Source organism: Poecilia formosa, unplaced genomic scaffold, assembly GCF_000485575.1.
Source record: "Poecilia formosa unplaced genomic scaffold, Poecilia_formosa-5.1.2 Scaffold94, whole genome shotgun sequence".
Lineage (NCBI taxonomy): Eukaryota > Metazoa > Chordata > Actinopteri > Cyprinodontiformes > Poeciliidae > Poecilia > Poecilia formosa.
The window spans coordinates 1,938,322-1,989,260 of NW_006800033.1; the positions used below are offsets into that span (position 1 = coordinate 1,938,322).

The 50,939-nt window shown below is 40.2% G+C and overlaps 3 protein-coding genes across 10 annotated transcripts; 2 read left to right on the forward strand and 1 right to left on the reverse strand.

Annotated features, from left to right (window-relative positions):
- Positions 1-4,523: 4,523 nt before the first annotated feature.
- wnt9b (wingless-type MMTV integration site family, member 9B) lies at positions 4,524-10,043 on the forward strand. Its single transcript, XM_007558187.2, has 4 exons — positions 4,524-4,762; positions 5,184-5,437; positions 6,771-7,036; positions 9,515-10,043. The coding sequence occupies exons 1-4, from the start codon at positions 4,677-4,679 to the stop codon at positions 9,974-9,976; spliced, it is 1,068 nt and encodes a 355-aa protein (XP_007558249.1). The 5' UTR covers positions 4,524-4,676; the 3' UTR covers positions 9,977-10,043.
- A 10,718-nt stretch (positions 10,044-20,761) lies between these two features.
- gosr2 (golgi SNAP receptor complex member 2) lies at positions 20,762-26,107 on the forward strand. Its single transcript, XM_007558188.2, has 6 exons — positions 20,762-20,950; positions 21,196-21,260; positions 22,011-22,119; positions 22,748-22,880; positions 23,444-23,584; positions 24,031-26,107. Exons 1-6 carry the CDS (start codon positions 20,922-20,924, stop codon positions 24,190-24,192), a joined length of 639 nt encoding a protein of 212 aa, XP_007558250.1. The 5' UTR covers positions 20,762-20,921; the 3' UTR covers positions 24,193-26,107.
- gpatch8 (G patch domain containing 8) lies at positions 25,304-49,707 on the reverse strand. Of its 8 annotated transcripts, none has more exons than XM_016674383.1 (9): positions 46,683-46,763; positions 45,851-45,887; positions 42,988-43,006; positions 40,231-40,303; positions 32,137-32,204; positions 31,080-31,166; positions 30,820-30,963; positions 30,393-30,529; positions 25,304-30,309 (listed from the first exon to the last, which is right to left on the reverse strand). In XM_016674383.1, the coding sequence occupies exons 4-9, from the start codon at positions 40,235-40,237 to the stop codon at positions 26,475-26,477; spliced, it is 4,278 nt and encodes a 1,425-aa protein (XP_016529869.1). In that variant the 5' UTR covers positions 40,238-40,303; positions 42,988-43,006; positions 45,851-45,887; positions 46,683-46,763; the 3' UTR covers positions 25,304-26,474. The 8 variants fall into 8 exon arrangements, with proteins under 8 accessions (XP_016529869.1, XP_016529868.1, XP_007558253.1 ...); XM_016674382.1 differs by having other exon boundaries at positions 42,988-45,655; XM_007558191.2 differs by adding an exon at positions 34,235-34,276 and having other exon boundaries at positions 40,231-45,655.
- Positions 49,708-50,939: the final 1,232 nt, after the last annotated feature.

Below are 50,939 nucleotides of genomic sequence, written 5' to 3' on the forward strand. Positions count from 1 at the left end.
ATTGGTGGTTGTCCAGAAACGCTAAGGTTGCATTACCGCCACCTACTGATATCGTCTCTTTTTTCTTTATATTTGACCCAAACATTAAAATATTGCTGTAGCGCCATCAAGGGGTTTGGAGAGAAACAAATGATAATTTCTTCCTATATTTCACGCCTCATCTTTAGTCGCGCTCTTGGCAGATTCCCCCACCTGATTAATGGAGTTACTCCTAAGAACATGTTGCATGACTTTTGGGGGGGGAAGTATAATTTTCCATAAATATAAAGTATTTGCAAAAAGTAGATCGGTACATTTCATTCAACTGGATGTTGGTATAATTATGTAAAAAAACACATAATTTCTAACCTAATAACAAAAGAAATAGACCCAAAGAAATGTTCCTGATTCGTCTACAGTCATTCTACTGTGGAAATACATTTTAAAAATCTGCTAAATATGGTAATTTTTATTTTTTTTAAATTGGTGCCTCTTTATTACTTTTTGCAACCCATTTAATCCCAAATTTTTCCCAGACATGAAAATATTAAAATCAGATGTCATTAGTAGCCCTTTGAACTAATCAAGGGGAAATAATTTTAAAAATTGTGGAAAAATATGTGGAAAAAGTGTGTTTTATGATCGGTCACAATTGTGACCGGTGGGATAATATGGTGTTCTTATATTAGGATGAGCTAAAAGTGCTTTTTCCAAATAGATATGATCATAATATGTGAACATTGTTTCTTTATTGGAATATATCTTGCCACAGCATTACTTTAGTGCAACATTTGCTCTGTAAGGTACAAATTTAACTATCTGTATATTTTAAACCAAGGTAAATTTGAGTGCTTGAGTGTTTATGCATAATTATATTGAACTTCAGTCAGTTGTACTGTCATCACAATAAGATAGATCATAAAGATAACATCTTCAGTAGAGGCTTTCATTCATATTTCTGAAAATTATGAACATTTGTCACACTGTCATACAGTAAGACTCAATAGACGTAGTCCAGGAGTCTCCAACTCCAGGATTTAGGGCCAGTGTCATGCATCTTTTCCATCCTCCTCTGATTCAACACACCTGAATCAGGTGATTACCAGGACTCTGGAGAACGGGACTGCATACTAAGGAGGTGATCCACTTAATTCAGGTGTGTTGGACCAGGGACACACCTGAAAGTTGCAGGATACCAGACCCCAAGGCCTGGAATCAAAGGCCAGTTGTATGGCTCCTTCTCACCATTTGGTGACTTTGGTATTCTTCAATTTTGGGTTATTTCATCCCCTCCTTACTTTCCATGTTCTTTCTTGAAGCACACAATGTGCAATAAAGCCTTGAATTTCTCCCAGGCATGGGTGGTGCAAAAGCAACATGGAAATCTGGAAATGATTCTTCCATTGACTGACCAGTAAGTGTCTTGGTCACATCTTGCTGGATGTGACCAAGTCACAAATAACTTGACTTGACTTCTCTTCAAGTCAAATAACTTGAAGAGAAGTGTCCATTTGAGATCTATTTCCATGACCTACTGGCCTTATCCCAAACATTTGCATAAGATGATAAGCCACAACCCATGATGAGCAAATCAGTCGTTCCTCCTACGACACATTTGTAAAATATCTGAAAGGTAAATGGCCTGTACTTGTATAGTTCTTTATCAAGTCCAAATGACCTGAAAATGCTTTTCACCACATTTAGTCATTCACCCATTCACACACACATTCACACACCGACAGCAGTAAGCTACTATATTGTAGCTACAGCTTCCCTGGCACAGTTTGACAGAAATAAGGCTGTCATTCACTGGCACTACCAGATCCTCTGACTATCACCGGCTGGCATGGCAGGTGAATTGTCCTCTTGATCAAGGTCACAACTACTGACACAAATAAAGTGGGGGTTCCAGCAGGCAACTTACCAGTTACAAGATAAACTCCAACCTCCTAGGCATCCTATTTACAAGTGTACTTTTGAGATGGGCCACCACCACTTCTTGGACCTGACCATGACACTAAACCTTGAGGGGTTTAGGTCATGAAGGTCTTTGGTTATTGATCAATGACCAATGACCTAGTTGACATCAGTCTCTATATAGTTTTTTCTCATCTTTGTTTCTACTATGAAAATATTCTTGTCTTTCTAGTGGACCAGCAGTTTCTCATCTTGTGTCGGAACCTCATTAAGATCTTTATTTTTAAAGAGTACATCAGAGAGACATCATAAACCCCTTCATCATAAACCTTTGCAGGTGGTAACAGAATGCCACATGATTGGTGAAGGGTCAGAAGATCATCCTCTTTCCCCACGAACTGATCATACGCATTCAAAATCAGGCATGGAAAATGGCCCATCTTCCCCATATAGTCCATGTCTAAGCTATCAAAATCAGTAAGGATTCCATTTTTCTCACAACTACATTGTTGTATGCTTTGTATGGCCATCACTAAGTCCAACAGATCAAGAACCACACTCAAAATTAATCTTAAAAAGGAAGAAGTTAGGAATTGGAAGAATATGGTATGTATTTAAATAAGTGCACCTAGATCAAATGTGTTATCCCACTGGTCACTATTGTGACCGTCAACATGTTTACACATCCTGCTCACACACCAAACAAATTTTTGTAAATGTAAAGGTGTATATCATAACTAGACACTTTAAAGATGATGTGCACCAAAAATCTTTGTTGTATGTTTATTTAAATATAGATTTCTAGCCTCTGCCTTGTGAGGTTTGTGGCAGTCTTCTTCTCGCCAAGGTGCAACCAAGATATAAACAGCTCTAGTCATATGATAATTTACTCTTAACATGTGATACTGCATAAGTAATATCCAGACACTCTAAACTTTCAATGTTTGCTGAACATTAACTGAAAATTTAATCAGGAAGCTTTTTAGAGTCCATGAAAGTGAAAAAAAAAAAATTCTTGGTCACTATTGTGAGCCATTGAGGAAAGTTCTGATGTGACTCCATAGTCGCAGGTTACAGACCCCAGCATTGCCTTGATGTGGCTCTGTGATGTCACTCTATTTACATATAAGATGGATGGAACAATGCCCTGTGGAATGTTCAAAGCCAAATATAATATTTTGTGACCTAATCTTTAAACTTCTTTGCACTTTATTGACATTTATTTATATTTATAAAAAGTGAAAAGTGAATAATTTTCCTTTGAAATTACAATAAAGCAATGCTTTGTGCTTTTCAATCACATAAAATCCCAATGAAACATATATATTGAAGTATATGGTTGAAACATAACATAGCATGAAAGAAGTTCAAAAGGAATAAGAATTTTAAAAAAAATACTGCATATATAGTCAAAGAAATTTGCAGTTAATTAACTTATTCTGATTTCTGCAAGTAGTTAATATTGATTTGTGCCTAACCTAAGCTGGGTCTTTAGCACTATGACCAGAGAAGTGCTGATAGCTACAAATACATAACTGCAAAAAAAATGGTTACCTTCAGTGTTTACACAGGGTAAAACAGACCTTTCAGCATATTTTAAATACCTATATGCTGCATTATTAGAAGTAGTTTGGTATGTCTCTTTAAAGTCAGAGCTACATTCCCAAGTCAGGCGAAAACCCATGTGCTGTGCTCAAACAAAATACACTCTTCTCCCAGTGTAAGAACTACGTTTGACTCTTTGTTTTGTCTACTGAAGACCAAAATAATCCTCTTTGTCTTGTTCATATCCAAGATAAAGTGATGTTCTTCCAGTGTGGCACAACACTTCCTGCCAGTTCCTCCTATTCAATTAGAACGCGTCTCCTGGTTTAGTCGTGGTAATTATTACACTTTGCATTTCAATTTATAAAGAACTCAAAAACGGTGGTATTTAAATAGTTTTTCTTTTTTAAAATAATAATAATAATTTGTTTTGAAAGGCTGGGTAATATTTAAAACATCAACATCAATCCTTCTTGAACACTGAGTCCTCTGCAGTTTCCGAGAAAATGTAAATTATTTTTTTCTGTTTCGACGCTTCTGAGCAGAACTCTCCCCTCCTCCTAGATTCCGCACACTAGATGGGGCCACATCCATAACTGGAAAGTGGAGTTAAATTGGAGGAACAAACCTTACGCAATTACATTCAATTACATTTTATGGATCCTTTCACGACCTTCAGTGTTTGGTCAATTTAAGCTTGAGAATCATTACGCTGGCATTTCCTTTCAATTTAAGCATAAGTTACATCATTGTTCTAAATAGATAGTGTATTTAAACAGTAATTTTGTCGTTTATTCCAGTGTTGCTGCCATTGTTAAGGATACTGAATATGCGGAGATAATCCAGGAAAAGCTTTGCAATGTTCACATATAGCAGTTTATACACAATAACAGAGTTTGCGCGACTAAAGGGTCTGGATCAAAAGACGCGAATCACAGAGAAGGGGGAGATAGATACTCCAAAAAACTGTCTTGGCTCAAAAACATGCGCATCTGGGTGGCGTCGCAGTGGGAGGGACATTCAACAACAATGCCGAGACTTCACGGAGGGTGCGGCAGGATGATGCTTCCTCCTCCAAACAGCCCTGCCTCCCAGCGGACCCACTGTGCCATGCGCATCGCTCCGACACTCAGTGTTGAGCATGTGGGGCCCCTTAAAGAGAAGCGCCGAGTAGACGGCGCGGACTTTCTCCATTGAAGAGTCACCGCAATGAGGAACAGCGCCGAACCGGCACAATGCGCTCCAGGCTCCCAGGGACCGCCTGCCTATTGCGAACAATTGGACTCTGCATCCTCCTCTCGAACACTGCAGCTTACTTTGGGTCAGACTGTTAACTTTTTATTCAGGCATTTTACATATGTTGATTCTAGTCACTGTATGGGAATAGCCTAATTTATTAAAGATTCAATAATTAATTATGCACGCGTAAATGTCTGACGTCTTCATATTCAGTTTGCTATTTCATTTGCTATTTAGACATTTTGCCTTTTTTTAAAAAAAAAAAAAAAAAAACGGGATTTGATAGGAAAAGTTTAAATAGCTTTAAAACAAGACACCAGCGTGGGAAATATTAGAACTTTGTCAGTTAATTACCATAAGAAATTATTTACTAGAAAGTTGTTTTTTGGTTGTTGTTGTTTTTTTTAAAAATTATACAGTGGATGTTTTTTTTTTAAATTATTTTTATTTTTTTTTACATAGACCCAGATTTACATTTACTATCGTTTTCTTCTTAATCACAGGCTGACAGGCCGAGAGCCACTGGTGCTTTTACCAGGTCCATTTTCCAATGAAGCTCCATCGGGGAAGGCCCACCTGAAGCAGTGCGAGCAGATGAGTCTGACCAGGCGGCAGAAGAGGATGTGCCGCAGAGAGCCCGGTTTAGCCGAGACGCTCCGGGAGTCGGTGCGCCTCGGCCAGTTGGAGTGTCGCTATCAATTCAGAAACGAGCGCTGGAACTGCACCTTGGATGGCCGAGGAAGCCTCCTAAAAAGAGGTGAGCGCGCATTCTGGTTTTGATTTCTGCTACTTCAACTTCAACTGATTTTATCACAGAGATAAAAGTGTGCCGAGATGAGCTTATGCTGGTTGTGATCAAAATTTACATTAATAATAATAACATATATATGTTATATACACACACACACACACACACGCACACACGCGCGCGCGCCTACACACACACACACACATATATATATATATATATATATATATATATATATATGTGTGTGTGTGTGTGTGTGTGTGTGTGTGTGTGTGTGTGTGTGTGCGCGTGTGTGTGTGTGTAAAATCTGGCTGATGACTTTTTTTTCCAAACAGAGGGTAATCTGCAAGAATAAGTGTGCAAAAACACGGAGTAAACTTACCACCGGCTGCAGCATTGCAAAAGCATATAATCAAACTTGCATGTCTGCTTACTCTAATAAAATCTAAATTGATGGTTTTTATCAGTGCATGTAGTCACAAGCCTCACATGATGCCTCCTTTACCAGAATTTTACATAAAATCTTGTGAAGTGCAATGTCAAGCATCATTTTTGTTTTTATTGTTTGATATGCAAAGTTAAGACTTTCTTTTCCCTTGTATGAACTTTAAACTTTTGACCACAGGTAAGAAGCAATTCACGCTCGCAGTTATATTGCATTTTCCTTCTTAAAATCTATTCTGCATGACTTTTGAAACAATTAATAAGCTACACATTAAACTGCATTGGATAACGTTTTAAAATGAGTTGCAGATCTGCTGTGCACACAAAAAAATCCTGTAGGACGGTCCAGACTTTATGCATATGGATATCATTGTGTGGGAGAACATGAACAGGTCAGCACAGAGGTAATGAGGGAGTAGAGCGCCAAGAAATGTGGCAAACGACGTGGAGAGTGCTTGAGCCCTGCGGTTATTTTTATCTCGGGAAAATGCCCATTCCCAGAGGAAAAGGGTGGTGTGATTACCCACTTTCATCTGGGAAAATCCTTCCTAGTCAAAATAACAATTAATTAGATGAAAATATACACTGGTGACGACTTTGGGGGAAGCAAAATAACAGTGCAGAGCCGCAAGAAGAGGTCAGAGGAGAAGTTTTGACACAAGAAAGCGCACAGGATTCCTGAGGTTGTTGTAAACCATGACAACGTAGTGAGATTTTTGTAAACACGCTGGGTTAATTGCTTAATTATTGGAAAGAAAACACATTTTTTGGATTAGATCCACTGACAATTACTGCCACAGACATAAAACGGCTGTTGAAGATGTTTTTTATGTATCACTGGCAGCAGAGTTATTTAACCATTTGGTGCCTTTTTTTTCTTTCTTTTCTTTGAATCCAGCATTTAAGGAGACCGCCTTCCTTCTGGCCGTGTCCTCCGCTGCACTAACCCATGCACTCGCCAAAGCTTGCAGCTCAGGCCGGATGGAGAGGTGCACGTGTGACGACTCCCCCGGGATCCAGCACAGAGAAGCGTGGCAATGGGGGGTCTGTGGAGACAACCTGAAATACAGCACCAAGTTCCTCAAAAAGTTCCTCGGCCAAAAGAGGGTCAGCAAAGACCTCAGGGCGCAGGTCGATGCCCACAACATCAACGTCGGCATCCGGGTGAGTGCTTAAAATAAAATGTGTTTGTGTAAATGTATTGTTTCCTTTAAGTTGGGCTGCAATTTCACCTGTCAATTAAACCTGATGCTGACAACTTTAGGCTTCGCCCGTTTGGTTTTGAAGCTTCCAGTCAAAAAAAAACAACAAAAAAACACCCCCTCCACCAATTCCCCCTTGCATTTGCTTCCATGTTTTGACCTGGGTGGGTGAGGCAGTGCAGCAAGGAGACAACATGGCTGTGGGATCATTGGAGCCAGGTGTTCTCAGGCATGATAAAGCTTGCTGTGCGGGCCAACAGAAAATTAAAGGTCTCATGTCGGAGAGAGCGATTATAACCGTGGCCTCTTTTTAATATACGAGCAAGCATTTTTTTCCACTTACTGGATCACTGTGCTCTTCATAAATCCACCTAATGTTCATAACCACCACTCTGAAAATAGGGAGCCTCGGGGTGCATCTCCTGTGGCTTGCACCTAAAAAGACAAGTCTGTCGGAGGAACCGAAAGGCAAAACAGGATGAACTCTATCTTATCTCATCTCAAGTGAGCTAAAAGTTTTACACTGTTGTCGCCAAAAAGAGTCCAGCGGCCGAGTTTACAAAAAAAACACAAGAGGCTGTAGACCCCTCAGCTCACAGTAATGGTGTTTAGAAGCCCCTCGGGGGCATTCATACCTGTGCAGGGAGGGAGGACCTGGGTAGAACTTTTCAACCCACTGGAGCCCTCTGGCTTTTTTAGTTTGACCTATCTCTGGCCCCTCTCCACAACAGCAGCTCTCAGCCTGACTGATCACACTCCAATCACTGACCATCAAGCTGAGTGAAGAAATCCCACACAGAGCCTTGAAAAAGTATGAATAAACCTCCCCTTCTGTTAAGTCACAACAACAAGCTTTAGAGCATTTTTTTAATTCAGTTTTGATGTGAGCGATCAATACAAAGTGGTGCATGAAGGTGAAATGAAAAAAAAAAGATGTCAAATCTACAAATGCACATCTGTACGGAAGCGCATTGCTATCATGCAGTAAAAAAAATTTTTCGATCGCTATCTCGTTATAACGAGTTACGTATCTCGTTATAACGAGATACGTAACTCGTTATAACGAGATATCGATCGAAAAAATTTTTTTCCTGCATGATAGCAATGCGCTTCCGTACATCTGAGATGTGTGTCATTTATTTGCCTCATTACTCTGATACTCCTAACTAAAATACAGAGCAACTAGTCATCTGCAGAAAGCTGTTAATGTGAAATAAGTACGTGAATGTTTATTAAAGTATTATGGAACAATATTTCAAGCTTTACTGTAAATAGCTAACTGAGCACAAATGCAAAATTACCAAGCAGTGGCCATTTGCCCTTGGAAACTCTGGAGGAGCAGCCAACATCCACAGCTCAGGTGGTAAAATATGTTAAAAAGACAGTCATCAACTGTGTTCACTACACAAATCTTGAATTTAGAAAGAAGAAAGCTATTGTTAAAAAAAAAAAGTCTTAGGAAAGTTCATTTAAAGCTTGCCACCTCCAATGTAAGGTGCATCACACAAGTTGAAGAAGGAGTTCTGCTCTGATTGGATTGATGTTGCACTTTTTGGGCTTCGTGCAAAACACTACGAGTCATGAAAAATTAACACTGCACTTCCATTACAGCGCAGCAACCCAAACTACAATTCAATCAGAACTCATTAACGTGCTAAAGTAGAACTACATTCAATTGACAAGACTTAAAGCTTGATGTTTGCCAGTGTTTTCTGACTGAGTTTGAGCTGTTTTACAAAAAGAGATGAGCAAAAAAAAAAAACAATCTCTAGATGTGCAAAATTGTTTGGAGCTGTTGCACAGACAGAGATAAAACCCAAAAGGCTTGCAACTGTAACTGAAAAGTTTTACAAAGTATTGTCTTTTATCGGACTGTATACAAATCCTGGCCAAGCTTTTCAGTTTTTTTTTATTTTTTTATTAGAAAACAGTGTAATTTTCCTTCCTATTCATAATATATTAAAATCTGTGTTTACAAGGTGCACTGTCTACAAGCAGTTGATCTTTATTGGTGTTTTTATTTATTTATTTTTTTTTCCTATATAGAAATTTCTCATCTCTTTTTTCCATGAGCATGCATGTACTAGAAACTGGGCGGAGAGATTCCCCAGTCTGTTCTTCTTGTCACCTCTGCCTCAGGCGAACGAGACAGAAGGGAGACAGACAGAGCTAGTTTCAACACATTGAGGAAAGAAATTTCAAGAGCTGTCCGAATGAGAAATGCGGAGCAAATGAAATACGACAAGCTAAACAGCTCCCCTCAATCCATTATGTCGAAATTTTTAAACCAAGGAAAAGCGACTGCCTCATCTCCGCTAAACCTTAACCCACCCCACAGGAAACTGTCTCTCCAGCCAGATAGATTCCTCAGATAAGAACGCAGGTAATGAATCAAACTGAAAGAGTTGACATTTCTCTCTTTGTGTCCCTCCTATCTCAGGCAGTGAAGAGTGGGCTGAAGACAACCTGCAAATGTCACGGAGTCTCCGGCTCCTGTGCCGTACGGACTTGCTGGAAGCAGCTGTCCCCTTTCCATGACACTGGGCGGCTGCTGAAGTATAGATACGACAACGCCGTGAGGGTGTTGAGCGTCACCAACGCGGCCACGGGAGAGACTGAGCTCGCCGGGCCCAGACGCCACGGCCAGAGCCCCCGCAACACCGACCTGGTCTACCTGGAGGACTCCCCCAGCTTCTGCAGGCCCTCCCGCTACTCGCCGGGCACGGGGGGCCGGTCGTGCACCAAGGACACCAGCTGTCAGAGTCTGTGCTGTGGACGCGGCTACAACACGGCCATGCGGCTCACCAGCCTGTCCTGCCACTGCCAGGTGCGCTGGTGCTGCCACGTGGAGTGCCAGACATGTGTGAGGGAAGAGGAGGTGTACACCTGCAAGAACGCATAAACAAACATTTGGATAAAGGTGATGATCCGACTGAAGCAGCGGGGAGAAAAAAAAAAAGAAAAAAAAAGATAAAACTCTTACCTTCGTGGGCACTCCACTGCAGAATGTCACGTCAAAGCATGTGTTTGCAAATATCACTTAAGACTTGCATGATATTTTGGGAGAAAAACACTAATGTGCCACTACGAATATTGTTGGTTCTTTGCTAATCATCAGATTATGATGACAATAGATGATGATGTTTCCAGACTACTCTACTTCTCCTTAGCTGGATGCACTGAAATCTCACTTTTTCTACAAAAGAGGGAATCAAGATCCTCAAAATGGGAACCAGACTGGATCATACCAGCAGTATGAACTCTGACACTGACCGATTGATGTGGTATTCGGCCTCCCATATTTTACTATTTATTGTGCCACTTTCTGTGCCTCGCATACTGCTGCTTTATGCATTAAATCTTGTAATCAAGTATTGCCAAAAAGGCTGTAAAGGAGTTAAAGACGACTCCGCCTGCCTGTCTCTGACTGCTGTGGGGAACTTTTAAAGTTCTGTTCTGAGTAAAAGCACTTAAGTTGCTCTTGCTACATATTATACCAAATGAATTATTGATGCTGGGGTCTCACATGCCTAGATAGAATCACTGGAAGCTTTATGGTGGCTTGCACCACTGACGTACCTTATTATGTGCATTAACAGGGTTATCGTGTACAGAAAGAAGCTTTGTGTTTTCAGTTGCTCTTATGGAAATGTCTATGGAAATGTGCTGTTGAGAACAAAGGGAGATTAGCACACTGCTGGAAAAGCTGACCACTCTCTTTGAAATCCAACTTAATTTGGGGATCATGGTAGTTCTGTTTATTTTTTTTTTCTAATTGTAGGTATTTACAGAAGTATACATTTTTCTATACTTTCAAGTGTAAAATTAAATCAGAATATTTGCTCTTTAGAGTCCAAATTAGCCGCATCTTTGTTCTGCATGCCTTTGAAGTGAATCAGTCACGCTCCGTATTTTCCCTAATTGCTAATCAAAGAAAATGACCACGTTTACTCCCCCCCCCCTCCTCCCCACCCGCCTTGCATCCAGCTCAGCGTCCATGTGTGCAGGTCGAAAGTGCACGCTGGACCCCAGAGTGTCTGTTTTTATTGGGTCGTTTCATGCTTCATTGGACTGCCTCTGAACTGCAGATGAGCTATGAATATAACTCACATCGGGGCTCCAGGCGTCTGACAATGTGGAGTTGTAATTTTTCTACCTCACTTCAACTTTTGGCAAATATCAGTAAGATTTATGAGCTATGCAGAGTTTTCTTCTCTGTAGATACATGTCTTTCCCTCTGCATTTGGTTGAAATATATTTTAGATGTCTGTGCAGGTTCTTTGAATGTGGAATTATGTGTAATTGTTTTTTTTGTTTTTTTTTACGTTTTTGTTTTGAAACTTTGTTGCTTTAAACTTTTTTTTAATTATTATTATTATTATTTAAAACAAAATACGATTAATAAAAAAAAAAGACATACATTTGTAAGGCTCGTGTGTTTTGCTGTGTCTGGCTCGGTTGCGTCCAGCCGCGCACAAACCTTAGAGGCCCCACGCTGGAAAGAAGTGAGCTGAATCCACCTGCCTGCTGCTTGGTGCTCTGCGTCTATTGAGCAAAAACCATTTCCTGCTAATGGCGCCCTGCCCTCCTTTTCATCTGAAAACACTGTGGTCTCTCTGCATCGCCGTCAACCACAAAGTAAAAGGCAAAGGGGTTAGTGGGTGAATGGAGGGGGGGGAGTGGAAGACATGCATACAGGTGTTCTGCCTCTGGCCAACACACCAACTATGATGACAATCTTAATGACGATGATGACAAGGATGATGACTCGGTGGATTGCTTGACCCCCAGATCGCACACAATGGGCCGCCCCACAAACGCAACATGAACAGTTTACATCCTATTACCCGTGAATCATAACTTTCCAGCCGTTTGCATGAGTGCATCTGCACACAGGGGCCCATTGTGTGGAGTATTTAAAGCACACTCTTGCGCTTTTGATGTTGCTCTCTAATTGTGGTGATTATGCGCATTATTCCTTATTAAAACATCAGCTTGAGACCTCCTGCACTGCAGTGCAATAAGTTCAAATATTCCTTATGGATATACATAAAAAGCAGAGGTAATAGTTGCACAGGTTCAACATTATTTTTGCTCAAGTGAAAGTATGCGAGAAATTACTCAAGTTGGAGTGAAACTGCTACTTGAAATACTTGGTAACTGAACAGAACCATCTGAATTAATATTTAACATTGATGTCATCAGACAAACAAAGTTATACAATTCTTTGCCTTCAGGGATTTGCTGCAAATGATCTCCTTATTTTCAAACTATACTTTTTATTGTTACTCTTGACACTTTGAATTCTTTGATTTTATTGCAAAAAAAAACAAACAAAATCAAAGAATCAGATGTTGCTAAATTTATCTGTGCAACAAAAGGGTTACGTTTTTCCCCCCTTTTTTTCAAAGTTATGCATTTATCTTTAGAGACTCTTTGCCACCAAAAAATTAACTTGTCATTTTATTTGCAAATCCTTGTTTGATCAAGATCAAATCTAGTTTGCCAAAAACAGGCTTTCACAAGCACTTGTGGTGATATCACAAGATGCACAATGGCACTGTTTATTAAAGCTATGTTGGTTATAACCAATTTTGTCATTTCTCTTTTCATAAATGACGTTTTTCAGTATTTCCTTCAAGGACGTTCTCTTGTATTATGCACTGTATACCTACAGCAACATATTTTGACCGGGTGTGAGAATGCTACATGGATTTTAGAAAAATGGTAGAAAAATAAAACCCAGAGAAGACATTTGTGAAGAGGGACAAGGCATACTAAAATTGACAGATTTATTAAGATCTGTTCTACAGTGGGAGGAAAGAAATATTTATAGAGCTATGATGTTCTAATGCACTTTATTTGAACTTAAGTCTTTACGGTCCACAATAGTTCTCCCCATATGTTAATCAGCTTTTGTTTTATTGTCAACATATATTTATGAAAAATACAGCACTGGGTAATGTTATTATTTGCACACTAAAATCAAGGTTTGAGCAGTTGATTAGCACTGATGCCTCGCAACAAAAACAACCAGGGTTCAATTCTTGAACTGCCTCTTTCTGTATGGAGTTTGCAGCCAAATACATCCAAACGAGCCAGTTGCAGTTTGCATCTTTGAAAGCTTTGTTAATAATAACCTCAGAAAAGAAACAACAGCTCCAAAGAGTCCAAGGCTTTTCTGCTGCAGCATTACTTTCATAAGGCTGCAGCAATTCTTATATTACTCTGCACTGCAATAGACCTGGGTTTTGCAACCTGCGGCTCCTGGCCCACAAGTGGCTCGTTGGACTTTCAACAGTTTTTCTTCATAACTTCAGAGAAAGTTAGCTTCATATAGCGGGAGTGATGGCAGAAGTGTCTCTTCGGATTGTGAAGGTTGCAGATCCTCACAATAGACAATACTAAGCCAGAATCTTGCAAAACATTCTTTGTGAGGGTAGATTGCATTCAACATATAAACCTTCATGGATGACTTGGGTTATACAGCAACTCAGTGTAGCATCTAATTTCTGCATGACCCTTTGGACTTTTTGTTCAAAAATGTATTTAATACCTCAGGTAAGTTATGAATTCACTGTTGGTCTGAGGTCAAACGAGTTCATATTGCCACACAATTGACTCGCCATATTAACTTTTCATACAAGAATATTGCAGATCAATATTTAACTTTATTCAACAAGAATGCATTGTATTAAAAAAAAAGCCGCATTTCTCTAAGCAGAGCTGCAGGTAAGAAAATGAAATGAGACACAGGAGCGTGTCACAGACAGTACACAGGACTGAGGTTTGATATATTGAAGGGCTTGAGAGAAGAAGATGAGGACGGAGGGATGAGGAGGGATGTTTTGCAGCCCCGGGAGGCCTATCCCCTGCCGCTGCTCTTGTGGTTTTATAATAAACTCCTAAAGCCTTCATTTCCCTCGCTGCCCCAAGTGGAGGGGGTGGTGCTGCAATGGGTTTGACCGAAGCCAGAGCTGAATTCACACGCACACAATCTCCAAGGTGGGGTTAGGCAGAGCAGGGGTGCAGTCTGGACGTGGAGACGGGTGAGGGCAGAGAGGCTTTTTGCATATGTGCACGAGCATACGTGCCCGGCGCACACCTGCGGTCACTTCAGCAGGAGTGATATACGAGAGTGTGTTTGTAGTGAGGTTTTCCTCTGTGGGTGTGGGCTGCAGGCGGCCTGCCGGAGCCTCCGATGCCACCCTGAGACATTGTAATTTTTAAAACGTAGGACGACTCTGGGGGGTTCGGTTCAAGTAAAGGTTACGAAGTTGACCAGCGTAATCTCTCGAAGAGTTGGGATGAATTTTTAAACCAGCATTTGGATGTCTATTCAGATATGCACAAATTTATGCATTGTTAAACTGAAGCAATTTTTTTTTCCATTGCAACTCGCGTAGCCTTCAGGTTTATACATCACTCATTTGTGTAAGAACAGTAGATGTTAAATGAGGCGTAGGAGGCTTGGACGACATTTTGCTCAAGGACACAAAGAGCAGCCTCCGTCTTGTAATCAGAACCAGGTAGCCTCAGGTCAATCCCCACCCTCCCAGCGCTTTAAACCCCACGGCCTTACTCCGCATTAACAAATTAATAATGAAATAATTATGAAGAGAAGAAATACATTCGGTGAGGAGGAAAAAAAAAGAAAAGGAAAAGAGCACAGGACGGAGAGTTGTGAATACAGCACGGGGTAGGAATTTGGAATGTGAAATGAGTAATGCATTTGCTCAACCCACAACAAGAACATGCACTGCCTAGAGCTACAATGAGGCTGAGTGCATACCTGTACGGGAGGAGGTGAAGGTGGAGGTAGCTCTGAGGTTGGGGTGATTGGACCTTAAGTCCTCGCTGTGGCTGATGACTGATTAGACTTAACTGATTAGACAACGCAGCTTTAAAGATGGATCTGTATTTGAAGTTGGGAAAAAAAAAAAAAGCAAATGTGATGATGATAATGTAAGCAAGCATATTTAGTATGATAATTTCATGCCTGGCTTGCATGTCAAGAGCAAGGTTTTATTTTAACAAGCCTCAAGCATCAAAAGTTTAACATGAAACAATATCCTTAGGGTATGACTTGTTTTTATGTTTGTTTTTTTTAAATAATTTACAGAATAATGTAATAATAATAATATTAGATATTTTTAGAATGGATTTTTGAGCACCTAAAATTTATAGGACCTGCTTTTTTAAATGTAGGTCCATACAGGAATGGATAACACTTCCTGATGAACAGAAAACGTAATAATTTCATGTTTTTCCACTCGGTTAAGAAATGGCTTCTCAGTACCCAATGCTGTTAACTTTATCGATCATTAACAGGTTTGCTCTCAAATAAATCATTTTTAAACATTCTGAATATAGTCAAATTTCCATAATTCAAATCAGATTTCTCCAACGTGTACGTGTTCACCCACTGACAGCTGGAGATAGGCACCAACTCTAATCAGATGAAAACAAAATGAAAGATTTTTGGTCTATTTGTAAACAGCAATTTGCGGAAGAAAGTTAACACTAGACATTTCCTCAAACTGTGGTGGCTGCAGAGTTTTCTTCACCAGAAAGAAGAGCTGATCTTACCATCAACTCTGACCAGGGAAGCTGGTCAAAGTAAGATAGATGAAGCTAAATACAGGATAATCCTGGAGGAGGAGGCTACAAAACACTTTAGATTAGTTGAGCTTCCAGCAGGGAAATAAGCCTAAAAATACAGCCAGAGCTACAAGGGAATGGTTTAGAACAAGGAATAATAACATGGCAGCTTGGCCTAGTCAAAGTCCAGACGTAAATATAATCAAGAATTTTGAGACAGACATACAAATTTGTGTCCGTGTACGCTCTCCATCCAGTCCCCAGTCGATATGTGCAAATCTGGCAAAGACATAATCCAAAATATCTGCAGCTGTTATTGCAGTGGAATGTGTTTTTTCTTAGAGATTTGTAGACATACAGAAAACCTCATGCACACATAAAAAAAGAGAAAAAAAATGTTAGAATATGCATTCTTTTTCATGTACCTGTACCAAAGTTGGTAAACACAAAACTATGAGTGCATGAGAGGTAAGAAACAAAAAAGAAGAAGAACTGCTTAGCTCAACGTTAGAGAAGTGAAAGTTATCTTGGGTTGAATTCTTTACAAATGTTCCACTGGGGTGAAGATAAATTGCTAAAAGGACTGCAAGTAAAGATAAAAAGCCTGCATAAAGATTAATATTTAACGCTTGGCTGTAGAGAGTTAGCCTTTTTACGCATCGTTTTACAGCAGAAATAAATCAAAAGAAGAATCTGTTTCAGATTTTCTGGGACAATATTCCTGTAAATGTTTGTTTCATCCCTACTGAAACGACCGGCGAGCGCCCCTCACTTCCTTCCCTACTGAGAATCTCCTGGAGGAGTCTGTTCCCATGCCATTCAACAGGAACACCTGCAGCCTTAACAGTACAGCTCCCAAGACCTCCACTGTGATAGGACATGTAAGACCTTGTGCACCTTCATAACTTACTCCCCCTTGCTCAATGTATGGCACTCCACTTGGTTTTTCTCACACATGGCCACAAAAACTTTGACCTCCATCACAGGCAAAATAAAACTTTCTCACATCAACAATGTGGGAGGAAAAACACTGATAGAGGCCAGAGCGATGTGTTCTCCTCAACCAGCAACATCTTGGAAAAATAAGTCTGGGATTATACGTAATCTCTACAGCTACACAAGCGTGCCATCTTGGCGCGGCGCTGATGAGCGCTCGCAATTAAGCCGTCACTGTCACTAAAGGATGCAACCATACAGTAATGTATTGTCGAAGTGTTAAGTCTTTTGAGCTTCGTGAGCCACAGGCAAACTGACACACACACAGGACTTAATGATGGTGACCAGGAAGCTGTCAGGCAGGGAAGGTCCAGTGATGCGCTGTTTATGTCCCCGGCCCTGCGAGCTGTCAGCAAGCTTTGGGGGTGGAGAGCATCTGTTATCGTAGGAAATCTGCATGTCGCAGGTGGGATAGCAACATTATTCTTTTTTTCTAAGGTGATAACCAGTGGTGTCTTTCATTTTGTCTTTATTCTGACAAAAGGAAAGACACCACTGGTTATCACCTTAGAAAGTTATAAAGAATCTTATTATTTAATCCAGAGTCAAGCAGATGAAGTTTAAGAACCCTATTAGGAGAAGGGGTAGGGGTTTTTCCTTCAGAAAAACCCCTACCCACTACCTACATTTAAGGTAGTGGTAGTGGTATTTTTGAGTACTTTCGTAGTTTCTCTCCTTTACAGAAGAAAATTATTTAATATGTCCAAGGCTCAAAGAAACAATAAAAACATTGCAAATGAATAAAACTTTTGTATAAAATGGTATTTATCCATCAGGATGATTCCAAGAAGGTGTTACATAGAAAATACAGCATAAAGTAGAGTGGGGAGAAAGGTAAATTAAAGCTGAGGTCTCAAAATCCAGTCTAGTTCAGAAGGACAAGACCCTGCTCCGATACACATCTGAATTAAGTGGCTAAATTATCTCATCAGACTCCAATTAATTATAAAAGAGAATTGCTAATGATCCAGATATTTGAGTCAGGTGTGTTTAAGCAGAGATACAGAACATCTAAAAGTTGCAAGACACTGGATTGTGACCCCTGGATTAAACACTAATCCTGCTAGGGTTCTGTACTATTGCTGGCCTATTGGTCATTTTTGTATCTCTATATATTAGTGTTCCTAGCAGTATGAATCCACCTATCTTTGAACATCTGACCTGGTAGGGAAGCAACAGGGGTGGTCAGTCAGATTCCTGGGTGGGCGGTCGGGGGGTGGTGGCATCCCTTCTGACCCTGTTCCCAGCACAACAAACTAAGACGTTGGGAGCTTATGAGTTTCTCCTGTCAAATCTGACAGGCTCTCATTTGCTTTCATTCAGCGTCTCATCACGGCTTCAAAGACGGGTGGCTCATCTCCCTCGGGGGCGGAGTGACAAGATCAACGCTCCCTCAAAAAATGACTGGTATCCAAAAATTTTTGACCCAAGGCGATCTCGCTCCTCATAATTGGCTTCTTCATTCTGTCTGTCTTGGGCAATCAACTGCAGAGTTATGACGCATTACTCTGCCTGGAAAACATCATTAAGTATATTGTGCAGAAGTGACTCAATAACATATCATTTTCTCTTAGCGAACAAAACAGCGTTATTGAAGGACGTACTCTTTGTAGTCTCCAGTGCGCGGAGGGTTTTCTTCTTCTGGCTCCTGTTGTATAACCAGGATTGGTGGGAGGAGGTGGGGGGGCTGATCCAGCACTAAATTGTGTTTATTTGCTGAAAGATGCCCAAAGGCCAAAAGTCTGGCACTGAGAAACAGCATTCTTTGATGATCCAGATGCATTCAAGAGTTAGGGTTAGTTCATGCACAACCTTATTTTAAGATAAACAATATACTCAAGGTTTCATGGTAATATTTGTATATCAGATCTGGGGAGGGGGAGGGGGGGACGGGTCTCGGTCAGTCAGAAGGGTCGGATCCAGGTTCCACACCTGGTGTCTGGAATCCAGTTTGTGCCTGTGGTGCTCAGGTGTGGAACAACACCGGTAAGCTCATCTCATCCTTTCCTCGGGGCTGAAGCATGAAGGACAGACAGAGAGAACCCTGCGACCCAAATGCAACTGCATATATCTCAGGGAAAACTTTGACAGAGGGGGTTTCTTCCTCCCTCTTTTTCGCTACTCCAAGCAGCCGGTTAAAGCTCCACACATCCAACCAGTGCCCCGGGGAAATGTTATGACAATCAAAAACGTTGAACAGCAGGAGCAAGAAGTGGCATGAACAGATTTCAGGGTTTCAGACATGAGAGGTAGGCTGAGAGGGACCTCTTTCGAGAAGTGTGTCGCCTGAAGATAAAACTCGTGTACGGTCAGGTCGCCGCGGAAAAACCGTCTGGGCCCCATTTCTGACTGCTGTGCTGACTGAGGAAAACAAATACGGCTACCGGTAGTAAACAGGAGCTCATGTGACAGCTCGTGAAGATAATTATGTCAAAAGATGCTTGAATTTACTTTACTTACTGCCAGTGCACTCACTTCCTCCCAGACACCACAGTGACGGAGGTCTGGGGTGAAGTGATTGAGATGTGGTTTTGTTTAGGTGCCAAGCAGTGCCCCAGGACAATATTTCTCCTACTCAATCACCAAGGAGATATTGTGAAAATTTTACTGCTTATTCCGGGAAATCTAATCATGGTTCTTTTCCCACAGTTGGTTGCCAAGAACTTCACAAACACCTTGTTTCTTTCCTCTGAATTCCTCCATGGAGATTATTTTAGAAAAAAGAAAAGGTGATATTAGCAACCTCGTTGTCTTTATTTGCTTGCAAAGAAGTTGGATGAACAAGCAGGAATATTCTGACAACTGTGTGTGGGAAAAAAAAAAAAAAAATTGGATAGCCTAAGTAGACCCAGTAAAGGAGAGCTGACAAAAACTAGCCTCAGGACATGCTTTCTCAGTTTTTCCTGTCACATGTCTACATGTCAACAGATTATGCCTTCACTCTTGAAACTTGTGGGTCAAAAAGATTGCTGTCAGCTTTTACCTTTAAGAGAATATGCAGTATAATGGAAACTGTAGCCTAAAGCCTGATATTCAAAGTGGTGAAAAGATAGTAAAGAAATGAAAGACAGTAAAAGAGAAACTTGGTTTCACAGTTTACATCGCTCTTCCTCTAAGCTATTTCTTTAGTTATAGGATTTTTGAAAGACTTTTTAGTCATCAAGCTAATTTTTATCTCTGATTAACCTGAGTATATACAAAAAAATAATGATTTTGGTTATTAAGGGATATCAAATCAACTTGGCTATTAATGTCCATAAATCATTTGCAATAACCTGTAGCAAGTTTTTTAAATTCACTCCTAAAGTTTTAAAATGGTTTTGAAACATCGCCCCAACTATTAGATAAATGGCTCCTTCTCATCTGTTGAATTTCGGTGCTGAATGATGGTAATTTTTCAGTTTATCATCAGACGGGTTCTACTTATAGGATATTTTTATTCTACAGCTCTGGCAGTCATCAAGCCAGACTGAACTTGTAAAAAATTTGGTTGATCTTTAATGTATGATTTAACAATGAATGAAGTGTAATTACTTTTTCACATAGACAAAGGTTGCTTTAGTAGCTTTTAATTATATTTGGTTTTATTTCATTTTTGTTTTTTTGTTTTTTATTTAAATTTGGAAAAAGCCAAAAGAAACTCGTAAAACGGGCAAATACATTTTTTATGCGGCTATGCAACTGAAAATTTGAAGTAAGTATTTTTTATTTTTACTTGTGCATTGCTCAAAGACCACGGACTTCACTGAGCTTCCTCGTCATAATTTGTACAAAAAATAATAATAATTTAGATCATTATAAAGATAAATTTTATCTAAGGTTATTAATGTGAAACTGTGACGAGAACTGCAAAGTAAATGAAATGCACAAAATATAGTGACATACGAAAAGCATGTGGATGGATAGGATATAACTCTGTTTCTAAACAATAGTGTGGAAAGCTTAATAGATTCCCATAATTTTGTCATAGATAATTACTAACAAGACGTGATGACGAAGATAAGTTAAAAAAAAATAAAAATGTAAAACGACGATTTTTTTTTCTAGTTCGAGTGAGACCTCTTCGTTTTTGTTTAGATCTCTGTCAGTTTCCGCTTTCTCATTTCCGTACACAAAAGCTCTGCTGATGACGTGTACACACTGCTTCGTCGTTAGCTGGCTAGCTTAGCCACCTGTCAGAGTACAAGGGATAAAATAAAAAGGATAGGAATACAACAAAGGACACAAGGCGTTTCAGCGAATCCATAAAAATGGAGACGCTTTACCACCAGACCAACAAGTGAGTGTAATGACAGCTTCTGTGAAAACTGTGCCGACTCTGTTAGCTGACTTAGCTTTGTATTGTAACTAACCTAGCAACCTAATTAACGGTCCAGTTTCAAAGGAAACTCATTGACAAAATACATATAACTTTGAAAATGTCTTTAGCGTGTGTTGGTACGGTAATGAAAAATACATCACTTAGGTTGGTATTTTAATATTTCAGTTTCTGTTCAATTAAACGCTGTATTTGCATTGGATTAGGCAAATCCAGGAGGTGCAGTCTCAAATGGGAAACCTGGAAAGGACAGACCGCGAATCAGTTCACTGTGAGTATGATCACGACGACGGTTAAATTCAGTTTCGCCTATAAATTTTGTTCTGATTCAGACAACAGAGAAGTGTTGTTGCCACCTCCTTATCTAAAAGTTCTCCGTACAAGTTCCTTGTGGTAGCGCCTCGTTAATGTTTTGGATACGCTGGTAGAGGTTAGTGCCCAGATGACGGGTTGTTTTCTGTGGATGGTGCCCGTCACATCAGCTCTGGGTCGAGACAGGAAGCAGTAGGGTGGGAGCCAGTCTATCCACCTCCTCAGTCCCTTCACACTTCACAAACTATGACATCAACTTACATTTTCTCCTGAAAGAGGATGTAAGAAAAATAAATAAAAGCAAAAGCACACAAAACAAAACAAAAACATTAACAACTACAAAAATTGACCTGATTTCAAGAATATATTTTTAAAAGTTTTTTTTAGTTGTTGTTGACATATATATATCACACAGCAATATTTAGTTTTTTCACAATGCAGAACCACCCACTTTACTCATTGGAAATAAAAATCGGCTTCTTGTTTTGTTTTTTTACCTGTCCCTGTTTCCCTCCTGGCTGGGTCAGAAAGCTATATCAGCTATTTTAAAAATTGCTACTGAATATAAGTTAAAACAATAAATAAAGAGTATAAATCCAATGATAATACCCATTACAATGTAAAAAGTGACTGAAATTTGTGTGTAGTGATCATTAATGTTTTCATCTATTTTCTTTCTTCTAATGTTTTTTTTTCTCTCAATTTAAAGTGTTAGAGAATGAACTACAGGCTAGAATCGACCAGATCTTCACTCATCTGGAACGCCTCGAGATCCTGGCCAGTAAAGAACCACCAAACCGCCGCCAGAACGCCAAACTGTGAGTGTTGAGTGATTCAACTGCTGGTTGCCGTAAAAAGGCCCAAATCTGACAGCGTAAGCTGTATCTCATAAAGGCACAGGGTGGATGCAGAAGACAAAAACAGCTCTGTGCTGCCCTGTGGCGACGTGGCTCTATGAAAACATTTCCTCTGAAGCCCCGTCATCGTCAGCGTTCCAGCTGCGTCGGGCAGAGATTCGTCTCTGGCTTGGGTAAACAGGCCCTAGGGGACAGTGTTCGCCATGAGCTTTCCTCTGATCCCAGCAGGTCTCTAGGAAGAGCTAGGTGAAGGATAAGGATGGGCCTGGGAGAGACTCTTTACACATTTGAGCTCCAAAAGAATTCTCCTTTATCCAGAAACTATGAATTTCAGGATGATGTGATGGAATAAACAGCATAATATTTCATGAATTTAATTTTAATACTTTTCCAAAGCCACTCACCATGAATGTTAGTGTCTTAAAATAGTTATTGAAATAGTTACAGATGCAGAAGATGGTTAAAAAAAAAAAAGTAAAGTGTGATAGGAACTGAATTGAGTTCTTTGTACAATCTAGTGTGTTGTTTCTAAAAAAAATAAATAAATAAATAATAAAAAAAAGGATTTCTTGCGTTGCTTTTCCATCAGACGAGTGGATCAGTTGAAGTACGATGTTCAGCACCTGCGGACCGCTCTCCAAAACTTCCAGCATAGACGCTACACCAGAGAAGCCCAGGACAGAGAGAGGGAGGAACTCCTGAGCCGCACCTTCACCACAAATGTAAGCTGCACGTGCCTGAATACAGCCTCACATTCAAACTTCAAAGTGTAACATTTGAAGTTTAGTGAAGACTAGGAGTTCAGTTGGATTATCACTAACATTATTATTTTTTCTCCATTGAGGACATGTAGGGTTTTGCAAAGCCTTAAACCTTTTCGCATTTTGTCACAGTACAAACCACAAACCGTCATTCAAGTTTCATTTTGGCAATTGTGAAGCAGGAGATAAAATATACGTGAAGCGTAAGCTGCCATCAATCTACACTGCTTCACATGTACGCCAAAAAATATGTTGGTGTTGTCTGGTTGAAGCATAAAAATCAGTTCTGCACTTTTCAGATTTTTATTTCTAAAAAAAAAACCTTTCAAATCCATACTTAATCTTTTCATGTCACAGTTATGCGTTATTTTGTGCTACTCTGTCATATGAAATACCAATGAAGTATGAAAATTGCGGTTGTAAATACAGAAGTATAAATACAGCAGGTGAAGGTATTTTAATAGAGTGATATGATTTCTCTAGTTAAATATAGCGTAGTTAAAAAAATATATATATTTTAACAGGATGCAGACACCTCCATCCACATAGACGAGACCATACAGTTAAACACGAGCCTGCACAACGCACACCGAGGCATGGACGACCTCCTGGGCAGCGGCAGCAGCATCCTCAATGGCCTCAGAGATCAAAGGTCAACTCTCAAGGTGTGTGCTAATCAACAAAATCGATTCTCTGAGCTAGCTTAAATGTTTTAACATTTAACCCATCTAGTTATATCTAAGGAGGAAGCTAATTATATCCTTGGCCCAGTTTCTGCTGTCCATAGTAATTATGTCATTGTTACCAAGGGTATTCTGAGCGGGTGGGTGAGTCCTCGTTTCCAGGGAGGAGATGGGCTTCCTGGCTTTGGCTTCAGCCTCTTCTTATCAGGGTGTGACTGTTGACCAGCACTCTCAGCCAGGCAGTCCAGACATGAGAAACTCCTGACAGTGGTGGAGTCAGGGAGGCGCTTGGCCCTCTCCCAAACTCTAGACGAATTAGTGCTGATAATGAACAATGCGCTGCGGCTTTACAGCTGTTGAAGTCATTACATGTGATAATTGTTGCTGTCATTAACTGGCTTTTTTGTTTTTTTTTCTTGGCTCCACAGGGGACGCACAAGAAGATGCTGGATGTAGCCAACATGTTGGGCCTCTCTAACACAGTCATGAGACTAATAGAAAGACGAGCCACCCAGGATAAGTTCATCATGATTGGAGGCATGTTGTTGACCTGCGTCTTCATGTTCCTCGTCATCAGATACCTGGGCTGACCACGCCTAGGTAGTCGATCAGATGTGGACATTTCATGAAAACATCATCCCACAGGATATGAAATTTAAAGTGATTTTAATAAAAGGTGCCATTGTTTTCTTGTTTACTTTCAATAAACTCACCACTTTACTTTGGATACATGTTAAACGGTTAGGCTGAAGAAGTTCTTATCCAGACAGTATTTTATAGTGTGGAACTTTTCTGTTGATCAGTTGGACTCTTCTTCAAACTGCTCCTGTTCTTTTTCTTTCAGATTCCTAAAATGTCCATCAATGTATGATTGAAAACAAGTCTGAATGTGTAAAAACATTTATTTCATTCTGTGAATGTTTTATTACCCGTAAAGTAATCTGACATCCACAGATTCTTGATGTTCAGAGTTGAATAGTTTGATTTCCCTGCCCAGCACAACAGTACTATTAAAATGTGTTGAAAATGACACCCGTGGGCAACTACAATGCTAAGCAGTTTGCTTAAACCATGAGTTACAATACCTGACAATAGGAAATCACCACTTAATGAGGATGTCTATTCATCTTAAGTTTAGAAATATTAATCATGTATTATTGATGTACTATTTAAGCTTTGTAAAATGTCAATTTTTGTTAGATCAAGTACAGGAAAATTTCTCCCATCTCTGAAGTTAAATTTCATTTAACTTTATGTTAAATTTCATTCAATATAAAATGATTAAAATACCTAAACTTTAACTTTGTCCACTTTTATATTGGAGTTCAGGTAAGAGCATCTCTTACCTGTAGATATTCATTGCCCATCTTTCATGGCTGCCTGTAAGATAGCATGTCATCTTTATCTATTTGACTGAACCACCACTAATTATATGCTGTAACTTGTACTTGTTGAAAAGATTTCAGGTTTACCATTATTTATACTTAATTCTCCACTTGGAAACAATTTTAGGCGTTATAGGATTCAGTTTCATGTTATTTTTAACGGATTTTAATGTGACTAGGGCGCCATCTGCTGTTTCCTGCTGGTACCTGCAGAATGATTTGGTAATCTTGTCCAGATGGGACTGTGAAAAGAACTGTAATAATGCAATCAAAACTAAACCATGAAAGAGAGAGAAAAAACAAACAAACAAACACATGGACTCAAAGTTTTATTTGTTGAAACAGTTGTTTTTAAAAATACAAGAGTCAACTTTTGTTTTTTTTGACAGATAACTTGTCTGGGATCCCAGCCATCCTCAGCAGGAACATTTTAAGAACCAACCTTGATAAAACGCATATCCATGTTGTAACTAACTTGTAATTTCGTCTGCTTTAGCAACAGCAGTGTCAACCTTTTCAGAATGTTAATAGGTTAATCTACAGCATTTTTATTTACAAAATTACAGAAAAAAGCCAAACAAAGCTCTTCTTCTGAAGAGCATTTGGAAAATAATTTAAAAATAAAAATACAATTATTGCAGTATACTACAATCTTATTGTTACATGATGCCAAAGCACCACCCCAATGTACAGATTTCAGTGCAATTCATTCACACGTACCCTCCAATGGGAAAACGGGAGCTTTGCGTCAGAGTATTAGAGATGCTAAAACCTCTGCCACATTTATGCAAATTTAGAGGACTTCTTTTGTGTCATACCAGTTTAGACACCATAGTTATTTCATAGTCATCAGTGGCTGGCTTCTTCACATTACACACTGAAATATGTACAAACTACAGCAACACAAATTATTTTGAGACCAAGAATTCAATAAAGAGCAGGTAGTTATATGGGGAAAAGTGTCACATCATTAAGTCCATCACAAAAACAGAGGTGAAGCTGTTAGTTTCTGTAACAAAATCTATGTCCTGTCTCATGATCCTCTATAAAATCTCAACCATTATGGATCTCCTTGGATGCCAAACTTGGCAAAGATTATGACCGCATAAATGAGAAAAACAAAACAAAAAAAACAAAACTCCAGTGGTTAGTGAGGTTGGGAATGCAAACCCAATTGGTTTATAAGACAATCTCAACAGAATGTCTCATTACATCTATGAACCTGCCTTTAAAACAGGAAACATCACTGAAAAAGAAAATAAAAAATCCAAACCAATATAAAAAAAACCCTAGTGTCACCGTTTTTAACCAACACAGGCTGCAATATGTAATGACCCCTTTAGTCCGAGTGTAAAACTGTGGTTTTACAACATGTCTGACTTCCTATACACTGATGCAAAGACTTCATCCCCATCCCTAAATCAAGATCGTCACAGCCCTCTGTCAGCGTTCCGAGTGTTTAAATCCTGTTTTGTATCCATCGTCACTCAAGAGCCGTGGTTAGGCGGGTGTTGGAGGTCCTGTCCTGAGAATATTGGGTGCAGAAGTGGGTGTAGCTGGAGAGCCGCCGCTGCAGCAGCCTGGGACGGCCGATGTGCGAATAGTGTTGGGTAGAGGGCTGTGTGCGGGACGTGGTGGAGTGCCAAGGGTGTGTGGTGAAGTGCAGAAGCAGGGATAATATGAATAGGCTGACCAGAGAGGAAGGCTGTTGGGTGGGCAGGAATTAGCCCCGCATGTCCCAGAGAGTGTCCCAAAGAATGACCAAGAGAGGGGCCCAATGGGGACAGGGAGATGGGAGTAAGGTGGTGCTGGGGAATGTGATGCACCTGTGCCAGCTGGGCATGTGCAGGGTGAGGATGGTGGGCATGCGCGGGGTGGATGCCCATCGCGGCAGCGGTGGCTGCGTGGTGCTGCAGGATGGCGTGTTGGACAGTGGTGATGGATGTGCCGGAGGCGACAGAGACGGTTGGCTGCTGAATGTGGATCTGCTGCAGGGCTGGTGGAGGGGGCGCCGGGGCTAAGTTAGCAGCTGCTGCGGCAGCGGCCGCGGCGGCAGCAGCCGAGGGGAAGGCTTTGACCTGCTTGGCCAGAAGCTGCTGCTGAATGTGTTGCTGCGCCGCCTGTTGCAGCTTGCTGTACTTCTCCATCTCCTCTGGCGTGAACGTGATTGGCTGACTCTCCAATGGCGCCAGGCCATCCTCCTCTGCCTCGATGCCATCCTCCTCCAGACTGGAAGGGTGGTAAGCGGGGTAACCATGCACCGGCTGCTGTTGCTGCATTTCAGGCATGATGGACTCCATCATGGGGTTCTGGGAGGGGTCTTGACCTGGCTCTGCTTGATACTGGGGCATAATCATGGAAGGATCTTGTTCAAACAGTGGCTGTGGTTCTTGGTGTACTTGCTCCTCTGTAGCTGACTGCTGCTGTGTCTCTTCCTGTGTCGCTGTATTCTGCTGCACCTCCTCGACCTTCTGCACTGGTGGCGCTGGAGGTGGTGGTGGAGGGGGGAACTCCCTTATAGGTTCTACTAGGATAACCTCTCCATCTGCTTCAGAACCCTTCCCCGTTCCTGATTTCTCTCCCTCATCGGGTCTCGTTAGGGGAATCAACGGTTTCTTCCCTGCTTGCAGCTTACCAAAGAGGGGCAACATGGCTTTGCTTCCCAGGGCTGGCGGTAATTTAGGACCAAAGTAACCCTGTGGTGGATCCTTAATCTTAATCCCAGATTTCGTTCCGGAGGCAGAATCCTCTGAACTTTTCTTGGACTGAACCCTCTCAAGCAGCTGACGCGCTGTGAGCATGTTCTTGTGTTCCCCTGCATCACGAGACCCGACCGGCCTCAAAGTCTGGGAAGTGGATGTGTGGGTGCTCCGGTTGAGGCTTCGCGATGACGTGCGGGGAGACTGTGAGCGATAGATCCGAGAGCGGTTGAAGTCTCTGCGATGTGTGTCGCTGTCCGCCCGTCCCCTGGCGCTCCGTCGGTGAGGCGAGGCTTTGTTGGAACTGGAGGAGCGACTCGCTGAGCTTCGGCTCCGGCTATAGCTGCGTCTCCAGGATCTTGTGCTGGTGCTGCGGCTCCAGCTGCTGGAGCTTCTGGAGCTGCTGTGGTGGTGCCGCCGGTGCCGCTTCCTCCTGCTGTAGCTGCGAGAACGAGAGCGGGAATCGTCCGAGGATGAAGAGGAGTACTGATGCCTTCTGGATCGCCTGCGACCTCGACTGCCCCGCCGCTCATACTCGGAGTCAGATGAACGTTTAGAGCGCCTCCGCCGGCGGCCTTCCGTGCTGTAGTCACTGTAGCTGTCGGAGTAACTGCGGCTGCGATGACTGTAGGCGCTACTTCTCGCTGAGGAGCGCCCAGAACTGCTGGAGTAGGAGCGACTGCGGGAGGCTTGGCCACGATGGCGCCGCCGACTGCTGCCGCGTCGTTCTCCCCGCCTTGATGAGCGGCTGTGGGACCGTCTGGACTCTTCGCTGTGGTGGCGCCGCTGCTCTCGTGGGCTGGACCTGTGATGACGTGAATGCTGGGTGTTGGCGCCGCCTTCCTCCTCGCTCTCACTGCTGGGTGGCCTACCGTGAGCTGGACTTTTCTGAGCAGAGGTAGAACACGACGCGTTTTGCGAGCTGCTCGAGTCCGTTTTTTGTCTTTTAGAGTTACCGTGGTCTTCTGAGGTGTTGCTCTTGTCGTTATTTTTTCCACTTCCTCCGTGTTCTGCTCCAGATTTAGAAGGCACTTCCTTTGCAGCGCGTTTCCTTTTACCCGGCTCCGCTCCTGTTGTTCCTCCAGCTGTGGACTGAACAGAGGAACCAGCAGCTTTATCTTCTGACTTTGGCTTAACTTTTTCTTTGTCATCACCTGCCACCTCTTCTTGATCTTGAGCTTTGTTTTTGCTCTTTTTCCGTTTGTGTTTCTTCTTCTTTTTAGGCTTTTCTTGCGTTGCCTCCGTATTCTCTTCAGCATCCCCAGCTGCATCTTTTTCTTTTCCTTTGCGTTTTGAATGTTTTCCCGATTTCTTATGCTTCTTTTTCTTCTTTTTCTTTTTCGTGCCACTACTGGCAGTCGTGGGTTTTTGCTCATCAGGTCCTGGCTGGCTGGGATCGTCCTTCATCTCAGGTGTCTCTTTATCAGTGCATGCGTCAGGTTCGGCTTCAGCGGCTTCAGCCGTTGAAGCTGCTACAACTTGTCCTTTGTCATCAGCCTCTTCACCAGGCTTGAGGGACTTTGCTGATTTCCCACCGCGTAGTCCTTTATTTCTTGAAAGCTTAAAGTCAAAGTAGAGAGGATTACAGCTGTAGGATAGTGAAGGTTGAGCTTTTGTAAATTCAAGAAGCTCCGTAGGCCACTGCAAAGTGGTACTTTCATCTTTGCTCAGGACAGGGAAGAAGGGACCGGTTGGGATTTTTGGACCAGTGTTTGTATCGAGTGTGCTCTGTGTGTTCTCTGCTTTCTGAGTAGGAGAAGTGGGAGCAGTTGAAACTGTCTCTTGCTCACAAGACGAGATATTGTCCTCCGTCTTCACTTTAGGCGATAAAGGAGGTGGTTCTGGTTCAGTTGCTGATACAGCCTCACCTTGTTCTTGTTCAGTTTTACACTCAGTTTCTTTGGACTCTGTGTGATCAGAGCTTTCTTCAGCCTTTTGAACTTCCTCCACTTCCTCTTCATCCTCATCATCTTTGCTCTGGCACTGCTCAGAAGCCTTCATGAACAACAAAAACTGGAAGTTGGGCTTTACACGACAATGAGCTGGCGGGACGTAATGGTAGTACTGTGGTTCTTGTCCAGAAAATCCTTCATCCTTTTTCATCATCATCTTAAGTTTGTTTAAAGTCGAGGCCAAGGAGCCACCATCGTCAGGCTGCTGGATATCTTCTGCCCCAGCTGCGCCACCTTTCTCCCCTCCTTCATCTCCTTCAGGTGCTCTTCTGGGACTCTCTGTGCTGCACCCAGATGTCTCCTCTTGTCCTCCAGCCTTTTCCCCTTCCTGATTCTCCTCTTCCTCCACAGCCTCCTCACCAGGATCAGCAAACACAGCCGCTGCCGTCTCCAGCTTGACTGGGGCTTTCTTTGCAAAAGAGAATGATACGCTGACTTTAGATGAGCCGGTAGGAGTTGGGGATGAGGATGAGGATGTGTTCTTCCCCAGAGAAAAATTAAAAGTTGGGCTGGGCTTCGGGGAAGATTGGCCAGTTTTCTCTGATGGTGAACCCTCAAGGATGGAATCTGTAAAAATGGGGTTCTCAAGTGGAACGCCGTCCCCATCTCCTTCTTTCTCCCCGTCAACAGCGACTGTGGTTGTTTTGAACATGGGGCCACTTCCAGGAGTACTAAAAAGCAAGATAAAAATCATTTGAAACACAGATTCAATGACTCAAGGACAGCAGGGGGCACTGTGGTGATATGATCATACCGGTCCTGTTTGTCCTGTTTCCTCTGCTCAGCCAACTCGTGCAGCCGACGCAGCATCTTCTCTTGCTTCTTTCCGTCTTTCCGAGAACGGGAGGAGACGTTGCGAGCAAACTCTCTCTGCTTCAGCTCTTTTAACCTCTGCATCATATTAAAAAGGACATGCATTAGATTGTTTCAGTCATTCCTTTTCACATGTGTGGCAACTGAATGCGCTAAACTTTACTGGAGAATCTTCTCTGATCAGATTTTTTTTCTTTATGTCGTATTTTCACGTTTGTGTCATGATCAGATGGTAATAAAAGTAGAGCAAAATGTTACGTATATCCACTTTCCATCACATTTAAAGAGATGTATTGAGTAACCCCTGAAAACTGCTACTTTATCTTACTGATGAACAATTTTGCTTCAGAGTAAAAAAAAAAAAGTACCTGTTTGTGGGCATGGTCGTACGAGTTAATGTGGTTGTCAAATTCCTGGTGTTTAGTGTACTGCTTGTCACAAAGCTCGCAGTAGAAATTTGCCCTCAGGTCTTCCAGAGCTTTTGCGATAGCTTTCTCTTTTTCCACCTGGTCCTGAATTTGGTAAGAAACACTTGTCACTTTCAAGAAGATCAGAAAACACACAAGCGATCATCTTTTTTAATGAATGTTAAATCATAAAAAAAAGAAAAGAAAAAAAAGGACCTTACCTTGTATTTTTGCCGCAGCTCTTCTGTATCCTCTTTTTCCACTTCAAGCACTCTCCGCTTCTCTGTGGCATCCTCTGCATAGTCCAGCTAAAAGGACAAACACAGAGATTCCAGCACCTCCAGAAAACAGTCTGAGAGTCAACAGTAGTCTGCCATCTTATAAGTTTGACGAAGTCATGCAAGTGACTAATGGTATGGAGCTAATTTTCGTTGCTGCGTAGTCTCCAAAACATGCCGACTTCTCTATATTTCTAATGTAGGAAAGACATAATAAATTTTAAGTCTGTCTTTAATTGTGCAAATGCAGATGAAACAAAGGCCAAACATAACCCAGGGTTGGAGGTGACATTTAAAAAATGCCGTTGATGCAGACAGAAGGATGCAACCATCTACATATTTACTGAAGGAGTCAAATAATGGGCTAAAATCACCATCAGTAGGTCAAAACTGAGCAAAACTAAAGATCGGAAATAGGCCACTAGAACGTTTCCCGCCCCCCAACCCTGGTGTTTAAAGATAAATTTGATGACTTTTTTTTTTTTATCTCCAAACAGAATCTCTGAGGACAAATAACACGAGGCATGCAATACAGTAAGCAATTAGCACTGACAAATCTGGAATAATAATTTACAAAGAGCTCCTCTTGCATCTGCTGGACTCTGTAAGACTGCTGAGCTTTAGTCAATGTTAGCTCATATGTGCATGGTGCTCATTGGGATTTGTAGTTTTTTGTTGTCATATAAAAGGATTTGATGCTTCAGATTTAGGTGTCAGAATGAGATTTGCAATTGAGGACAGAACAAAATAACAAGTGACCTAGTTTATTCAGATGACTCGCAGCAAAGCAGCTGATGTTGTTTCTCAGTTTTTTCAACAGATTGGAATGAGAATCAACAGCAGCATGTTGGTTTGGGATCAGCTACAGCAGGACATGAGATTCTAATCAATCTTACACCATTAACCACTGATGTCATGGTTATTATTAATTTCCCTCAACAACTTATAAGTATAAACATGAACATTAAACAGGGTCAAATGGACAACTTCAGCATCTTACCTCCATCTCCATTCGGCCCATCCCCATGACATCATATTTAAGAACAATGGGCACAGGGTCGGTGCGTCCTGAGGCAAAAGAGACAGAGAAGACTAGTTGAGTTTTTGAGATGCAGACCAAACACCAACTCGAAGACAGCCTGCTTTTAGAGCATAGGGTGCTGGGGTTAGAGAATTTTTGCCTTGAAAGTGCAAAGAGACCAGAAAGCTACAGTGAACCAAACACCAGCCATTCTCACAGCTTACTACAGCCAACTCCTGAACAAACGTGACCTATATTGTTTCAATGTGGCTGTTGGTTTGTATAGTAGGCACCGTAGGTGGATTAGTCTTTGTAGCTTTGATAAATTTCTGTTGGATTAAATAAAGACAAGGCCTTTATTTACACTGAAGTGGCACCTCCTCCCCCCTCCCTGTCTTAAAGTCCTGTTAAACCAGAAAGAAACGTTTATAAGGAAGTGATGTACCCATATATGGCATTGGGCAAGATTGCAACAGAAGCCTTCATCCGTAAATCCTTCATGGGAGAGGAACTCTTAAGAATATTAAGCCAATTGCTTCATCTATAAACAGGACTGTCCATAGCAAACACCTTTTACTGTCATGAGGTACAAAGCAGTTTGATTTTCCCAGGCCCGCTTTTTGTTCTCCATCGTCAAAATATTAATTTCCTATCCATTTAAGTTAAACTACTACGTAAGCTGTGAAAAGAGCTAGAACAGAAGGAAATTAACTTTAGAAAAATAAAACCAAAAGACAACCAAAACAGAATGAAACATTATAGATATGAAATATTTAAAAATCAAAACTACTTTAGAGATTGACACAAATTGCTTAATCCACTTATAATCAGCCAAACAAAGCAGAGAGAATGTAAAAAATAAAAAAAATAAAAATAAAGACACAAGCACTGAACTACAGCAGAGTGACGTCACAGGCCAGGTGTCGCCATGTTGACAGTGCAAGGGAAGGGGATACTTACCTGGTAAAACATGAGGGGATGAGAAGGAGGAGGAAAGGGGAGGAAAGATAGATAGGTAGAAAGAAAGACAGGGGAATCTCAAAAGAAAAAAGCAGAAAAAGAATTTGGACTAGTCTGCTGCTCCTGATGCCAGCCAGATACAAAAACCAATCTTACTGATGGCGACTTTAATTCAGTTTGGTTTCAGTTTTTTTTCCCCTCCAATATATTCACAATTGTTTCTTTCCCCTCCAGATTGCTAGGCATGCCATTGGGGTTATTAAAAATATGACCCTGGATGGCTTTGTTCCAAATTGAAATGCATGCCTCTAAAATGAAAGGGAAGTAGATTCCTTGTTAAACTGAGGAAGGTAAGAGACGTTTGATGTAATTAAGCATCATTCTTGCGCTCGCCTTAGGTAATTAAGTCAGAACAGCCCAATGACTTATTTGTTCTGAAATCGCTGATGCATCGACATTGTAACATGTCTCTGCCTGCCTGGACTTTCAGTCCCACTGCAGTGTCTCTTAGTTTAGACGGGTTTATACCAGTATCTTCCTCTTACCTCATGGTTCTCGGTGCCTTATTTAAATGGAGGAATTAAGAGGGAACGGCTGTTTGGGTAACACTGAGAACACAAGTCTACTGAAAGATGTGTGGTTTCGCAGTCTTTCACAAACAGCATCAGAGCAGTGAAGGAAAAACAAAAAAGTCTGGTCTGTTAGCCAGCCACTGCAGTGGTCTGTCCGAACTGAGTCACAAGCAAGGCCCAGAACTGAAGATTCATGACCGATTACAATCGTCCCAAACTATCACCAGTCCTTCTACACAGTGACAATACCTCCAGCATTACCCCATTCCAGTGGAAAACAAAAAGGACCAGACAAAAAACAATGTGCAGCTAAAATCACAAGGTGTGAATCACAAGGTTAAAAAAAACTGAAAACAAAATGACAATGTTCTAAGAGTAATACAGATGCATGGTAATATACAAGCAGCAGAATGAGGACTAGGACAGAGAGAATTGAAAGCCTATTTGTGCTCTGATGAGAGGAAAATGAAAATAATGGGAGGAATTAAAACAAACAAAAAAAAAACAAATAAAACAATTCAATTGGGGGATAAAATAACATTTACCACTAAGTTTACCATCAGCACAACATGGGCAGGATCAAATCGCTGTAAAAAAGAAACACCAATTGGTTAAGCAGGAAGATTGAGGCACACAGAGAAGGGCAGGTGGGGTTGGGTGTGTGGTAATGGGGCTTCAGGGCGTTTATTACCAGAGGGCCTTCCGTGTGTCACCGCCCACCCCCACCCACCTCGTCCCTTTACTCAGGGCTAGGTGCTTACAGGAATCTCCTCTCACCACTAATTCAAACCGCTTGTCCAAGTCCCCAGGCCCCTAAAGTGATGTTGTTGTGCATTTTGACGGAGAATGTAACCGAAGAAACCAGACTACCATCCCCTAAACCTAAGCTTTTCCACTACTGAATGCTGTGACCAGTAACTTTCATTTATTCGTTTTACAGTTCAACAAGTTGCCTTTAAAATAAAATTGTATTTTTTATTACATGGAGAGGTGTAATGCATACCAAAAACCAGGCAGCATAAAACACAGAAAAACACTAAAATCTACCTAGAATTGGTAGATTCTGGTTCAGCTTATAGGAAGTCCTATGTTACTGGTCATCAACAACCTGTAGGGAAAAAGCAGCTACAGTACGTCAAACAACGTATCCTATGTATGCCTATTAAGACATATTTACCCTTTTACAAAGAGATTACCAGATGACTCTCCCCCAACTTAGAATAAGTATTGAGTACATTTAGGCACGGGCCAGAAGGACATGCTCACAAGACGATAAGCTGGGGAAAAATACAATTGTTCCACTGCAAAACTGTATTAACTTAAATATATAAAATAAATATGAGCCGTTTAAAAAAAAAAATTGGCAATGTGGTATTTGTTTGCTCATATGACAGTGACAGCGAAGCAGGGCAAGACTGTGGGGTGTTTAACTGAAGCAGAGAAGCAATGTCAGAGTGATCACACCAGTTGCCATAACAGCAATATTCATGTTAGATATTGACTCAAATTTTTAATATCGCTGCATCTATAAGTGAAACAGAATACAACAAGCATATACTACCTTATGCATTCGGCTATCAGCTCAGGCAGCCAGTCTGCAGAAATCTTAACAGAGGTACTGCTTCTAACTTGCTGTTGTGGAAAAAAATTATTTCCAAGCACTGCCAGGTGAAATCACTCAGTCAGGTGTATTCTTATTAGAATTATTATTAAAACATAAGCGGAATAGTTTCACATCATAACTGACTTTAGTTGATTAAAAATATGTTCATACATCTTCATTTTTCTTTTTTGTAAGCAAGGGGATAAAGTGCAAAAGCCAGCTGCTCAGCAGTGTGCAGCAGAATGTGGAAGATGGAAGGCAGCACTGGTTAGTCTCAATCAAGCATGTGCCAGTTCTGACAACATGAACAATGTTTTCTATAACAGGGCTCCTTTTGAACAATAAGCATCTCTGAAGGAAACGCCTGCCTGTTGTGAGCCAACTCTTGCAGATGTAGTAGGTTTACTACATACAACTAACTACAGAGTTAATATAAAAGTGCTACAGAAGTATTAAGTAAAAAATAAATACTGTTTATATTCATTTATGCAGGTTCTTAATCTTAAAGCTCTAAGGGTTCAAGTCGCTCCTCCCTGATTCGCCATGTGAGGTAGCCACAGATCCGCTATTTTAGCTTGAGGAAATGATTCACTGATAAAATACAGTTTGTGTGACAAGCTGGTAGTTTAATGTAAAAGCTTAAATTCCAAGCATCTCCTCGGCTCAGATGTATAAACCCTGTTCCTCCACCATCATTGTTATAAAAAGTATTGTATGGAGAGATTTTCAACAGATTTTATGCGTAGGTGCTGTTGTCAATGTCTCACCACACCTGTCATTTTGCACTGACTTCATTTCTGAAAGCTCAGCTATGCAGGACATTGCCGTCTCCACTTGTAATTTATAAATGACCAGATGCAGCTCGTCTTTGTGGTATTTTGGCCATTTATATCAGATTTTCTGAGGCGTTCTCTGGTAAGGACTTTAAACAACAAAAACTCTCTGAAGGAAAAGTAATTATAACTTGCTCTTAAGAACATTGACCTCAACAATAACTGACCCGTGCCTAAATCAACTGTCTTAAAATATGATGAATGCTTCCAGGGAAGACCACAATTTTCCCCCTCTAAGCTTTTTGCTTTGCCTACGCTCGTCAGCCCAGTAAGGACCTCTCCTCAAGGTCCTTCGTCCTGGCTAGTCTACAGCCAGCAAGCTCAGTCTGGGATGTGCTTAACCCCAAAACAAATAAAAACATAAAACATAGGAACGTACCTGAAAGAATAGCCAGCAAAGCTTTGAGCAGTGTTTAGAGTCATTTCTGCAATGCCATAGGTGTAATGGAGGATCTAAAACAACAACTATGGATCAGGTTTTTTTGTTTGTTGTTTTTTTTAGCTTCACATTGTTTTTATTTAATGAATATTGTGATTCTGCATCCTACCTCCAACACTGCTTAAAGCCTCTGGTAAGTAAGAGATTGAGGCAAGCAGGAGTGCACCTCTGGACAAACATGCTGTGCAGGAGGGGCAAAGAAACGGGGGGAGGATGGAAGTCTGTACCATGGGGACAGAGACACTCGGAGTGTAAAAAGGTGGAGAGGTTTTCCCTGTAAGTCGACTCTATTGCCCGGTAAGTAGCAGACACACATACATCTCAGTCCCACATAATGATCACGCACATACAAACACGACTTTCACTGTTTTAGAGGTAGAAACAGGTAAACAAGCAGAGGAGGGAAACTTTTCTACACGGCAAGCCATTCAGAGTCTGAGCCGTGGTTACAGCCAATCAGATTACTTTAACAGCAGCCACGGAAACTCAAAGAGGGGGGAAAACAAAAATCTAAAAATATGTGGAGATGATGATTCTAGGGGATGTGAATCATGAATCATGGGTTCCTAAATCTAACTTGATTTCACATGGATCTTGATTGTTGGTACAAATCGAAGCATTTTCTCTTAAGCAGATTGAAATAAAGGTTTAGTGATTATGAAGCAAAGAGGAAGAAGCTGACCGAGGCCATTAGCCTATGATACACTGTAAAAGGAGTGTTACACTTAGGTCAACTGCAGAGTGGGAGAAAGAAAACACACCCACACATGCATACTGACATAGAGAAGGGATCCAACAAACCTTACCTAAAAGGGGCAAAAAAGGGACAAAAGAAGAACAAGAACAAAGTCAATACAGTGAAAAAAACGTAAAGAGGGGACAATGCTTTAACTTCAAATGTCAACAACCGTCTCTTCTGGCAAGGAGGACAGGAAAGAGGAGGAAGATTACCATGATTATCCAGCATACTTCAATGAGATGTGATGCTGTGATTAGTATGGGAGCTTACTCACAAGTTGGAGAGGACAGCGGTCTCTAAGCGGGGCCACTAATTCCTACACAACAACTGGACACAATTTGCTGCAGTCTCATCTGCCCACAATGTAGGATGCTTACATAACCACGTGAGTTCTGCCAGAGGCACAAACAAGAGCACAGTCATCCCCTGCGATGTGTTCCCTCCTCCACACAAAGCTCATCTTATCACTTCAAATATATTGTTACTCGGCTCTTCAAGGCCAGATGGAAATAAACATGGATGGAATTTTTTTTTCCTCTCTCTGCTGTGCTGTTGGCCTCAATGCACTTGTCAGCTTGCCCAGAACGAAACAGCTTCCAGGTCTAATCCGTTCACTTGCCCCAGTCATGCTGAAAATACCTTTGAGACGACACAAGAAACTAAGGCTATATATGTACATCAACAAAAAGTAGTTGGGCAGCAACAAGACAACAACCCCACTCAACCAGACAATAGGCTTCCCTGTGGTGTCTTGAGAAGATCTCAGTTACAATGTCAGTCTTCATTCGATTTAAACACACTCCTGCTTGTAAAAAATAAAAATCACTTTTTTTTGGACTAATACCAACTTTTTCTGAGCAAACATTTAGGTAAATGTTTACCTGACAATAACAGGCTGTAGAACCAGCAAATAATGTCTCACAATATCAAACAATTAGTTCATTTAAACCAGTAAACTTCTCTGTGGAGGATATTCTTCTGAACTGTTTTAATGTGGCAATATTTTGAGCTCATGTGGGATTTTTTTCTGACAGTGTGAGCTGGGTTTCTAATAGAACATTTAGAACAGATGTTGCTGGTGGACATTTTAGGGAGAACAAAAGTTGAAATTTTGCAACAAATTATGATGGATGGCTGAGAAAAGACCAATGATTTGGAATAAAACCAGATGTAGTGGAGAGGGTAGATAAGATAAAAAAACAAAAAAAATAGAGGCCCAATTAGGCATTAAGATGGATGATTGGCATTTGGGTACGGTGCCAAGCTGAATCCTTTTGAGGTAAATTTCTAAGATCAGTGATTATTTCTTAAAAAAAAAAAAAAAAAAAAAACTGTTGCACTCTGGAAAAAAATGGAAGATACTGAGAAATGGAAGTTAAACAACAAAACAAGGAGGGGCTTTGTGAAACATGCCAAGGTTTTGGATCACTGCTACTTATCCTCTGAACCTATGAACACAGCAGGTCTGAGCTAATAATGTAGTATCAAATAGCCAAAACCAACCCACACATTCAAACATCCTAATCTTCAGCCCTTACTCTCGGAATGAGCATCAACTGGCTGCTAAGAATTACCCGGGGAAAGTTACCTTTTTTTTTAACAATTTTATGAAAACTTTGAATTTCAGAATTTACTTGGCATACAAATCTCAAAATTTACCCTATGTGTCAGGTGTTGGAGAAGCAATGCCAATGCAATATGTTGGTTTAATATGCATGACTGAAATGTTGTTTCCATCTTTCATCAGCGTATGATTAGACTGCATAAAAGAGAATAAACGTGACAAACTGCTTTGCATATCGAGTTAAAATGGTTAACTGCATGCATATAATTAAGCGAGAATAGTTTTACTTAGATTAAAACCAACCATCAATGGTACAAAAACAGGCTATGAGAAACCTACAAAATGTCCAATACTACAGAGGTATAGGTTCTGAATATGTTTTAGAAACAAGGAAGTTCTTACTTTTTTGGTCTATTTTTTGGAATAAAGGGATTCTGATGGTTTCACCTGCATGCAGGAGATTTACTTTTGATTGCATAAAAATATAAGGTATTACAGAAGTTGAAGTTGTTTGATAGTGAAGGTGGACGTGCAGCTCAGTGCAGATGAAACAACTACAAAAGGTCCTAATGTGCTGTGTCACATTAATACTAACAACATAAATTATTATTGGTTTTAGTTTTGCGCATGTTAACATACAGTTACCACTACAACCAGCTGGATTGCACACATTTGAGTGGCAGTGTGATACAGCCTCACTTTTAAGCATTTTAAATCTAATCTTCACTTAAATCGCATTTATGGTTTATGTTGGAAAAAATAACTTCATTCTTCAAATACCTTTGTATGTGCTCTATATTAAGCAATCCAAAATGACACTACAGCTAAAGTTTACATGGCAACAACATTAAATGTCTGTTAAAAATGCCAACTCTAACATCTAAGATGACGTCTCATTTGTGGTTTCAGCAAAATATGTGAAAAAGATTTTTCTAAAAAGAAGAAAATCAAAAAATGTGAGAGAACTTTGAACTTTTAGTCTTGTTAAACTGGATGTCAACGTACCAATTTACAATAAAATAAAATAAAAATCACCAAGGATTACTCTCTAACACTTAATCCACTAATAGACTCCATGAATCTTTTCTTCCATCTCCAAATTTAAGGGAACGGAAACTTGAGAGCGACAAAAACAACTGGAATCATGTTTGCTTTGGCCACGATTTTTCCAATCCGGAATCGGGCAAAAGGAAGAGGTCAAAGAAAAGGTGTGAAGAGAAAAATAAATCAGGGAGGGTGTCGTTTAAAACAACAACAAAAAAATAAAAAATGAAAATGTGAGTAGAAAGAAAACAAAAGTAGATAGTGGCTCAGTGCCACCAGCAAATTGAGAACATGAGTGTGCTTTAGAGTGAATCCTTACCCTGCATGGCCTTGCCAAGTCCTTGCCCCAACTTCCATCCATGTTTCTGAAGCAGCCGGTGCCCGATGTTATCCTGGCAGAGAGAAGAGAGGAGAAAAAAACCAAAAATATTCCAATAATAAGAGGAGCTATACCCTGTGGGCATGGATGAAAACATCAAGACAAACAAAACACTCAAATCACACTATCATCATAAGCACAACCACCACCACCATCACCATTATCATTATTGTCATCACCTACAGCGTGTAACAATCAGTGTCCTCCAGCACAAGGAGTGTTAGGGCAGTTGGGGAGAGGGATAAAAAGGCTGGGAGACTTGAGTTGAATGGCAAGATTGCCTCTATGTTAAGTAAATGCATGAGTCTCTGTGTGGTCTGCAACCTACAGGGTTTACTCCTACATCATGAGTGTACTTTCAAAGAAAAAAGATAAAACAAAGGAAGTTTTTCAGGCAAAAAGAAAAACAACTATCATTTATTATCAAGATAAACACATCAAATAACATCCACTATGTAAGAAGTTAGAAGGAGGAGGAGGAAGGAGAGGGCAATATATGTATCGCACGCATACATATATGACACACTACAGCGCAGGATCTTCGTACACAAAGAAAAGCGACACGGAACAGGTATGGAAATCTAGCAATAACAAAATGAAGACCAGAAACTCCAAGCTTGCTGTGATTCCGTAACCATGACAAGGGGAGCACCATGAGACATTCAGCTGTCACAAAAATAGAGCAAAAGAAAAAGACAGAAGTGGAGCTTTTGGGCCTTGGATTACCATTACAAGGCCCAGAGTGGACTGATTATGCATGTGTGAAGGGCTCTGTGGGCGTTCAGATGAAAAGGACAACAGTGTACTTCGAACCCCGTTAGATATACCAAAATGACTGTTGAGCACGTTTTTGGACGCCTCCTGCATTTAGATCATGAATTGTCAGATTCCAGCCATTTTCAGACCAACAATGAGCAACAATTTGGAGATCTGCTGTAACCCATACACAGTTTCACATTTCTGCTCAAGATTCCAATAATATGCATCAGCAATCTCGGTTGGATCCGACAACTGATAATGAGCAAAAGGAGATTGAGAGGCATTCAAAAACATGCACAAGAGCATTTTCTAGTACACTGTGGGGCCACTGAGCAAGTCATGTTATTTCACTAGTATTGGTCAGCGAGGTAACAAAAACATTAAAGTGAAATGCAAGACCATCCCACCACTACACACTACAGTACATCCTCAAGCACATATAAACAAGAAACAATGACATTTCTTTATAAGCAGTGTTTTCTGTTGTGATTATAACTATTCCAAGCTTGTCTAACATTCACCAGAGTGCTGCATTCTATCCAAAAAAAAGAAAAAGAAAAAAAAAACATACAAACCAAACAGAAAGGATATTTATAATCACAAAGAGACTGACGTCGACTTTCACAAACAGAAAGTGAGGGAAAGGAATAAAACTAAAAAAAATAAAAATAAAAAAAAGCATGCAGCTTTTTGTTAAATTGTTTTTAACAAAAAGGGTCGTCGGTGTTAGTAAGCGCACTGTGAGTCTTACACATACAGTGGGGCGGTTGGGGAGGGGGAGCAGAGGACAGGTGAACAAAACTCCAGCTGAGTTAGTATCGGATGGATCAGGCACAGTGAGGGAGGATGGCTCAACAATGCTTGATTAGGTCTCTTTGACAAGAGGTCAGGAAAATTGGCAGAACAGAGCAGGCTGAGCCATGATGATGAAGGTGGGTATTCGGGTGATGGAAGTGAGCTGGGTTTGTAAGAGGTTAGAGCATGTGAAGGGAGTGGTGGCCTCAAACACACGGCACACATCGCATCTCTGTCCACAGTGGTGCATGTGGAGGAAATTCGACTTAATCCTTCGTTTTAAAATCACATATTGTCACCAGCTTTTGCTCTCCTTAATGTATTTCAAGGAGAAAGCTAAGGTTTGCTGTATTATTAGATTATAAAATGCCATACCATGATGACTAGAATAAACAAATCCATGTGACCGATTTGTGCCTCCGGCTATCTAAAGAAATGAGAGTGTCACTTCCTGTTGTCCTGTTATTTTGTCCTCCAATTCATGCTTTTCCAAACCCTGTGTACTCTGACTTAGATCTTTTCCTCCACAGGAAGAGATAAGAATAAAAATTAGTGCTGGACACCACACGGCAGAGAGGAAACAACACATCTAACTTGGCACGACTTGTTAAAGTTTAGCAGTTTTCTATTCTTTCCCGGTTCTGAAAAGCCAAGTGAAGTTTCTGGGAAATATAATTCCCGTCATTCGCTCTGTGTCTCCTAATTATTTGCTAGAGCGTCGACGTGCAGCAACATTACGGATGCCAATATTTAATCGTTTGCAGAGTTGCATATGCTGCTTGAGAGGAAAAGAAAATTAAAATCCACTCAGAACTATGAACTGGGAAATGCCAGACAAATAACAGTCCAGTTAAATAATCTGAAATCTTGTGAATATCAAATCTTATGCCTCATTTCAAATCATTTCTGGAGAATTTAGAAACAAATCAGGTAGAGCAGGCCGGAGGCAGCAAAAGTGTGCACCTATTGACTGTAAACAGCTTAGGTCAAAATGAACTCTATGGAGGTTGGTGGCCAGAGATGACGTGTACGCTGGGTGTTGGGACAGCAGATGAGTGCACCAAAAGAATAGACAGACGGATGAAAGCAACGACGGCGAGTCCAACAGCAGTGCAAGTGGAGTGAAGGCATTTCCATACGAACCTGGCTTTAAAATACTGGGCTGTCAAAAAAACAGTCACACGTGACACAACGTAAGAAACCGACCGAACGCTTTCAACTGCAATTCTGCTAGCTTCTCTAGGTCTTAAAAATACAAATCTCTCTCTGCCTTGAAACAAACATTATACTTATACAAACAGAAAAGGCAGACATTTCAATAAATCCACCAACTGACTGTTAAAAACAGGAGAAAAGGAAAAAATAAACAAAAGGTTAAAACAAAACAAAAATCTACAAGGGGTGGGTTTTTTTATATAAAAGTGTGCAATGTGCTGTCATTGGCACAGTGCATGGCAAAAGATATGAATAAGGGAAGTGATATGCAGGGGACCCCACCTAGAGACCTCAGAGAATGTAGTTATTTAGTGGTTGCTGTTTTTTTTTTACTGGGAAAATATGTGCAATCATCCACCTTCAGGATCGAGAATCTTGGTTACATGTATTCATGCCTAAATCTATATAAATGTTTTACTTTAGAAACAGATCACACATTTGTCATTTCCTAAAAGGCCCAGACAGAAGAGCAGCTGCTTTTGGACAAGCTCTGCTCCTCTTAACTCCTTGCAGTCTCTTTAGTTCAGACATCTGAACATGCTGGTCCGTGTCAGAAGTGACAGGTGAGACGAAGCAAAAAAACAACTGTTTTGGAGTAACAAGCTAAGCGAGTAAAACAGAAGACCTGAGTGCCTTCTGTTTTACCAAGAAAAATAATGTTTAAGATTCTACTATCAAATATGTTGAGAAAATTAAAAAAATAAAATAAAAAAAACACAGAAATGTCTTATTAAAATAACTAATTTACATATAACAATTCAAAAACATACTTACCTTATAAATCTTAAGTCCCAATTTCAAAGATGGGACATGCTTCAGACTATTGCAAATAATGTGATCAATCATCTGTTTTGTTCATTTCTTAATCCCCCCCCCCACTTATTTTATTTAACATTCAAGTATTTGAGGTGAGAATTGGGTTTTTAGTCAACACCATTCAACAATCATAACTTCTGTCCACATGATTAAAGCCTGCGCAAAACGTAAGTATTAAAATGATGCCTTTTCCTGTGTGTGGTTTCATGTTTAAGATGATAAGTCTTTTTAAAAAGAGAAAGTATTTGGTTCAATACTTTCAACAATATCAAGCTCTACAAACTTAAAATGACTCATACAACTATGGCTTAAATAGCATATTGAGCCACAGTAACTGCATGTGTGCATTTAAAACATGTACAGTAACGTCTTGACTTGAATTTAGTTTCTCTGCGGGATTCACAGATGTTTCCTTCCTGTGAGTGTTCATGTTCTGTGGCTCTGAGGATGCCCACTGCATATCGCTGTGGTACCGGGTCAAATAGGAGGGAGGAAGGTGGATGGTAGATTTAAGGGACTGGGGGGAGATAAGAGACAATAAGGAATGAGTCCGAGTTTAAAAAAAAAACAAAAAACAAAAACAACAACAACAACAACACAGAGTGTTGAGAGCACATGGTGCTTAATGCTACCAAGTTAACACATGCAATGCAAAACAGTGTTAGGAGAAAAATAGCAAAGACCAAAAGGGGTAAGACAGGAATTAAAAAAGATCCCAATAAAATACCACAGACCTCTAACTGCCTATAATTCACACACAAATAATGGCAAAGGAGGGGTTCTGAAAAGCTGGGCTGAAGCACTTATGAACAGCTCTCAAGTTATGCATTAGTGGACTAAGAGCTTAAAAGTAAAGAGCTAAGCATTTCTATGCCTCTCTATTTTTTTAAGCCAACTTAAAAATGTTATATTTATCGTTTACTATACCAATTCAAGCATCTCAGATGTTTTTTAGAATCCATTTTACATCTGATACTAAAGAGTGTCGTGTTTTAGAGCACCACAAAATTGTAACAAGAAAGTTGATAGTGGTGATAAGGTGACACTTCCAGCTTCTGTTTTTTTCCACAGATGTGTGAGGAGCTGCGTGGTGCTGCAGCCTGCTCCTCAGCCCCCCTCCACAAATAATAGCGCAGGAGCAAAACAGCTAGGTAAAGCCAGGTGAGCAGGCCACCACTCTCTCTTACTTGTCCTCTTACTTCTCCACCACCCACATGGACAAAATACTGGTTTTGTTTAGGTAGGGACAGTGTTTCATTCTGGAGCTCAGAGTTATGACAAACATGTCCAACTAAAAACAGATACAACAAGATAATGTGTAAATGAAATGGAAGTAGAATTTCATATTTGTACTGCAGTTCCTACAGATTATTAAATAAAAACTCGAGACAAAAGCTTGCAGAAACACCTGCTCACCTTAGCTAGCTTTATTTAGCTCTTCAAAGTTAACTTTTTAATTAGTCTTCAACAATAACTGTATTATAATCCAAAAAAAAATATACATTTAAACTTGACATCCAGGATTGCTGACCCTATCTGACTGCTTCACAAAGTGCATTAAAAATCTTGAGAAAAAGTTTCCTGGTACTTTTGAGGACTTCCGAGTTTGGCCTGCTCACCAAAATGCTTAAGACAGAAAGAAGGGTGGAGAAAGTGAGGAAGACAGAAAAAGAGAGCTGCCTGCGCTATTATCAATATGCCTCTTCAGCGTAAAATGCAGTCCCAGTTGCACAAGCACCATGCCAGCACAGAATGACAGAGGGTACTGTACACCGAATCACTGTGTAGAAGGGAGGGAGCAATAGAGAGAGAGAGAAAGAGAGAGAGAGAGAGAGAGAGGGAGATGGAGAGAGAATAAGATGTCAGGTGTGACAGTCGTGAAACAGAAAGAGAAAAGTAGAGAAAGAAAGATAAAGAAGCGTTACAAAGGACCCTAAAGATAAGGAGTAAGGAAGCAGAGCGTGCAAATACAAACCGGGTCATTGCTGCTTAGCTAATAGGGGGCCAATTCGCTGCAGGAGAGAAATGTCGAACACCCCAAGTTGTGTACAATAAGATAACTGTCCTATAAATACAAATACTATACACTAACACGTACAGTCTAAAAGCTACATAAACAAACACTCAGTCAAACACAAATGTACCCATTCACACCATCTAATGTGCACCCTCTTTTATACAAAGGACATGGAATAAGCACTGCCTTGTTTTGCTAAATAATAATTTCTACTCAATTAAAAAAAAATATTAAACATACAACTTTTCTTAGACTGAAATCTAATGTGGCTTCATTTCTGATAGCAGAATTTCCACATAAAAGTGCTGTGAAATATTCAAATATGTTTATTTTTTCCCCCCAAAATTACTGTTTTAAATTGATGAGCAGCTACAATGTTGAGATAACGGCTAATAAGACAGTGCTTCATCCACTTCATGCTTATAGGTTCATCTCAAGTTTATCTCTGCTAAGATGACTAACGATGACTAATGTGAGACTGTTACGAAGAAAAGAAAATTGATGGTTATCTGTGGGCTGCACATATAACAGGAAGATCTAGGATCTAAATCGTCTTTTTATATGTCAGAAGAAATGAAGTAGGTCGGGGTCATGAGAAGTGGGAGTGAATTAAAGGGTATTAATGGACACTGACGAGTGATTCTACGGGTTAGGTGGCAAGTGTGTTCAAGAAAACACTAGATGCATCTACACAGTATGGAGTAAAGGTGTGGTTCTTATTCCTTCCTGGACCAATCATATCCACTCTCACAGCTGGTCCAATGGTGAGGGACGATGGATGCAACCTTACCGATTCGATAGGCTTGTCCAGGGACGCCTGCTCCAGCTCCAACTGGCCTTCTTCATACTGGTCAAAGTGATTCACACCCTGAGAAATTGAAACACACATTTAACCTTAATAAAAAAAATAAAAACACAGTCATTAGGTTTACTAAAGATAATTTGGTGTTTGACGTACAACAAACTTTAGAGTATTTCATAAATATCTGTCTTGTGATGCAATTTTGAAAAATCCAGTTAGTCACTGATCTCCGAGAGCCGATCCGAGGTTTTGGTTCTTGGCTGCTTTGTGTACAATCATACTGTCAAATATTTCCATGTAATGCATTTGTGTCTGGGATGTGACTTTGGGGTCTCGTCACTCATTAGCGTATATGTGGTCTGCTTAATTATCAGACGGATGAAGGCAACTGCAGCTTTCTTTTGGGACTGAACTGGTTAAATGTCACGTCAACTGTTGGTTTATGGGAGAGGACAGCTACAAAGTGTGTTTCTACTGTTTTAAAATCCTGGAAATCGCATAATATATACAAATTGCGTAAAATTCTGTTTTTATTTCTTCCTTTGCAGTACATTACCTTGCAGTTTCATCACCGACAGCTTTTAGCAGTGAAATGTGCTTGGTAGCATTTCAATTATTTAGTAAAATTATTCATTAAAGTTTTCTGCGAGGAGAAGATTCTCAAGTGGTGGGACTACAGTAGCCATTTGCGGATACATTTTCCAGCGACTCTGCAGTACCAGAAATCTATATAGACATTATTTATTGCCATTAATTCAGATTGAATCAAACACCACATGTACAAAAGTAAAACTTGGGATTATGAGAAGGTGAGACGCAGAGAAGACATGAACCGATTCATGAACAAGTCAATAACTTGCTTCCTTTCTCCCCCATATTTCCTTCTACATTTTACTTAGACCGCATAATGTGCTTTATGTAATGTCATATGCTCTCCACAAAAGCCTCATACTTGTTTCATAATCAATATGACTATGCACATCTACTGCAAAGTTATGAACAGTGTTCGCTTTCCTCTACTGATCAGTACAAGAATAAATAAACATTTCTTGGTAAACATATACTGCTAGAATCTTCTTGGGCTTCCATACCAACTAACAACGTAGGTACCGCCACCGCCATGAGGGGTAAAAAAAAAAAAAAGTATTCTCTGACAGTCAACATCTGCAAGAATTATACATAGCTTAGCATTTTCTGCAGTACATGCTAAAACTGCAACACCCACTGGAAAAGCATAAAGTGGAAAAGCTCTTAGCTGGGCTGTGTAGCAGAGATTAGTTATACCATCTGTGGGTATTTTCCAGATTGCGTTGCTTGGCATCAAGCATCAATCCATGAAGAAACTTTCTGAATGCTGAGCATATGAATGCATTCACTGCAGATCTCACACACAGAGCTTCTCTGTGCTGGGCCTGAGTGATCCTCAACAGAGTCATTCAGACCTCACAGCAATTAGGTTCTCACTGACAAAATAGCTGAAAACACAGTTCTACGGCAAATGGAGTTAGGTGGAAAAACATCACCACAAAGTCATTTGAAAAGCAGGCAACTAAGAATTATAAGTAAGACAAGTACACATTTCAAAACAATTTTAATTACAAACAATTATATCAATTAAGCAAGACCTTGAATCTAGCAGCATAAAAAATTTATTAAATTATAAATGTTATTTTGTATGACCCGACTTCATAGCCATAAAATAATTAAAAACGTGTAAGAAAGGACATTATGTTTTGCTTTGCGTATTGTAGACTGCCTGACAACAATTAAACAAGCAGCAAATAATTCCTACCTACATAAGAATAATTAAAATCTTTGCGAACATTTGATTAGGTGGATATACATTGCAATGTGACATAAGTGACTCAAAAAAAATGCTTAAAATTAATGCAAATGTTTGATGAGAAAGCACCAACTCACAAGAAACACATGACAGTTTTACTGGCCAGAAATGTGTCTAGCTTTGGCTGGGTGTGGCCACAGATCTCAGATAAGACAGAAAAGGACAAATGGCTGAAACATATGCCATGGTGAAACAAAGTTACTCAGCTGTTCCTGCATTTTTTTATATACGTTTTGCATTGTAACAAGATGCCCAGGGAATGTTACAAAAACTCGGTTATTGAGTTTTTGGAGATATTGGTATACATTAAAATAACATTAATACAAAAAACAAAAAGAGCACACCATATCTGGGTTAAGCGTATTTTGTTTTCAGCAAAATGATCATTTCTGCATTTAAAAAAAGTGAAGCTGATCGAGTTTACTCAATAACATTTAGGTAATCTGCCGATTGGTTGCAGTTTCATTCATATAAGCAAAAACAGAAGACTATGCTTGAAATTCATTGTTATGCAGGTATAGAACTTGCTATTTAAAAACCTTAAAGTACAAGCTTGTGGTAATTTAAAACGACTATACCAAAAGATTAAAAGTATGAGGATAATATAACTCTTTAAACATGCACTGTTTACTTTTTGGTTGTCAAAAGGGAACAGCAAGCTCTAGTATAGCTTTATGTTAGCAAAGCTTGCATCGTTAGCATTTTTTCGATAAACAACCAGCATACCCAAGGTCACTAATAAGCAGGTACTTATTCCATATCCATTTTTCCTGGTGAGTGGTTTAAATGGTTCAAATAATAGGAAAGTGACGTGAATAAAACTGGACGTTGGTGACAGGAATAAAGCTCGGAGACGTTTGGAAAACTGATGTCAAAAGAGCCGCAGTGGACTAGCGTTAGCTAAACTAGCTTGCAGTGCTAGCAAGCACCGAATATGCCGAAATGCTCGCAGCTGGTTGTAAAATACTGGATGTTTTTATATCCTTTAAGACCTATCCCATGTTCTAAAATACTCCACCATGCAAAATTCGTTAAAAGTCTCTGGTCTTTTGATGTGCATTACCTGGAAATCACGCTCTTCGTTGAACCTAGAAAATCTGTCGGCCATTTTCTGAACGCAGCTGCAGTTTCTCCTGGTGGTGAGCAAACGATTCACACTGCGGAGGATTTATGTCTCACTTCTGCCCACTACAACATTTCCCTGTCACACAGAGGAAACACGGTCACTAATATCTATACTGACTGTTGGATTATGGTCGTTTTTAGGTCCTGTAAACAGATGCTGATCAACATAATTGACTCATGAATAGACTTGACAATATAAAAACAGAAAAGGGATAGGTTTGGCTATCCAGTGAACAAAAACAGAACAATTGCCCCGAAAGATGTCCAACATGAGCTGATCGCATCCGCTTTTATTACTTCTGAATCTGAAATATCTGAAATATTGAATATGATCAGAATTGAAAAGTACCCAAAAATTGTACTCAAGTATAGTTACACTACTTCAATACATTTTTACTCAAGTAAAAGTAAAAAGTAGCCATCCAGAAATAATAATAACAATAAAAAATATTTCTTAAGACTACTTGAGTACTGAGCAAAACGTCAGATGTAATATTTCAAAATCATCATCATGTCTGTAATTTATTTACATTCCAGATGCTATGAATGTGCTGAACACATAAATCTTAATTCGGTCTCAAATCAAACAAATATAAATCATCTGTAATTGGTACTTGACAGATTTCGTAACAAAGTAGAAATGTAGGCTCAACTCCCAGTAACTAGCATGACAGAATTATTGTCAATAGAAAATATCACACTTTACTTATTGCAATAATAATAAGACAGTTGTGTAGCCTACATTTCAAAAAACAATTGTGGTATGTTTGCCCACATAGCTCACTAACCAGATTGTCAACACTTGACCATCCCTCCGTTTAGCCTGTAAATGAGAAAACATGAGACAGAAGCAGTTTGAAATCTACAGATGTGATGGTTTAATGTCAGTCCCAGAGATGTCTGTAAATTTGCCGATTAATATAAACACAAATTGTTTTTAACGCAATTCTTTCAATCGGATTCCTGAAGCTTAGCAAAATCAATTATAATCATGAGTCCATACATGCTTTTACATAATGCCTCCATCTTGTGTCAAATCAATGCTATTACATATAATAGTTTTCTTTCTTTACTTTCTCTCTCTATATATTTTTTATTTATTTATTGCCACTGTAGTATGGAAGCCCATTTCCGCCACTCTGTTAAAAAAATAAAAAATAATTATCTCATAATAATGAGATAATATCTCATTATAATGAGATACTATCTCGTAATAATGAGATACTATCTCATTATAACGAGATACTATCTCGTAATAATGAGATAGTATCTCGTAA

Bases quoted from the DNA above. Each gene is read 5' to 3' on its own strand.
- wnt9b (XM_007558187.2), top strand. From the start codon at position 4,677: ATGCGCTCCAGGCTCCCAGGGACCGCCTGCCTATTGCGAACAATTGGA. The intron at 4,763-5,183 runs GTCAGACTGTTA...TCTTAATCACAG, and splicing joins AACACTGCAGCTTACTTTGG to GCTGACAGGCCGAGAGCCAC. The intron at 5,438-6,770 runs GTGAGCGCGCAT...CTTTGAATCCAG, and splicing joins AGGAAGCCTCCTAAAAAGAG to CATTTAAGGAGACCGCCTTC.
- gosr2 (XM_007558188.2), top strand. From the start codon at position 20,922: ATGGAGACGCTTTACCACCAGACCAACAA. The intron at 20,951-21,195 runs GTGAGTGTAATG...GCATTGGATTAG, and splicing joins CTTTACCACCAGACCAACAA to GCAAATCCAGGAGGTGCAGT. The intron at 21,261-22,010 runs GTGAGTATGATC...CTCAATTTAAAG, and splicing joins AGACCGCGAATCAGTTCACT to TGTTAGAGAATGAACTACAG.
- gpatch8 (XM_007558189.2), bottom strand. From the start codon at position 49,645: ATGGCCGACAGATTTTCTAGGTTCAACGAAGAGCGTGATTTCCAG. The intron at 30,530-30,819 runs GTACTTTTTTTT...AATATGATGCAG, and splicing joins ACGACCATGCCCACAAACAG to AGGTTAAAAGAGCTGAAGCA. The intron at 30,310-30,392 runs GTATGATCATAT...CTTGCTTTTTAG, and splicing joins AAACAGGACAAACAGGACCG to TACTCCTGGAAGTGGCCCCA.